Below are 69,615 nucleotides of genomic sequence, written 5' to 3'. Positions count from 1 at the left end.
CGATTCTCACACTAAATGGGTAGCCAGTCTGGCTTCCTGGCACGGAGCTGGGGGGTCTGGCAAGGCCACAGATGGCTGAGCCAAAGGGGGTTGCTCTCAACACTTGAAATCTGAGGCACTTGCTGTGCTGGGTTTCAGACTGGCTTGGGGCTGGTGACCTTTGCTCCTTCAGATTTCTTCCTTCTTGAATGGGTGTGTCTAGCCTATGATGGTGCCCTCAGTGCATTTTTGGAAGCAAATGGCTTGTCTGGTTTCACAGGTTCACAGATGGAGAGGACTTTGGTCCAGGATGAGTCCTGCCCACAGTCTCAGCCATCACAGATCTGTGCGGCTTAGGTGACGGGCTTTGGGGCTTAGAGCTGATGGTTGAATTCAGGGAAGTTGCGATGCAATGAGTTATTCTGTGTGACAGAAGACGGTGGGCTTTCGGGGGCCAGAGGGCAGACGGTGTGGACCAAATTGTGTCTCTTCAAAAAAGATGAGTGGTTGACCCTCGAACAACACGAGTTTGAACTGTGCAGGTTAACATATGTGTGTGTGTTTCAGTATACCGTTGGCCCTCTGGACTCATGGGTCTCATACCCAAGGATCACCAAACCTTGGACTGAAATGTCTGTGTTTGGTTGAGTTCTTGGATCCAGAACTCATGGATATGGATGGCTAACTATGGGACTTGAGCATCCGTGGATTTTGTTAAACACAAGGGCTCCTGGAGCCAACCTCCCACGAGAACGAAGGACGGCTGCATTGGAGCCCTGAAGCATCAGCGTTAACTGATCAGCTGACTCAGAATGAGCCAGCCTGACTTTTAGGAGCTTAACAAAAGCCAAATGTTATTACGGACCGTACAGAACACATTCAGACTCAACACTGCCCATGTTCTCCAGGTGGCGTAGAAAACAGATGAGCATTGTCTCACTTTTGTGTGTTCGTTCAGACGTTAGTTGTAAAGCAGGCTGAGAAGAATCATTGTACTTTTTGCAAAATAAGTAAAACTGAGATATGGATAATTGTTAGTAATGTTAAGCGAACTATTTTATCTAACTTACCTCTGTACAGATGAACTCGGGTTGGCAACTGGTTTCTGTGAGAATAAATAAAAATCAGCAACGCTGCACAAGAAGGCAGTGCCGACACTGAGGCTATCTCCAGCTGTCATCAGTGGCTCCACCGGATGCTGCTGCAGGGGTGTCTGAGGCCCGGGGAGGGCTTTCACCGCAGGGACCGCTTCTGTCCTCCCCAGCCATGCTGTGCGCCCAGGGCGGGCTTCTTTTCTCCTTAGTGAGCATGACTCTATTTAAAGGTTAAGAAAACTGCCAAACGGCTTTCCCAAGTGGTGTCACTGTAAGTCCTCGCTTTGCTGTCAACGTAGGAGACACCCATCCCTCTGCAGCTCCATCGCGTGGCGCGGCCTCCAGCGTCAGCCGTTCTGACTCACGTGTGCGCGAGTGTGTGCACGCGCAGTCGTGTCCAGCTCTCTGCAGCCCTGTGGACTGTGGCCCACCAGGCTCCTCCTCGCGGGATTTTCCAGGCAAGAATACTGGACTGGGTTGCCATGCCCTCCCTCCAGGGGATCTTCTTGACACAGGGATCGAACCTGCATCTCCTGCATCGGCAGGCAGATTCTTTACCACTGCGTCACCTGGGAAGCCCTGGCTCCCGCGCGGTGGTGTCTTACTGTGGTTTTAATGTGCATTCCCCTAATGTCCAGTGGTGCTGGCCGTCTTTCCACCTGCTTATTTTCCACCCATATATATGTATATGCTGCCGAGCCGCTTCAGCCGTGTCCGACTCTGTGCGACCCCATAGACGGCAGCCCACCAGGCTCCCCCGTCCCTGGGATTCTCCAGGCAAGAACACTGGAGTGGGTTGCCATTTCCTTCTCCAATGCATGAAAGTGAAAAGTGAAAGTGAAGTCACTCAGTCGTGTCCGACTGTTAGCAACCCCATGGACTGTGGCCCACCAGGCTCCTCCATCCATGGGATTTTCCAAGCAAGAGTACTGGAGTGGGGTGCCATTACCTTCTTAATTTTGAGTTATTTTTGTATCTGCTGTGAAATAGCACATTAGGTTCATTTTTTTTCCTTGTGTGTATCTACCTGATTGTTCCAGTACCATTTATTGAAAATACATTTCTCCCCATTGAATTGCCTTGGCATTTTGGTTTAAAATCCAATAACCAGAAATGTAAATGTTTTATTTCTGGAGTTTCGACTCTGTTTCACCGAGCTGCATGTCTGCCCTTACGCTGGAACCATACAGTAGCTTCGTAGTAAATTTTGAAATCAGATTATGGAAGTTTTCCAGTTTATTTCTTCTTTTTCTAAATTATTTTGGTCATTCTTAAGGGTTTTGAATTTCCACATACAGCTTGATATTTCCTTAAAGGAAAAAGCTTGCTGGGAATTCAATGGGGATCATGTAAGTTTGTAGATCAGTGTGGGGGAAATTTCCTATCATGACAATACTGAGTGCTCCAATCCTTAGATAGTATAGTCTTTCCATTTATTTGGATTGTGTTTACTTTTCTCAACAATCGCTTGTAGCTTCACGTACACGGATTTTTTATTTGCTGTTCATTATTTTTTGATGCTGCTGTGAAGGGGCACTTGTCTCAATGCTGCTCTAAGGTCTCTCACTGCTAGCATACAGGAATATAAGTCAATTTTTTAATATTGATTTTGTATCCTGCCACCTTGCTAAGTTATCCTGTCATTTCTATTAGCTTTTCTGCAGGTTTGTTAGGATCATGATACCTGCAAATAAATGCAGTTTCACCTTCAGATTTATGTGCGTCTAACCTCTGTTTCTTGCTTTACTGTGCTGGCTGGAAGCTTTTAGTAAAATGTCAGGTGGAGTTTGGAGTGCACATTTCTGTCTTGGTCCAAGTCTTAAGGGAAAAGCTTCAGTGTGAGTTAAGCATGTGTTTGTGGTAAGTCTCACCGGAGTTCTTTATCAGATGCAGGGGGCTCCACCCTTAGGCTGTGAGATTGTTTTATCATATCCAGCTGCGCTGTTAACAAATGCTTTTCTGACTGGGTGTGCTCATGTTTATTGTACTTTGTTTTATTAATATGCTTATTACATTAATACAATTTCAGATGCTAAGCCGACCTTGCATTTCTGGAATAATCCTCCCATAGTTTCAGTGTACGAACCTGTTATGTGTGTGCATATATGCCTGTGCCTGGTCAATGATATTTGCCTCTTTATTCATGGGTGACATCAGCTTATAAGATTCTTTTTTGGCGACAGGATCTGGCCTTAGTATTATGTAAATCATATATGTACAGAGGATGAGAGGGTTGGATGGCATTGCTGACTTGATGGACATAAGTTTGAGTAAGCTCCGGGAGTTGGTGATGGACAGGGAAGCCTGGCGTGCTGCAGTCCATGGGGTTGCAGAGTCAGACACGACTGAGCGACTGAACTGAACTGATTATGTACTCACCTCGTAGGATGAACCGGGTGGTGTTTCTTCGTCTTCCATTTTCTGAAAGTTTAAGCATGATTGATTTGGGTTTTTTCCCTAAAACATCAGGTAGTATTCGCCAATGAAGCCATTAGGGCCTAGGATTTTCTTTGTGGATAATTTAAAATCACTAGTCCACAGTTTTTACTTGTTATGTGTCCATTTGAATTTTCTATTTCTTCTTGAATCGTTTAGTAATTTGTATCAATTAAGTAGAATGGTAAATCCCTTTCTTAAGTAATAAAGCATGTTTCAACCTTGGAACACTTATAATTAAGTATAGAAAAGTCTAAGAGACCCAGACCCATGGCGTTACTGTTTTTGCGTTAGCAACTCATTGGCGCGTTGGCAGTTCGGGTTTCACGTTCCTGAACACCAGAGGTGAAGGCGGCAGCCCCGCTGGCTCCATCCTGGGATGGCCGAGATGATGGAGCATGCTCACACGTCACACCCTCACACCACACACACACACACACACACACACACACACAGACGCACAGGATACACACTCACACAGAATATACACACACAGACACACAGGATACACACACACAGGATACACACACACAGAATACACACTCACACAGAATACACACACATCACGCACGGAATACACACACACAGGATACACACACACAGAATACACACACACACAGAATACACACACATCACACACGGAATACACACACACAGGATACACACACACAGAATACACACACATCATGCATGGAATACACACACACACAGAGACACACAGGATACACACTCACACACAGAATACATACACACACAGAATACACACAGACACACACACAGACACACAGGATACACACTCACACAGAATACACACACACAGAATACACACTCACACAGAATACACACACACAGAATACACACTCACACAGAATACACACACATCACACACGGAATACACACACCCACAGAATACACACACATCACACATGGAATACACACACACAGAGAGACACACAGGATACACACTCACACGCAGAATACATACACACACAGAATACACACACACACAGACACACAGGATACACACTCACACAGAATACACACACATCACGCATGGAATACACACACACACACAGAGACACGCAGGATACACACACACAGGATACACACACACAGAATACACACACACACAGAATACACACACACAGAATACACACAGACACACAGGATACACACTCACACAGAATACACACACATCACGCATGGAATACACACGCACACACAGAGACACACAGGATACACACTCACACATAGAATACACACTCACACCCAGAATACACACTCACACAGAATACATACACATCATGCATGGAATACACACACACACAGAGACACACAGGATACACACTCACACACAGAATACACACTCACACACAGAATACACACACATCACACACGGAATACACACAGACAGAGAATACACATACATCACACACAGACTACATACGCACACACACACAGGATACACACTCACACACAGAACACACACACGTCACACTCAGAGAACATACACAGAATGCACACATCACACACATCCCACAGAAAACACACGCATCACATCACACTCACACACACTCATACACACTCACACTCACAGTGCTCACCCACGGTTCAGCTGAGTCCTGTCCCTCACTTCCTCTCCTGTCCCCACCTTGTCCCCCTGTGAGTGGCACTCCCCAGGCACGGCATAGGGCTGCAGTTCACACAAGCAGTTCCAAACATGGCTCTGGCCTGGTTCTTGGAGGCCTTGGGCCTAGCCCTGGCTCTGGCCCGGTGGGCCGGTTCATGCCGGGGGGCTGGGGGCTCACCTTCAGAGACGTTGGGGTGTCCTCTGGCTGTATGGTGGCGGTGGAACACAGACTCGGGTGCCGGAAGGAGGGCAGGGGCTCCTTGGGCGTCTCTCTGTGAGGACGGGGGTGGGGGGCAGTCAGCGGGGGGGCCTGGCTGTGGGTGGGCCGGGCACACGGCCCTCCTCACCCGCAGGGCTCCGAGCGGCTGCCTGGGCTTGTCCCCCACCCTGAGCACCCCGACCCCTGCACGTGCCAGTCTGGCGGCAGTGGGGCAGGAGCCGGCAGCAGCACACAAGGGCACAGCGCTGGGCCCACGGCCACGGCACGGCCCCTCCCCACGGAGGCCCCGGGAGATGGACCCTCGGGGGGCGGCGTCATCACACGAACAGGAGAGGGGCTCGGCCCTGCACTGCCGACCTGATGGCGGAGAGTGAGGGCAGCTGGGGCCAGCCAGAGCTCCAGGCCCTCCATCCATGGGGACGCGGCCCCGGGAGTCTCGACCGTTCGCGCACAGCGCTGAGCACAGGCCGACGCGCCGGCTGGCGTGCGAGCCGCCGGGACCATGTCCGCTTTGCCACCCGGTCTGTGTAGCAACGGGGATGGGCGCAGGCCATGCCTGCAAGGTTGGACAGTGCACACCTGCCTGTGTGTGGCCATCCCGACTCACATTTTCATCCTGGCTGGTCAGTCCCAATCATCCAATCCAGTTACAGTCCCACAGCAGCAAAGAGTCCAAAAGGAACACTCCCAATAAATCGGTCAGATCACTGCTGCTAGAGACACACTCTGCAACGTGCTACAAAGTGCTTCCGCTAAGCGCCCGTGAGGCACGGCAGTGCCCAGGACTCGAGCGGGCGCCCAGGTCTCCAGAAGCCCAGCTGCCTGGCCTGCTCCACGGCGTCCCCCCAGGCTGTGTCTGCTGCTCGGCGTTCATTTCCAAGGCCAAGTGTTCAACATCACACTAATCCATGTCTGTGCCCCAACACTGAAGCCAGAGATGCTGAAGGTGACTTGTTCTATGATGACCTACAAGACCTTCTAGAACTAACACTTATAAAAAGACATCTTTTTCTTCACAAGGGATTGGAATGCAAAGTAGGAAGAGATACCTGGACTAACAGGCAAGTTTGGCCTTGGAGTACAGAATGAAGCAGGGCAAAGGCTAACAGAGTTCTGTCAAGAGAACGCACTGGTCACAGCAAACACCCTCTTCCAACAACACAAGAGAAGACTCTACATGTGGACATCACCAGATGGTCAACACCGAAATTAAATCGACTATATTCTTTGCAGCTGAAGATGGAGAAGCTCTATATAGTCAGCAAAAACATGAGCTAGAGCTGACTGGCTCATATCATCGGCTCCTTATTGTAAAATTCAGACTTAAATTGAAGAAAGTAGGGAAAATCACTAAGCCATTCAAGTATGACCTAAATCAAATCTCTTGTGATTATACAGTGGAGGTGATTAGTAGATTTAAGGGACTGGATCTGACAGAGCGCCTGGAGAACTGTGGGCAGAGGTTCATAACACTGTACAGATGGCAGAGACCAAAACCGTCCCCAAGAAGAAATGCAAGAAGGCAAAGTGCTTGTCTGAGGAGACTTTGCAAATAGCTGAGCAAAGAAGAGAAGCAAAAAGCAAGGGAGAAAGGGAAGGATATACCCAACTGAATGCAGAGTTCCAGAAAACAGCAAGGAGAGATAAGAAGGCCTTCTTCTATGAACAATGCAAAGAAATAGAGGAAATCAATAGAATGGGAAAGACTAGAGATCTCTTCAAGAAAACTGGAAATATCAAGGGAACGAAAAGGACAGAAATGGTAAGGACCTAACTGAGGCAGAAGAGATTGAGAAGAAGTGGCAAGAACACACAGAGTCCAGCTCAGTTCAGCTGCTCAGTTGTGTCCGACTCTTTGCAACCCCATGAGTACACAGAAGAACTATATAAAGCATGTCTTCATGACCCGGATAACCACGATGGTGTGGTCACTCACCTAGAGCCAGACATCATGGAGTGTGAAATGAAGTGGGCCTTGGGAAGCGTTACTATGAACAAAGCTAGTGGAGGGGATGGAATTCCAGTTGAACTATTTAAAATCCTAAAAGATGGTCCTGTTAAAGTCAGCACGTCAATACGTCAGGAAATTTGGAAAACTCAGCAGGGGCCACAGGACTCAAAAAGCTCAGTTTTCATCCCAGTCCTAAAGAAGGGCAATGTCAAAGAACATTCAAACTATAGGACAATTGTTCTCATTTCACATATTAGTAAAGTTATGCTCAAAATCCTTCAAGCTAGGCTTCAGCAGTACATGAACTGAGAACTTCCAGATGTATAAGCTGGATTTAGAAAAGGCAGAGGAACTAGAGATCAAATTGCCAACATTCATTGGATCATAGAGAAAGCAAGGGAATTCCAGAAAAACATCTACTTCTGCTTCATTGACTATGCTAAAGCCTTTGACTGTGTGGACCACGACAAACTGTGGAAAATTCTTCAGGAGATTGGGAATACCAGACCACCTTGCCTGTCTCCTGAGAAACCTGTATGAGAGTCAAGAAGCAACAGTTAAAACTGGACATGGAACAGCTGAGTGGTTCCAAATCAGGAAAGGACGACATCAAAGGATACATCCTCACTCTGTTTAACTTGGATATGCAGACGATTCCACTCTGACGGCAGAAAGAAGAGGAATTAAGGAACCTCTTGCTGAGGGTGAAAGAGGCCGGGGAAAGCAGGGCTCAGTTCAGACATCTGAGACCGCAGCATCAGGTCCCATCACCTCATGGCAGATAGAAGCGGGGGGAGTAGAAAGGGTGACAGGTCTGATCTCCTTGGGCTCCAAAGTCACTGTGGACAGTGACTGCAGCCGTGAAATTAACGGGCGCCTGCTCCTTGGAAGGAAAGCTACGACAAACCTAGACAGCACATTGAAAAGCAGAGACAGCACTTTGCTGACAAAGGTCTGTGTAGTCAAAGCTCTGGTTTTTCCAGTAGTCATGTATGGTTGTGAGAGTTGGATAGACGGCTGAGCGCCGAAAAAATGATGCTTTTGAATTGTAGTGTTGGAGAAGACTCTTGAGAGTCCCTTGGGCTGCGAGGAGATCAAACCAGTCCATCCTTACGGAAATCACCTCTGAATATCCATTGGAAGGATAAATGCTGAAGAAAAATATTCAATATTTTGGCCATGTGATGCCAAAGAAGAGGGCGGCAGAGGATGAGACGGTTGGGTAGCACCACTGACTCAATGGACGTGAATCTGAGCAGACTCCAGGAGATAGTGAAGGGCCGGGAAGGCTGGCGTGCTGCAGTCCATGGGGTCACAAAGAGTCGGACACAACTGAGTGACTGAACAAGAACTAGTCAGTTGCTAGGCTGACTGCAGACCAGCCCAGGAAGATTTCCGCAGCAAAAGGGACGCACGTTCTCTTGCTCACTGGGTCTGGAGGGCTGGAAACTTGCACACTTCCCACACAATTAACCTTTCAGTAAAGGAACACAAGATTAGATTGAAAATGAAGAATGGGATTCTAAAAATGAGGAATACAATATGTTCCAAAGATGCAATAACTTATATTCATAAAAATCCATATATTCACAATATATGAAGTTTTCAAGTCTTCTAAAGAGTTCTACAATATAATTATAACTTTATAAGACATGATGTATGTTAATACACACAAAAAATTTTTAAAGGAAGACCCGAAAGATACTAATTGAAATGCCAGCAGTGGCGACTGGGGGGTGGGGAAAGAAGGGATGTTCGTTTTCACACTGGGAAGTTTTGCAGTTTCCAAATTTCCTGTAATGAATATACATTGATTAGGCAATTTGAAAAAAAGAGGCTTTTGTCTTGCTTACTTTTAGAGCTAAGTTTCCAGACTGATTCTGGTTAGTTTCTTACCAAGGGATAAAGAAAGGGCTATACAGCCGTGTGATTCTTGAAGGTGGAATTCAAACTGACTAAGGTTTTCACAATGTCAGTGCCAGCAGGTTTCTAACACACTCGAAAGGGACTGACCTTTCACACTAAACTATACTCCTTGATCATTAAACTAAGCCGAAATCTGTAGCGACTGTCAGCTTTGGGGGAACAGACCCATGGTGCAAGCCTCCCTTTTCCGGGCCTCTCTGCCAGCTGGGCTGGAGGGTGGGGAGACGTGGAGCCCCCAGGGGCCCGATCTTCTCCCCCAGGAACGCTAGCACCTGCCCTGCAGGTTTCCAGGAAGAAGGAGCCCGCTAGGGATGGGTGCGCCCGGCACTTCCAGGCCCTCGATGCCCCCACCACCCCCGGGAGACTGGCTTCCTGGTTCTTCTCAACGCAGATGCTGAGCGGGGAGGTGGGAAGGCAGGCTTTGTCCCTCTCACGTAAAGTGCATACCTAACCTAATTCTAGTTCAAATCCCAGGTTTCTTGGAACTGCACAAAATGATCTGTAAGCTTATAGGGAAAAATAAATGTGAAAGAATTGTCAAATGTAAAAAAAAGCAAAAATAAAAATATGAGAGGAGGATTTAACTACTAGGTGTTAAAAGGTAGCTAAATGATGTCCTTTTTTGAGATTGAAATGAAAACTGACTTTTCCAGTCCTGTGGCCACTGGTGAGTTTCCCAAATTTGCTGACATATTGAGTGGAGCACTTTGACAGCCTCACCCTTTAGGATCTTAAATAGCTGAGCTGGAATTCCATCACCGCCGCTGGCTCTGTTCACACTGACGGCTCCTAAGGCCCAGCTGATTTCGCGCTCCGCGACGCCTGGCTCTGGGTGCGTGCCCACACCCTCGTGGTCACCTGGGTCACGAGGGCCTTTCTCTGTGCAGCTGCTGTCTCTGACTCCACACTCCGCGACGCCTGGCCCTGGGTGCGTGCCCACACCCTCGTGGTCACCTGGGTCACGAGGGCCCGTTTGTGTGCAGCTGTTCTGAGTGTTCTTGCCGCCTCTGCTTCATCTCTTCTGCCTCGTCAGGGCTTTACTGTCTCTGCCCTTTATCATGCCCATTCTTGCATGAAATAGTCCCTTGGTATTTCCAATTTTCTTGATGGGATCTCTAGTTTTCTCCACTCCATTGTTTTCCTCTATTTTTTTTCCTTGTTCATTGAAGAAGGCCTTCTAATCTCCTCACTGTTCTCTGGAACTCTGCATTCAGTTGGGCATATCTTGCTCTTCTTTACTCAGCTATTTGCAAAGCCCCCTCAGACAACCACTTCGCCTTCCGGCATTTCTTTTTCTTTGGGTCACTTCCTCCTGCACAGTGTTCTCAACCTCTGCCCACAGTTCTTCAGGCAGGCTGCTGACAAAACTGTTAGCCTTTCCCTGCTTCACTTTGTACCCTAAGGCCAAACTTGCCTGTTATTCCAGGTTCTCTCAACTGTTTGCTTTTGTATTCCAGTCCCTTGTGATGAAAAGGACATTTTTTTTTTTTTTTTGGTGTTAGTTCTAGAAGGTCTTATAGGTCTTCATAAAGTGAAGTCGCTCAGTCATGTGCGACTCTTTGCGACCCCATGGACTGTAGCCCACCAGGCTTCTCAGTCCATGGGATTTTCCAGGCAAGAATACTGGAGTGGGTGCCATTTCCTTCTCCAGGGGATCTTCCCTGACCCAGGGATCGAACCCGGGTCTCCCGCATTCCAGGCAGACGCTCTACCTTCTGAGCCACCAGGGAAGCCCTAGGTCTTCATAGAACTGTTCAACTCCATCTTCTCCAGAATTAGTGGCTGGGGCATAGACTTGGATTACTGTGACGTTGAAAGGTTTACCTTGGAGACAAGCTGAGATCTTTCTATCATTTTTGAGATGGCACCCAAGTACTGCATTTCAGACTCTTTGATTGGCTATAAGGGCTATTCCATTTATTCTAGGGGATTCTTGCCTGTGGTAGTAGATACAATGGTCATCTGCATTAAATTTTCCCATTCCTATCCATTTTAGTTCACCCATTCCTAGAATGTCACTGATCAATCTTGCCGTCTCCTGCTTGACCACGTCCAGTTTACCTTGATTCATGGACATAACATTCCAGGGTCTTATGCAACATTGCTCTTTACAGCCATCGGACTGTGCTTTCACCGCCAGACACACTCACAGCGGAGCGTCGTCTCCGCTTTGGCCCAGCCGCTCTGTTCTTTGTGGAGCTATTAGTAATTGTCCTCCACTCTTCCCCAGGAGCACATTGGACACCTTCCGACCTGGGAGACTCATCTTCTGACGTCCTACACTTTCGCCTCTTCATACTGCTTGTTCATGGGGTTCTCCTGGCAAGAATACTGGGGTGGGTTGCCGTTTCCTTCTCCAGTGGACCATGAAGGTGTCAAAGAGGCAGAGGAGGCAGGGATCAAGTTGCCAACATCTGTTGGATCATAGAAAAAGCAAGAGAGTTCCTGAAAAAAACATCGACCTCTGCTCCACTGACTACTCTAAAGTCTTTGAATGTGCAGATCACAACAAACCATGGAAAATTCTTCAAGTGATGGGAGATGGGAATACCAGACACCTGACCCGCCTCCTGAAAAACCCTTATGCAGGTCAGGAAGCAACAGTTAGAGCTGGACATGGAAGAACAGACTGGTTCCAAATTGGGAAAGGAGTGCGTCAAGGCTGCATATTGTCACCGCTTATCTAACTTATATGCAGAGTACCTGATGCAAAATGCCGGGCTAGATGAATTTCAAGCTAGACTCAAGATTGCCGGGAGAAATATCAACAACCTCAGGTATGCATATGAAACCACTCTAACGGCAGAAAGTGAAGAATTGAAGAGCCTCTTGATGAGGGTAAAAGAAGAGAGTGAAAAGTTGGCTTGAAACTCAACATGAAAAAAACTAAGATCATAGCCTCTGGTCCCATCACTTCATGGTAAATAGAAGGGGACAAAGTAGCAGCAGTGTCAGACTTTATTTTCTTGGGCTCCAAACGCACTGCAGACAGTGACTGTAGCCATGAAATTAAAAGGCACTTGCTCTTTGGAAGGAAATCAATGACAAAACTAGTCAGTGTATTAAAAAGCAGAGACGTCATTTTGTCGACAAAGGTCCATCTAATCAAAGGTCTGGCTTTTCCAATAGTCATGTATGGATGTGAGAGTTGGACTGTGAAGAAGGCTGAGCGCCGAAGAATTGATGCGTTTGAACTGTAGTGTTGGAGAAGACTCTTGAGGGTCCCTTGGACTGCAAGGAGATCCAACCAGTCAGTCCTAAAGGAAATCAACCCTGAATATTCACTGGAAAGACTGATGCTGAAGCTGAAGCTCCAGTCCTTTGGCCATCTGATGAGAAGAAATGACTCGTTAGAAAAGACCCTGATGCTGAGAAATACTGAAGGCAAAAGGAGAAGGGTGCAACAGAGGATGAGACGGTTAGATGGCATCACCGACTCGCTGCACGTGAGTTTGAGCAAACTCTGGGAGACAGTGGAGGACAGAGCAGCCTGGCGCGCTGCAGTCCATGGGGCTGCAGAGGCCGAGTCGGACTCAACTGAGTGAGGGAGCAGCGCCAAGCGAAGGCCAGCCCTCGAAACAGCGCGGAGTCCTGCAGCGCACGCCGCAGACGGGCGGAGCAGCGTCCGCAGGCAGACGGGTCAGCTTCCAGGGAAACCTGGGGTGTCAGGGAGGCGCCTTTGGATTTGACGAGGAAGAGAGGACCATTTAGTTAACGAGACGACCACCACCAGGTAGGCTGTAATAAGACGACCTTGGCTCCTACTTCACTAAATAAAACAATTAATTGAAGATGGTTTGAAAACCAAAATATGAAGCAAATAAAAATTCCGAAAGTGTTGGCAAGGAGTACGGAGGGTATTCTGTGAAAAACGAACGATTGTTTAAAGCAAGGCGGCAGAGGAGAACACAGCTGCTTCAGACGCACAACAGAGCTCCAGGGAAGTGGCGACTTACCGCTGCTTGGAGGGTCCCAGGGGGCTGTCTGGAGGCTGTGGGGGGAGAGCACACGGTGACGACTCTGGGCACTGCGCCTGCCAGCACAGCACCCGCGCACCTGCAGCTGACGTGAAGGGGGGGCGCCTCGGGGTCTCACGGGTCCCCTTCCCCACGCCCTTGCTCGTGTGTGTGTCTCCACTTCTCAACGGTAAGAGACAGGAAGGAGAAGGCTGGGTCACGAGAGATGTGTTTATTTTAGAAGAAAATGCCAACTCTTTGCAAAGGGTTGTAGCTTCACAGCCTGCCGGCCACGTGTGAGCCTGCTGTGTATGGCCGTGCCAGGCCTGGGGGTTGGGCTTTTCAATTACGGCCACTCTGGGGGGCAAGCAGCGGTGTCTCATCATGTTTCCTTAACGTGGGATGATGCTGATGTTGACCATCGGGGTTTGTCTACCACCCGTGGCATCCCCCTTTGGTGAAGTGTGTTCAGATATTTTGCCCATTTAAAAAACCTAGTCAGTGTTCTTGTGATTGAGTTTTGAAAGTTCTATACATATTCTGGGTACATGTATATGATTTGCAAATAATTATTTCTCTCTGTGGCTTATATTTTCATTTTCTGAAGGTGACCTTTAAAGACTAAAACTTAACTCTGCTAAGGAGCTGCAGAAATGGGTGGGTCTGAAAGGAGTCAGCCCTGTTGGCTTGATCTTGTGGAGAGTGAATTCAGAAACGATATAACACACACACACTCAGGACTCGCCAAAGACCCACATACACAGAACCCCACACGCACACTGCGTCACACACACACACACACACCCCCCAAACACACAAGACCCACATACACAGAACCCCATACGCACACTGCGTCACACACACACACACACACCCCAAACACACAAGACCCACATACACAGAACCCCACATGCACACTGCTTCACACACACACACACACACCAAACACACAAGACCCACATACACAGAACCCCACATGCACACTGCTTCACACACACACACACACACCAAACACATAAGACCCACATACACAGAACCCCACACGTGCACTGCGTCACACAGTCACACACACACCAAACACACTCACATATATGTGCACCCACACTCACCAAAGACCCACATACATAGAACCCCACACGCACACTGCGTCTCACACACACACACACACACACACACCAAACACACAAGACCCACATATACAGAACCCCACACGCACACTGTGTCACACACACACACACACCAAACACACAAGACCCACATATACAGAACCCCACACTCACACTGTGTCACACACACACACACACACCAAACACACAAGACCCACATACACAGAACCCCACACACACACTGCGTCACACACACACACACACACCAAACACACAAGACCCACATACACAGAACCCCACATGCACACTGCTTCACACACACACACACACACACACCAAACACACAAGACCCACATACACAGAACCCCACACGCATACTGCATCACACACACACACACACACACACCAAACACACAAGACCCACATACACAGAACCCCACATGCACACTGCTTCACACACACACACACACACACACACCAAACACACAAGACCCACATACACAGAACCCCACACGCATACTGTGTCACACACACACACACACACACCAAACACACAAGACCCACATACACAGAACCCCACACGTGCACTGCGTCACACAGTCACACACACACACCAAACACACTCACATATATGTGCACCCACACTCACCAAAGACCCACATACATAGAACCCCACACGCACACTGCGTCTCACACACACACACACACACACACACACACACACACACCAAACACACAAGACCCACATACACAGAACCCCACACGCACACTGCGTCACACACACCCCCCAAACACACAAGACCCACATATACAGAACCCCACACGCACACTGTGTCACACACACACACACACCAAACACACAAGACCCACATACACAGAACCCCACACACACACTGCGTCACACACACACACACACACCAAACACACAAGACCCACATACACAGAACCCCACACGTGCACTGCGTCACACACATACACACACACACACACACCAAACACACTCACATATATGTGCAGCGCCCCACCCCCACCACACCAACATGGAGGTCCCAGCCTCCTGCTGGCCTGGGGCCGCCCCCAGTGCTGGACGGATAGATGGGGGCAGGGGCGCCCGTACCTCTGACAGATCTTCCATCTGTAAACTCACATTCCTCTTGCCTCTCTGGTGTTCTGAGTTTTGCTGCTGGCGGCCCTGTGTCATGTAATCAAACGTGCTCAACCTTTTGGCCACTAGAAAGGAGAACGCAGGCAAGAGACAGAGTCACCACCCCCCGTCCACCACCCGCAGTGCTGGGAGCTGGCTCCCAACCTGGAGCCTGGGGAGCGGCCGGGAGGCCACCCTGAGCCCGGCTGACCTTCTGGCCGAAGCCGGCAGGTGCCTGCACCCATGGAGCCCACCAGCCCTGGCCCCAGGGGGCTTCACAGGCTTGTAAAGTGAGTGTGGATGCAGCAAGCGCGGAGCCCAGCTCTGTCTTAATTAAGGGGAGACAGCGGCCAGTATGTGGCAGACAGACTCAGGTAATTAGAGTCTCCAACGTGCTCGTCAACAGAAGACCACCACTAATGAAAGCAAGCACGACCCACTCATGCGTCTCCGCCCTGGTGGTGTGGGGTGGGGCTAACTTTTCCATTTCTCTTTCTCCAAAAACTGACAAACATGGGAACAGATGGTTTATAATTATTTCTGGAAAGAGAAAAGGCCACCCACAGAAGCCTATTTGCAGCTTGAGGAGCAGACGGAAGGCCGCCGCCCCCACAGCCCCTGGCGGGGGGTCTGCTCCCCGAGGGGGGCCCAGGCTCAGCCCCACCCCAGCTCACCCCTCCCCGGGGGCCCCTACAATGGCTGCGTCTTCTTGGACCTTGAATTCTTCCTCCATTAACTGCACACACTCCCTCAGAGGCCCTTGCAGTCTGAGGATGCGAACTGGGCCTTGCTGACATTCTAGTGAAGACATCCCGTCTTCTGCCCAGGTCTGCACAAAGACCCCCAGACGAGGGCTGCAGGCAGGCTCTGCGTGTCTCCCAGAACCTGCCTGGTGTGACACGGGCATGGACGGCGGTGAGCACACAGAGGAGATGCAGGACGGGCCTCCGCGCGGCTTCCCGGGGCCTTCTGGCGCCTCCGCCTGAGGCCGTCTCCCGCCTGGCTCGCTGAGGACTCGCCACAGTGGGGCCAGGCTCCTCGCGGCCACGTCTGTGTGCTGGCCTGGTGGCTCTGCCTCGGGCCCCGTGTCTGCAGGAGCCCGTCCTCCACCCCCCTGGCCCCCAACCACATGGGAGCTGGAGACGGCGTCGGTGGGTCCAGTGTTCTTCATCGTCAGGGATTTTGGCGGGAGCTTCTCTAAATGCCCTGTTCCTCCCCTCATCTCTCTCAACACTGGCACCGCCCGCTTTCTAGCCCTCTGTTTCTGCAGGTCTCAGAGTAGAACTCAGCCCTCTGCCCTCTCGGCGTGAGCACACACCCCTCCTTTCTACCCTGAACTCACTGCTGGAGGGGGCGGCCTGCCGGGGACCCGTGTGAGCACAGGGGTGAAGGCCAGCCAACCTGGGCAGCACGTGCTCAGGTGGAGGGCACCCGGGGAGCACGTGCTCAGGTGGAGGGCACCCGGGGAGCACGTGCTCAGGTGGAGGGCACCCGGGGAGCACCTGCTCAGGTGGAGGGCACCCGGGGAGCACCTGCTCAGGTGGAGGGCACCCGGGGAGCACGTACTCAGGTAGAGGTGGAAGAGGAGCAGGTGGCCGAGCAGCAGCAGGCTGATGAGTGCCAGCAGCAGCACCAGCAGCCCGAGCGCCAGGAGGACGCAGGAGTTGGTCCTCACGGGGGAGATCGGGAGGAACAGCAGCCACGTGTCCTTCTTGGAGATGCCTGTGGAGGCAGCGCCTCACCAGGTGCGTGCTGGGCTCAGCACTGGGCAGTGGGGGAGGGGACACAGCCCGAGAGAGCCCCTCCCTGCCCAGGTGAGCCCCTCCCTGCCAAGGTGAGTCCCTGCCTCACAGGTGAGCCCCTCCCTGCCCAGGTGAGCCCCTCCCTGCCCCCCAGGTGAGCCCCTCCCCGCCCAGGTGAGCCCCTCCCTGCCTATGTGAGCCCCTCTCTTTCCAGGTGAGCCCCTCCCTGCCCAGGTAAGTCCCTCTCTTCCCAGGTGAGGCCCTCTCTGTCCAGGTGAGCCCCTCCCTGCCCAGGTGAGACCCTCCATTCCCAGGTGAGCCTCTCCCTTCCCAGGTGAGCCCCTCTCTGCCAAGGTGAGCCCCTCCCTGCCCAGGTGAGCCCCTCCCTGTCCAAGTGAGCCCCTCCCTGCCTAGATGGTCCCCTCCCTGCCCAGGTGGGCCCCTCCTCATTGCTCTGCCTGAGTTAAGTACCCTTGCAGCCCCTCCTCTCTACAGTGGGCATTATGGTTCCCCTTGTGGGTCTGGAAGGTTAGGCTGGGAGAGGGCAACTAAATGCCCACGTCACAGAGCCTGACCCTGGTGCCCACTGTGCTGGGCCCTCTCCACTGTCCCTAGAGCTGAAAGGCCACAGCTACCACCTTGGGGCATTTCCAGGACACAGTCCTGTGTGACAAGGGGGCCTGACACCACAACCACACAGGTTCCAAAACCAAGTGAGGAGAAGCAGGGAGGGGTCATGTGCGGGCCACTGAAGGCCGAGTTTCAGCTGAAATGTCTTCACCCCACAGCTAGGTCTGGACAGATGCTTGGGCAGGCGGCCGGCCTGGGGGCAGGGGGCACGTACTCTGGTAGCGTGAGTCGGTGCGCAGGGTGGCAGGGTTGAAGAGGTACTGGAAGAAGATGTACAGAAGGACAGCGATGACGCAGAGCAGACCGGCCGAAGCGGAGGCCACCGAGCCGAAGAAGCACCTGCGGGCGGAGCTGGTGAGCGCCCAGGAGGGCCGGCCCAGGAGGGGCGCCGCCAGCTCTGGAGTGTCCCCGCCGAGCCCCCAGGACCCCCGCTGAGCCTCCTGGACCCCCGCCGGGCCCCCGGGACCCCCGCCGAGCCCCCTGCAACCCGCTGAGCCCTGGACCCTTGTCAAGAGCCTGTGACCAGAATGAGAACAGTAAGCCCTAGGCAGCAGCCCTCAGAGCGGCTTCACTGAAGTGTTTCCCTCAGTCTTCCTGCTGTTACGCCGTTAGTGTTTCCAACGTTAAACAGGGTCTTAGTTTACCTGAGACTTAGTTGGTTCCCCGCTTTTCCTGAAGGTCCCTTACACCTGCCACCAGGCCTCCAGCCCCCTGTCCCCTGATGTTCCCGTCCTGCCAATGCTGTCTGTGGACATGGGGACTCCCGGGCTCACCTGCCCTGCCCGGAGCCCCTCTGAGCCTGCTCTGTGTCAGGAGCTGCAGCGCCTGTGAGCTCAGCCCCCTCGGCCCTCCTCCAGGCGTGCGGGCAGGGAGCAGGCACCCTGAGGGGCTGTACCCCAGAGGAGGGGCCCTGAGCAGGCTGCGGAGGCGGGCCCTGCCCTGGTCCTGCCCCTCACCAGGGCGCTGGCCGCCGGGGCGGGGGCGGGGCGGGGGCAGGGCGGGACCCTCACCAGTAGTTCCTGCTCCCCACGCAGTTGTTCAGCCACTTGCAGTGATGGTCGAAGCCCGAGACGCACTTGTTGCAGGCGCTGCAGTGCTTGGCTTTGGCGCTCCTGGGAGGAAGGGTGGATGGGCAGCCTGTCAGTGGGCTGTGCAGTGGGGGGCCAGACAGAGCCTGTCTGCTCAGAGGGCCCACCCGACACAGTGGGCGCCTTCCCCGGGCCTGCTTCAGGTCGCTCCTGCCCGCCCACGGACGTCCCCGGGGCCCTGAGCAGCCCAGGCCGTGATCGGGCCGGGGTTAGCGGCTCTTCTGAGACCTCAGGCAGGCACTCGGCCCAGGAGGGGGCGGGGGGCTGTGCCCGGGGCCCCGCCTCTCTGAAGGGGGCTGTGCTAGGCACTTGCAGGGGAACAGGGGCGCCTGAGTCCAGCCCGCTCGCAACCCCCTCCTCAACCCTGGACACACTGCGGCGCCCCTGCCATGACTGCTAACCCCGGACACGCACACGGTGACCTCGCAGAGATGACAGTACTGGTTCTGGATGACATGCAGGTGTTTGGACCGGTCGAAGGTCGGCATAGGCTGGGAGTAGTTCTTCAGGCGGACGCTGGCTTCGGCCGGGTCGATGGAAATGGCAGCCAGGTGGACTAAGAAGTGGAAGAAGAATATCCCGCCGGTCACCTGCAAGGATGTCAAGGAGCAACTCGGCCCAGGCAGCACGCGCGGGGCCCGCCCAGGAGGTGCGCGGTCGGGCCCTCAGCCGCCAGGGGGGCCCGTGCGTGGCTGGCAGCAGGGAGCAGGCCCGCCCCTCTGACAGCTGTGTGCCCAGCAGGACCCTCGAGCCCTCCATCCTCCAGGGCCAGAGCAGGGTGGCCCGTGGCCCTGAGATCCCCCGAGCCTCATGGAGGAGCAGGTCAGGCCTGTGCGTGCCCATGGGGGTCCTTGGGGCAGGGCGGCCGTGCTGAGCTTGAGTCCTCAGAAAACAAAGAGGGTGGGAGGGTTCAAACACCTGCCAGTGAGCCTCTGTGGCCGGTGGGCCCTCGACTGTCTGTGTCTGTCTGCCTGTCTCTGTCTCTCTGTCTCTCTGTGTCTCTGTCTCCCTGTCTGTGTCTGTCTCTCTGTGTCTCTCTGTCCCTCTCTCTCCCTGCCAGCCCTCTTGGCGTCCACCCTCTCTCTGTTTGTCTCTCTCTGTCTGCCTCTCTCTGTGTCTCTGTCTCCCTGTGTCTGTCTCTGTCTGCCCCTGTGTCTGTCTGTCTGTCTCTGTCTCTCTCTCTGTCTCTGTCTGTCCCTGTATCTCTGTCTCTCTGTCCCTGTGTCTCTGTCTCCCTGTCTGTCTGTCTGTGTCTCTCTGTCCCTCTCTCTCCCCCAGCCCTCTTGGCGTCCACTCCCTCTCTGTCTCTGTCTGTCTCTCTCTGTGTCTGTCTGTCCCTGTGTCTCTGTGTCTCTGTCCCTGTGTCTCTGTCTGTGTCTCTCTCTCTCTGTCTCTGTTTGTCTCTCTCTCTCTCTGTGTCTGTCTGTCTGTCTGTGTCTCTGTCCCTCTCTCTCTGTCTGTCTGTCTCCCCCCGAGCCCTCTCAGCGTTCCTCCACCCCCGGGGCTCCCAGGGTGAGCTGACGCACTCAGATCCACCCTCTGCACGTTCTCTTCAGGGACCAACACACTGTCCCCATGGAAACCAAACAGACGGGAGGAAGCCCGCTCTGGCCCCCCTCAGCCCTGCCCTGCTTCCCAGGACGGTCCTGTGGCGGGGGGGGGGTTGGGTGCACAGGCCTGCTCCGCAAGGGCTGCCTGGGTGCGGCGGGCAGAACCTCCAGCCCACTCCCCGCCCACCGGCAGGGTCTGCGGGGCCGCGCCATGTGTGGGCTCTGGGCAGGGCCAGCCTCCCGGGCCCCCAGCACTGCCGTCGGGTCCAGGCTCCTGTGGCCCCTGCGGCGCTCGGCTCGGCGGGGCCCCCTGGGCTCGGGAGCCCATTCACGGCCTGCATGGGCCTCCCTGGACCCACCACCTGCAGGGCGCAGCTGGCCTCAATTGGGGGCTGCTTTGCCCGAAGCCGATTGGCCCCCTGTCCTCCAGCCTCCAGTGCAGACCTCGGGCCCTGGGTGCCAGGCATGGGGCGAGAGGGGCCCGGGCCGGCCAGGGGGCATGGAGACCACCACGCGGGCTGCAGTGAGCGGGGCCAGAGGGTGAGGCCGACCGGAGGGCTGGTGCCTGGGTCAGGGCTGGTGCCCGGGTCGGACCTGTTGCCCGGGTCAGGGCTGGCCACGCGCATGGCCTGAAGGACGTGGGAAGCGCGACTGACCGAGGACCAGCTGGGCCGGGGACCCCCATGGAGGCGGGGCTGCCGGATCCCTCAGAGCCACTGGGGCCCTGCAGGGCTGGGCTGGGGGTGAGGCCCGCCTCTGCCCATGCTGACCAGCAGACAGGGCCCTGCCCTGTGCAGGGTGTGGGGCGGTGGGCGGGGCTCCATGGCCAACCTGTGGTGTCACAGCTGGGGGCACCACATGGTCTGTGCCTGCTGACCCCCCGGCACCCACTTCCCAGAACACAGCGGGCTGCTCTGTTTGTGTGGTTCCCGGGGCAACAGGATGCATCAGGAGCGCAGACGGGAGGGGCCAGCGGGATGGGCGGGGCAGGAAGTGGCTCACTGCCCAGGTGAGGCCCTGCTCTGCGGGCCGCAGTGGGCTTGACCCCACCAGGCACCTTCGGGCAGGGCTGGGACAACGGGCAGGACGGCAGGCGGGTGGCCCACGTGCTCTCTCCCCATGAGACCAGGCAGGGAGTGTGGGCATGGCGCCCACGCTCAGACCCTCGGCCTTAAGTGGAGATGCCTGATCCACAGCCGACAGGCAGCCCTGCAGACTTCCCAAAACTGCAGGTGCCAGGGACCCCAGGACAGTGTGCCGCCTAGACACAGTGGGCCAAGCTGCTGGGGCCCCTCAGACACCAAGAGTCCACGGCAAGCACACACCTGGGCCTGTCTGCAGGTGGGCAGGCATACACCTGTGCCCGTCTGCAGGTGGGGAGGCCAGGTCGGCCATGCTTGCCCGCGATCGCCTGGCCAGGCCCGTTGGTCACACCCAGGGGGAGTGGCACTGAGCCCCAGAACAGATGGGTGCAGGCGGGCGGCGCACCCTCCAGTTGCTGGCTTTCACTTTCAGAAGTAATTTTATCTGAGGAGAGTCTTAGGTTCAAGTTAATAATACAAAGAACCTGGTCCGGCGTCTCACTTCCAGCAAACAGGACCCGAGCCACTCCAGGAGGAGGACTTGGCTGGTCCCCTAGCAACTATCTGTGTTCAGTAAACAAACGGCACTGGGCGCAGCCCAGGACACCCGCCCTGCCCCCTGGCTGCCGTGCCGGCCCTGGGCCGGGGGCGGGGCCCACACTGGGGCTGCCCCCCTACCGCCTGAGTCCCCGAAGACTCCCACCCCTCCTGCCCCTCCTGCACACACAGGGTGGCCAGGGTCCAACTTGCTGACCCCCCTATCTCCAGGGGGCCTGCGGGGTGCCTCCCAACTTCCGGAAGCCCCACAGCCCTGACCCTGGCCCTGGCCCTCCGTTGGCTTTGCTCCTGGTTCCCTGCAGGTGCCAAGGGGCGCTGGCGCCCCACCGTGGCCAGAGAGCAGCACTTCAGTGCACTGCCGCCCTTCAGGGACTTCGCTGACACAGGGCGGGTCCGGGCCGCAGGAGGCTTGGCCAGAAAACACGTCCCGCAGGAAGACTGAGCTCTGGGCAGCCAGGAAGTCCACCCTGCGTCCACGGCTGGGACAGGCAGGAGGGGCTCACGGAGACTGGGTGCTGAGCCACCCAGGGGCGGGGGCCACGGGGGTCGGGGAGAAAGGACTGCCCACCTGGGGCTCCTTGCTGGGCACAAAGCAGGTGCGCACTCACAGGGGCTACTGGACAGGGCATGTGGGTCACTTGAAAAGACTCCCAGGGCGAAAATGCAGCTAAGTTTTGGGTCAAAAGAGAGCAAAGAGACTGGGTTATAGCCCAGCACAAAGCTCACCTGGACAGTGTGTTAAAAGCAGACACAACCCTCTGCTGACAAAGGCCCATCTTGCCAAAGCTGTGGTTTTTCTGGTAGTCGTGTATGGATGTGAGAGTTGGACCATAAAGAAAGGTGAGCACTGAAGAACCGATGCTTTGGAACTGTGGTTGTGGAAAAGACTCTTGAGAGCCCTTTGGACTGCAAGGAGAGCCAACCAGTCCATCCTAAAGGAGACCAGCCCTGAATATTCACTGAAAGGACCGATGATTAAGCTCAAACTCCAATCCTCTGGCCCCTGATGCAAAGAACTAACTCACTGGACAAGACCCTGATGGTGGAAGAGGGTGAAGGTGGGAGGAGAAAGGACGACAGAGGATGAGAAAGTTGGATGGCATCACCGACTCGATGGACATAAGTTTGAAGAAGCTCTGGAGACAATGAAGGACAGGGAAGCCTGTGTGTGCCGTCCATGGGTCACGACGAGTTGGACGCGACTGAGCGACTGAAGGCCAACAACGTAAGCAGAGCCGCATGGGTGAGGCGAAGCTGTGTCCTTGAACGGCACTGAAGTCCCAACCCCAGGAGCTGTCGTGATTTCACTTGAGAATGGGGTCTTTGCAGATGATCGAGTTAGGCTGAGGTCCTTGCGATGTGTCTGGACCTCATGGGACTGGTATCCTTATGAGATGAGAAGCCCAGGACGCAGACATGCATGGGGACGACCCTGTGAGGACACACAGGCGGCCAGATCTGAAGCCAGTGGATGCCTGGGGCCAGCAGAGTTGGGACGGTTCCCAGGAGCTTCTCAGGGGCCACGGCCCCCTCCCCCCGAACGTCCTAGGGCTCTCTCTTCCCTCCTGTGCATCTGCGCCTCAGTGTGCGTGACACTGGGTGTTCACGCGTGCACTGGGTGTTCACGCGTGCACTGGGTGTTCACACGTGCAGCCAGCGGGCCACTTGTGCATTATATGTATACGTGTGTCGGGGGGGGTCTGTGTGCTTCAGATACAATAAAACCAATGACTGAAGCGTCCACATTAAGGAGGCAGAAAAAGAGCAATTAAAGCTGGTACATTGAAAGGAAATAGTAAAAATAAAAGCAGAAATTCAAAAAAAGTAAACAGGGAAAATCAGTAAGTCCAAAAGCAAATAACCTGAATAATCAACAAAAGTGATAAACCCTAGGAAGATGGTCACTGGTGCCATCAGTACAGACACTACAGACACTGGCCGGGCAACAGGGAACCCCACGAAGAGCTTTACTGCAAGAAACGGAACAGTGCAGGCGACATGCTTAAGTTTCCCCAAAACACAACTTGCCAGAACAGACAAGATCAAACAGAGGGGCTGAAACGCCCTTTTCCTACTGAGGAAATTGATCACTACAAGTCTTACCACAAAGAAATCTCTGCTGACTCAGGGGCAGGGACAGATAGTCCTCATCTGAGGGAGAGACACCCGCACAGATGCCCTGGTGTCTCTGGCTGATGGAGGCAGGGCGGGGTGGGGGGGTGCTTTGGGGCTCAGTGTAGCCCCACATCTGCAAAAGGACTTTAGAAATGGAGAAGTGCCAACCTTGGTATTAGGGAGCATGTGGTAACTTCCCAGGGATTTTTTTAGGTGAGAAAACAGAATGGTGCGGAGACAGATGTCTTGTCAGAGGCAGCCTGGGCATTCCGGCGACATCTCATCACGGGGGGGTGGGCTTTAACGAGGCTCAGCATGTGTGAGACAGGATGCTCAGCACGTGTGAGACAGGACGCCCATGTATGAGGCGGGATGCCCAGTGCGTGTGAGGCAGGACGCAAGACTGGCAGTCTTCATTAGCACCCAGTATTTGAGGTCCGTTGCTTTGTTCTCCCCGCTTTTTCAAAGCTGAAAGATGCTGAGCTCAAGGCTTGGGCAGCTTTGTGAGTCTGCGAGGGCCCTTCCTGCCCTGCCACCTCTGCCACCTGGCCACAGACGCCTGGCGGGTGGGCGGAGTAGCCCGTTTCCTCAGTGCAGAGCGATGGCGCAGGCACAAACACCCCACTTTCAGAAGACGGCTCCAGCGCCCACTGTACAGCAGCCCAGCCTGTCCACGGGGCTTCCCAGGGAGCACCAGTGGTAAAGAACCCGCCTGCCAATGCAGGGGATGTAAGGGATGTGGGTTCGATCCCTGGGTTGGGAAGATCCCCTGGAGGAGGGAATGGCAGCCCACTCCAGTATTCTTGCTTGGAGAATCCCATGGACAGAGGAGCCTGCTGGGCTACAGTCCACAGGGTCACAGAGTCAGACACGACTGAAGTGACTAACACACAGCTGGTCCACCGGCTCTAATGTGCATTGGCCCTTGGGGTGGGGGCCAGGGTTCCCGGCGGAGCCCCACACCACCCTGATGCCCACCTGAGGGATCAGATGTCTGCGCCCAGAACAAGGCCACGCTGGGGTTCACAGACCCAGCGCCTCAGTGGGAAGGCGTCAGGGGCGGGGTTCCATGCACCTGACACTGAGGGGGGCATGTGAGCACCTCAAGTCGGTCCAGTGGATAAGACTCTGCACTCCCAACGCAAGAGGCCCAGCTTCACACCCCAGCCAGGGAACGAGACCCCACATGCTGTGACTAAAGATCTTGAGAGCCATAGCTAAGACCCAGTGCAGCCAGACAGATGGAGAAAGCAAATACTAACATACACGCACACACATGCATGCACACACGCACACGCACACACATGCACACAACATGCACACACGCGCACGTGCACACATGCACACACACACAAACACATGCACGCACGTGCATACATATACACATGCACACATGCCCACACACCACGCACGCACGCACGTGTGTGCAAGCACACATGCACACACACGCAAGTGCGCACACGCACACACGCACACAACATGCACACACATGCACACATGCACATGTGCGCACACATGCACACATGCACACAACGTGCACACACGTGCACACATATGCACGTGCACACACGCGCACACACCACACGCACCACACGCACAGAACATGCACATGTGCACGCACACATGTGTGTGCAAACACACATACACACACGCAAGTGTACACATGCACACGCACACACACCACATGCACACACATGCACATACACAACATGCACACATGCACACACATGCACACATGCACACGCAACACATGCACACGCACACACATGTGTGCAAATGCACAGCATGCGCATGCGCGCACAAGTGTGCACATGACATGCACACGTGCACACACAACACGCACACGCACGCATACGCATGCGCGTGCACACACACACGCACGCACGCCATTCCTCTCGGACAGCACAGACTGGCTGTGTAGCCACAGTCAGGGCAGCTTGCAGCCTGTCTGCAGCTCCTCCCCTCCTGGGGTCTCTGCCCACCAAGGACCCTCTTATCCCTGCTGCCAGCTGGGCGCCCTCCCCCTGCCCAGCACAGGTGGGAACTGGCAGCCAGGACCCCGATCCAGCAGCCGCTGGAGGGCGGCTGTGGGGTTTCTGGTGCAGGCAGTGAGGGTGAACCGCGGCTGAACCGTGGGAGCCGGGGCGGAGGCAGGTCTGACCACCCCTGTGGGCGGAGCCAGGCCTGCTGGAGGCCCCTTGGGAAGCCCCTCCCAGCTTAGACCACAGCGCTGTTCCGGGGAAAAGGATACACTGTAGGCGATGTATCTCGAGTCCTGAGGCAGGAGGGGGATGAAGACCAGGAAGGTGGTGAAGGCCAGAATCAGGAACACCGTCCAGGCCACAATCTGGAAGGAATGCAAGGGCCGCGACCAGCCATTCACCCTGGACAGGCGGGGCGGCGACACCTGCGTGTTCCTGCTGGACGCAGCTTCTGAGAGGACCTGCCTCGACCTCCTGGTGCAGAAGGCCATCTGCAAGACAGCAGGGGGCACAGGGGGCCGTGGGCGCCTGTCCACTGCCCATGCAACCCGGGACGTCACAGCTGGGCCAGCAGTTCCAGGGTGTGTGTGGTCCCCGGGACCCCCTACCCCTGCCGGGACCCCAGGGTGGGCAGTTACCAGTCCCTTGCAGCCGGCGGGCCACCTACAGCGACCATCTGCTGGTCACTTTACAAACGCACACACCTCATCAGAAAATCCACGGATGTGGGGGACCCACATGAGGAGGAGGTCCAAATCCCTGGGAAAGCCCAGAGTGGGAGCAAAAGGCAGCTGGAGCCAGGTCAGTCAGATGCTTTCACCCACCAGAAACCCTGTGTGTTTCCCCAATGCAGGAGGGCTGCAGGCCAGGGTCCTGGCCCAGGGGTGTGCCCTGCAGGGGTGGGAGGGAACCGGGCCCTTCCGGCCCGTCAGGTGGGCAGGCCTGCCAGGAACGGGAGGGATGTGTCCTGGAGAGGCCATGGAGTGTTTGTGGGTGTCTCAGGGGTGACAAAATCACTGCAGATGGTGACTGCAGCCATGAAATTAAAAGACGCTTACTCCTTGGAAGAAAAGTTATGACCAACCTAGATAGCATATTCAAAAGCAGGGACATTACTTTGCCGACTAAGGTCTGTCTAGTCAAGGCTATGGTTTTTCCAGTGGTCATGTATGGATGTGAGAGATGGACTGTGAAGAAAGCTGAGCACCGAAGAATTGATGCTTTTGAACTGTGGTGTTGGAGAAGACTCTTGAGAGTCCCTTGGACTGCAAGGAGATTCAACCAGTCCATTCTGAAGGAGATCAGCCCTGGGATTTCTTTGGAAGGAATGATGCTGAAGCTGAAGCCCCAGTACTGTGGCCACCTCATGCGAAGTGTTGACTCATTGGAAAAGACTCTGATGCTGGGAGGGATTGGGGGCAGGAGGAGAAGGGGGCGACCCAGGATGAGATGGCTGGATGGCATCACTGACTCGATGGACGTGAGTCTGAGTGAACTCCGGGAGTTGGTGATGGACAGGGAGGCCTGGCGTGCTGCGGTTCATGGGGTCGCAAAGAGTCAGACACGACTGAGCGACTGAACTGAACTGAACTGAACTGAGGGGTGACACTGTTAACAGCTGCTACAGGTGGAACTTGGGGGAGTTTAGAAGACCCTGTGCACAGCCTACACAGCAAGAGTAGCTGACAGGAGTTCTTTACTTTAGGAAGAGACAGAAACACTGAAAAAGATTCCAGCTCTTGTATGAGCTGTGACTCCCCCTGGGGGCTGTCCTAAGGGCAGATCTCAGCTGCTGCCTCTGCTGGCCGTCCACCCAGGTCCTCGGACGAGATGCCACTCGGACAGAGGCCACAGCAGTCCCGAGTTTGCTGGGGTCTAGCGAGTCAAATGGCACATTTGTGCAACAAGGCCAAGGCACCTGGGAATTGGAACCCTGAGGGGCAGGCCTGGAGCTGAAACATGATTCCCAGACAGAAACATGGGATGGAAGGGCTGACATCACCCCCCACACAGCAGGCATGCAGAAGGTCGCGTCAAGGATTCCTGCAGGTCTTGGACAGAGGTGTGGGGAAGCAATGGTTATGAGACTAAAAGCTGGAGACACAGCATGACGCTGGTCTGTTAGGGTTTCCAGGCGAGGAAAAGGAAGAGGGTGTAAGAGAAGAAACAAGGAAACAAGGGAAGCGTGTGTGTATTGCAGGGGACTGAAGACTTCAGCCCTAAATCACATTCCAAGAACCAAGCAGGGAAAAAAGGAATGACCTCCAGTGGCAGAGATGGGAGTTCCGAGGACAGAGTCCTCCGTGTCCGGGAAGGGAACGGTGGCATAACCTGCAACGCGATGTAACTGGCACTGATCGAGTTCAAGTGCTGAGTCTCCTGTCCTGAGATGAGCAGCCAGGCTGTCACCGCAGGCAGGACAGAAGGAGGCGCCTTGGGGCACGCAGGGGCACCCGCTCACATTTTCAGATCCAAGATTCACCCCGATACCCCAGGCACCTCACATTCAGGCCGCAGGGGGAGCCAGTGTGTCTGCGTGAAAGCCGGGGCCCACAGCACTGGCCGCGCTCGGACGCAGGGAGCCCGGCCACCCGCCCCACCCGGGGCCCCCATAGGCAGACCTGGCCGGTGGTGGCTGCAGACCTTCCTCTCTGCTCCGCGCGGGTCGTTGGGAGTCCGTCAGGTGGTTCTGATGCTGGGGACCTGGGGAGGGCGGACGAGCTGCGAGGGCTGGACCTCTGCCCCTGCCCCTCCTGGGCCGCACCCCCGAGGGCCAGGGTCCCAGGGATCAGGGCACCCGGGGCTGGGAGAGCGCGTCTGCCTCGGTGCACCGCGGCTGTGCCCGCCCTCCTCCGGGGGCGTTCATGGGGGCCCGGTCTTCTGCCCGAGGCCGGACCCTCCCTGCCCGGCTGTCCAACTCTGACTCTGGCCGCAGCCGTGGCTCAGCCGCCCCGCGTCTCGACTCCACGCCCTGCTCACCGGGTGCACTAAGAGGAGGCTCAGCTGAGCACCCGGGGCGGGCGGCGGCCCCCAGCCCCTGCCACCACCGCCACCGCCATTACCGCCAACGCCCGAGGAGCGGGAACCCGGGGGGCCCAGCAGCTGCTGGGGGGACAGGAGATCCCGTCCTAGGACACGGCTCCACAGTGCTGCTGCACGTGGACACAGCACACACCACACACACTTCACACACCACACACACCTCACGCCTCACACACCACACACACCACACACCTCACACGCCTCACACACCACACACACCTCACACCTCGCACGCCTCACACACCACACATACCTCACACACCTCACACACCACACACACCACACACACCACACACCTCATACACCACACACACCTCACACACCACACACGCCTCACACACCACACACACCTCACACCTCATACACCACACACACCACACACACCTCACACACCACACACACCTCACACACCACACACACCTCACACACCACACACAACACACACACCACACACACCACACACCTCACACACCACACACGCCTCACACACCACACACGCCTCACACACCACACACACCTCACACACCTCACACACCACACCTCACACACCACACGCCTCACACACCACACACACCTCACACACCTCACACACCACACACGCCTCACACACCACATGCCTCACACACCACACACACCACACACCTCAGACGCCTCACACACCACACATACCACACACACCACATACCTCAAACGCCTCACACACCACACATACCACACACACCACACACACCACACACCTCAAACGCCTCACACACCACACATACCACACACACCACACACACCTCACACACCACACACACCTCACACACCTCACACACCACACACACCTCACACACCACACGCCTCACACACCACACACCTCACCCACCACACACGCCTCACACACCACACACACCTCACACACCTCACCCACCACACACGCCTCACACACCACATGCCTCACACACCACACACACCACACACCTCAGACGCCTCACACACCACACATACCACACACACCACATACCTCAAACGCCTCACACACCACACATACCACACACACCACACACACCACACACACCTCAGACACACCACACACATCTCACACGCCTCACACACCTCACACACCTCACACACCTCAAACGCCTCACACACCTCACAGCACACACCTCACACAGCACACACCTCACACAGCACACACCGCACACACCTCAAACGCCTCACACAGCTCACGGCGCACACACACACCTCACACACACAGGCACACAGCACGCACACACGCCACGGACCCCGCGCAGGCTGCCCTAGGCGAGCGCCGGGTCCTGGCCCGCGGCCCCTCTGCCCGCCGCCGCCGCCTCCCTTCGGGCCCGTCCTGGGGCCGCCCTGGCCTCACGGGGCGGACGCCGGGTCGCGCTCGGTACGCTGGCCGTCCGGGTTGTGGCGGTGCCCGGGACCCCCTTTCTGCTCTGGTCTGGTTCCTGCGTCTGGTTTTCATCGTCCCTGAGGCTCTGGTCTGTTCGGTGCTCGGACGACCTGTGAGGCGGCGTCCCCTCCGGGCCCCCAACCCGAGCAGCACCGAGATTCGCGGGCCTGGGCGGCCGCTGCCGAGCTGGCCGTGGCGGCAGGGCCGTCCCGGGTCTCCCCCGGCCCGGCGCCAGTGCGGACCGGACCCCTCCGCTCCCCGCCCCACGCTGCTCCTGTCCTCCCCGGAGCAGGCGGCCAGGCACCACGCGGCCTCTGAACGTGGCGCAGACCCCGGCCACTCCTGAGCCCAGGGCCGCGGGGCCCTGACGGCCTGGGCTCTCTGCGGACGGGTGTCCAGGCGCGGAGCCGCCCGAGGCGAGGCACCCACCTCCCGCGCAGCCGGAAGGCGCGGCCACAGCGAGCGCGTGGGGCGCGCTCTCCTCGAGCACACTCTCCTCTGGGTTCGCAGGTCCCGGGAGCTGGGGACGCTCGGCGCCCCTCACTCAGCCCAGGCCCGAATGAGAGCCTTCCAGGGCCCCAGGCGCATCACAAAGGCGGCCCCGCCCCCGGGGACGCATCACCTGCAGCGGGGGAGGGGCAGGCCCAGGGCCCGGGCGGACCCTGAGGCTGCAGAACTTCAGCCGGGAGAAGGCAGTGCGCCCCTGCCCCGGACCTGCTGCCTCAGCATTTCGGGCCGGGGCTGGCCAAGGCGTCCATCCCAACCTCATCCTCATGCTTGACCCTGGGGCCGAGAGGCCGGGCTCTGTCCAGGGTTGTGGGCACCTCTGTCCGGGCCTGACCAGCCCCCGGCTGCCCCCTTGTTGGCTGCAGAAGGGCCACAGCAGATGGCGAGTGGGGAGTGCCGGCATGTGGACACCACGGTGAGCGGGCGGCTCACGTGATGTCAGCTCCGGTCTTGGGGTCTCCCGCCTTCTGCCTCACCCCACAGGGTCTCACGTCTAAGCTCAAGAAACTCCTGGTCCTCAGTGTCGGGTCCGAGGACTCCTATCTGATGTGGCGGATTCCAATCTCAATCCTCCCTTGGGGAAGGCAGGTGGATGGGGTCCCTCTCCGTCCACATAGGCGGCATCCCATGGCCTCCAGCCTCCCTGGGGAGTCACCGCTCCGGGCTCCGTCAGTGGTGGAAGGCAGGCTGGCCTCCTCCAGGCAGCGTGCTGCCTGAGGCCCATGGGGATCAGGGGTCAGCCTCCACCGGGTCCTCTGGGTCTGGTCCGGATGGACAGGCATGAGGGAGGAGCCAGCGGGTTGCAGGCAGTTGGCCGGGTGGGAGGCCGGTGAGGAGGGGGCTCCTCCAGGGCTCGGGGCCTCCCGCGGGGCCGGGCTGGTCAGGCCGACTCTACTCCTGGTGGGCCCTGCTCCCCCAGCTACCTGGCCTCAACCTCCCGCTCACTGGCTTCAGTTTCCTCACATGCCGTTGGCCCAACAGCACTGTCCTGGAGCACAGCAGCCCCTGGGTGATGGGGACGCTCCTCCAGAACCCCAGCTGACCACAGGCAGACAGGCGCGCGAGAGCCAGATGCCACCTGGGATCACCAGCCGGGAACCCCAGGGAATGAGGGGGCTGGTGCCTGCCTCCAGGGCCCCTGCACAGTGCCCGCCCACGGGCAGGCCTGAGAACAGGAACCTGCGCCAGAAGGTGCTTCCAGGGAGGCCAGCGGCTCCAATCGCTGTCCACGGTGCTGCCTGGAGCCCACAGGTATCAGTGAGATCCGGGCGGAAAATCAGGCACCCACCCAGGATCTGACCCCAAGACCCAGGGTCTGACCTCAAGACCCAGCCCACAGGCAGCAGAGGCCTTGGAGACATTGCAGCCGGGATCTCTGGAGACTGAAGGCAGAGCTTAGCTCCTGCAGGAAGAGCCTAAGGGCTGCATCCCACATTTTCCCCACCGAGGGCCGAGCTCTGAGACAGAGCTCCTGGGAGACCGAGAAGGAGCTCAGCCAGCAGAGTCGCCCACACCCACGCTCTCCCCTCTGCGGGGCCGGGCTCAGGGGTCCCAGGAGAGCACCCACGCTCTCCCCTCTGCAGGGCCAGGCTCGGGGGTCCCGGGAGAGCACCCACGCTCTCCCCTCTGCGGGGCCGGGCTCGGGGGTCCCGGGAGAGCACCCACGCTCTCCCCTCTGCGGGGCCGGGCTCGGGGGTCCCGGGAGAGCACCCACGCTCTCCCCTCTGCGAGGCCGCGCTCGGGGGTCCCGGGAGACAGCGGTAGAGTCGCCCACACCCACGCTCTCCCCTCTGCGGGGCCGGGCTCGGGGGTCCCGGGAGACAGCGGTAGAGTCGCCCACACCCACGCTCTCCCCTCTGCAGGGCCAGGCTCGGGGGTCCCGGGAGAGCACCCACGCTCTCCCCTCTGCGGGGCCGGGCTCGGGGGTCCCGGGAGAGCACCCACGCTCTCCCCTCTGCGGGGCCGGGCTCGGGGGTCCCGGGAGAGCACCCACGCTCTCCCCTCTGCGAGGCCGCGCTCGGGGGTCCCGGGAGACAGCGGTAGAGTCGCCCACACCCACGCTCTCCCCTCTGCGGGGCCGCGCTCGGGGGTCCCGGGAGAGCACCCACGCTCTCCCCTCTGCGGGGCCGCGCTCGGGGGTCCCGGGAGACAGTGGTAGAGTCGCCCACATCCACGCTCTCCCCTCTGCGGGGCCGGGCTCGGGGGTCCCGGGAGAGCACCCACGCTCTCCCCTCTGCGGGGCCGGGCTCGGGGGTCCCGGGAGACAGCGGTAGAGTCGCCCACACCCACGCTCTCCCCTCTGCGGGGCCGGGCTCGGGGGTCCCAGGAGACAGCGGTAGAGTCGCCCACACCCACGCTCTCCCCTCTGCGGGGCCGCGCTCGGGGGTCCCGGGAGAGCACCCACGTTCTCCCCTCTGCGGGGCCGGGCTCGGGGGTCGCGGGAGAGCACCCACGCTCTCCCCTCTGTGGGGCCGCGCTCGGGGGTCCCGGGAGAGCACCCACGCTCTCCCCTCTGTGGGGCCGCGCTCGGGGGTCCCGGGAGACAGCGGTAGAGTCGCCCACACCCACACTCTCCCCTCTGCGGGGCCGGGCTCGGGGGTCCCGGGAGAGCACCCACGCTCTCCCCTCTGCGGGGCCGGGCTCGGGGGTCCCGGGAGAGCACCCACGCTCTCCCCTCTGCGGGGCCGGGCTCGGGGGTCCCGGGCGCCACGGCTCCCGCTCACAGCAGCACCGCCAGGCTGCTGATCCGTGTGTCTTCACACGTCCTGGGAAGCACTCTCTGGTTAAGATGATTGTCATCACGGCCTCCTGCACAGAACACGCTTCTCCAGAAACACTTATGTGCAGCCACAGCCAGAGTATCACAGACCCCAGCCCCTCACCCGTGGGGCTTTGAGGGATGATGAGCTCAATCACCCACAAGCGGTACCGCCAGGGCCACCCAGCGGCCAGGGAGCTTCTGGAGGCTCCAACCTTGTTTCACAGCAGGAAAACAGAGTGGGACGTTGCGTGGGAGCAGACGTTGACTCTGGACACCACTGAGGTGCCCAGAGCCGGGCCGGAGGCGGGGGAGACAGCAGGAGACAGCACCAGGAAGAAGGCAGGCCATCAAGCTGAGTGAGAAATGAAGGGTCTTCATGAAGTCAACAGGGGACACCTGGCAGGGCTGTAAATGACGCACACGACACTGTCTCTTTTTATCAAGATCTGTATTTACAATCTGCAGACACAAACAGGCATCCAGTAAACACATCCAGAACAAAGCATTTCCAAAGCGTGACCCGCGGCTGCAGCCACAGGACGGGCCACTGCCCAACAGAGCTCCCCAAGCGGCCCCCGCCGTGACCTGCCCCAGCACTGTGGGGGCGCGGGCTCGGTGGGGCAGGGTACACACAGGGCTCACCCACGTCCGCTCCCCGAGGACGCGGACTGAGCAGTGGGTCCACAAGGGCACCGAGAGGGACGTCCCCGCCACGGAGCAGCCCAGAGACAGATCACGCTGGCTTCACAATCTGCTCGCACACCCTTTATAAGTGGCGCCCACCCCAGGGTGCACAGGGCTGGCCACAGGCACCCCACACCCGAGTGCAGCCGACGTGATCGCAGACAGCTCCCCAGCTCCCCGGGGCTGCTCCCGCAGGCCGAAGGGGACAAGATGAAGTCTTTGTCTCCTGACAAAAACTCTGTACATGCAAATAAAAACTGCAAAGTAGAGAAGCCCCAAAGACCACGTACAGGCTAGGTCTTTGTGGGGACCGCAGGCTCTGGAGACTGCAGGAACTCGTACGGGTCGTGGGCCGCCTCCGACTGCTCCCCAACACTGAGGCGAGAAGGGCTCCCTGCAGTGACGGGAGGGGGGACACATCAGCCCAGCGCTGCCATGCACGCCGCCCAGGAGGCCCGGCTGGACGCGTGTCCTGTGGCTGCGGCTAACTGGGCCCATGGCTCAGCCAGAGCCCCGGACCCAGGGCAGAGACCACCTGAGGGCCCCAGGGAGGGGTGACCGAGCCTCCACACAGCAGGGCTGTCAATCCTGCAGGAAGGCAGCTCCTGGGCCAGGGATCCTCGGACACCCCCAGACCCCGAGGAGTCCCAGGGTCACCCTGAGTCCACCAGGACCTTGGGGATCCTCGGACTCCCCCAGACCCCGAGGAGTCCCAGAGTCACCCTGAGTCCACCAGGACCTTGGGGATCCTCGGACACCCCCAGACCCCGAGGAGTCCCAGGGTCACCCTGAGTCCACCAGGACCTTAGGGATCCTCGGACAGCCCCAGACTACGAGGAGTCCCAGGGTCACCCTGAGTCCAACAGGACTTTAGGGATCCTCGGACACTCCCAGACCCCGAGGAGTCCCAGGATCACCCTGAGTCCACCAGGATGTCGGGGTCTTCAGACCCCCAGACCCCAAGGAGCCCCAGGGTCACCCTGAGTCCACCAGAACCTCGGGGTCTTCAGACCCCCAGACCCCAAGGAGCCCCAGGGTCACCCTGAGTCTACCAGGACCTCGGGGTCTTCAGACCCCCAGACCCCAAGGAGTCCCAGGGTCCCCGAGTCCACCAGGGCCTTGGGATCCTCGTGGCTGGGACCCACCCCAGAGTTACCTGGAGCCTCTTCACATGCTTCTATCACCAGGGTAATGGGACCAAAATGCCAACCCTCTACTTGGACAGCTTCAGCCAACGGTCTGTGGCTGATCGCTCCCCTCCCCTCCCCCAAACGTCAGGGCCGCAGAAAAGGAAGTTCAGTGCTATGTCTGGAGCTGATGCGGGACCTTGAGGACGTGAACAGTGTGCTCAAGGGCCAGCAGACGATATCTGCTCCCGTCCTGGCAGGGTCGCCACCCACCACCCACCCACCCTCATGTGCCAACGGGGGCTCCCGACCAAGGACAGCAGTGTGCCCCTCCCAAATGAGAGCCCTGAGGTCCCATGACCCCCCACCAAGGACCGTGAGGTCCGTCCTGTACGCCCCACTGAGGGCCCCGAGGTCCTGTGGCCTCCACCACCACCAAGGGCCCCGAGGTCCGTCCTGTACGCCCCTCCACCAAGGGTCCTGAGGTCTGTCCTGTGCACCCCCCCGAGGCTCCATGACCCCCCACAAGGGCCAGACAGGAGCACAGTGCCGCCCACGCTGCTTCAGGAGCAGAAGCAGGAAGAAGCCTGCGTTCCCTCCGCGATGACACTATGGGGTCCACAGCTCGGACGCGACCGGCTGGGGCTCTTCCCAACATGGACCCGGCATCTTCAGGCCAAGCCCCCCGGTTCACAAGACTGACTTCCACGCCAACCCCTCCCCAGTGCAGCCGCCTGACCAAAGTCCCTGTAGGGGCCTGCAGCGCCCCCGGCCCCCCAACCCCCCTGAGGCACCCACGCAGCCGTGCGGCGGGCCTTACCCAGGTGGTGCTGGTCCCGGTCAGAGGCGTTGGACAGCGAGCTGAGGTTGGACGAGGGCCGCGAGCCTCCGCGCTCCGCCTGCGCCTCCTGCAGGTCCTGAAGGAGCTTCGTCGTCTCGTCCAGGGTCAGGTGCCCATCCTCGGGGTCCAGCTCCTTCTTTACCTTCCCTGTGGACACGGAGACGGGGCTGAGCCTGGCTCGGCCACCACTGCCCAGCTGGGCTCGCGCCGCATGAGGTGCCGTGCAGCGGGGAGCGATGCACGCCGGATGACCGGCCGCACCCCCCGATGGCCCGGCAGGACCCTCCCCACACTGGCGGGGCCACGCTCTCCTGCGCCAAGCGGCTCCCCACCCTGAGGAGGCCAGGAGAATGCCATACGGGGCTCCGCACGGGCGTCAGGCAGCACCTGCATGGCGGGCAAGAAGCAGGGAGGCTCAGCCCCGGGGACATCGCAACCAAGAAGCAGGGGCAGCGAGCGGGACCCACCGCACCCTCAGAAGGGAAAGGACACGTGACGCGAGGAGGAGGGAAGACGCAGGAAAGCTGGGGGTCAACAATCGGTGCCTGCAGGGCCATGTCTGCCCCGGCTGGAGACCAGCGGAGAATATATGCCCCGAGGAAGATGGGCTGAATCAGGCCAGGTGAGCGTGGGACAAACTACAGTCAGACTCCCCACGTTCAAGACACACCCCCGGCCCTGGGCCCAGCAAAGAGACGCAGCCCAAGAACAGACCTGGCAGAGAGCAAACAGGGCTGGTGACAGCCCGCCCACCGAGACAGAGGAGAAGACGGCGGACTTGGCGGGAGGGGAGCCGGCAGGCGGCAGGCTGCCCTTGGCGCACCGAGGGACAGAGGACCCGCCGGGCCCCCACCTGCTTTCCTCCCAGGGCCTGGGGATGCGCCCGGCTGCGGGTGACAGGGGCCACGCTTGCTGCCGGGGGCTCTGCGGGAACAGGGCTCTGCAAACTCACCCTGGCTCCCGCAGCATCCCCTCCCCCCAGCACGGCCCCCGGAGGGCCCTGGTCTGTCCACTGGGACAAGCCACGAGCATGACCGCCTGCAGATTCCACGTGTCAGCAGGTCTGAAGGGGCTGGCAGGGAGAGCCCACACACAGGGCCAACAAGGGCAGAGGACCCTCCTGGGGGCACACGCCGTGAGGGCGGCGACCAGGCCTATGCAGCAGCACGGCGGCCACGGCAGGAGCTCCCGCTGCCCAGGGGGCCAGGGGACCCAGGGATGGGCGGAGGTCAGAGCGCGCCCGGCGAGCCCTGCCGGGAGCCACTCGGGGTCCTGGGGACAAGGTGGGGAGGATCCTGAGAACAGGGGGTGGGGTGGGGGGTCCTGAGGACAGGGGCTGGGTGGTGGGCAGGTCCTGGGGACAAGGGGCTGGGTGGGGGTGGGGGGTCCTGAGAACTGGGGCTGGGTGGAGGGGATCCTGAGGACAAGGGGTGGGGGGTCCTGAGAACAGGGGCTGGGTGGCTGGGGGGTCCTGAGGACTGGGGGCTGGGTGGCTGGGGGGTCCTGAGGACAGGGGCTGGGGTGGGGTCGTCATTCGAGGGCCCATGGGCTGGGCTGGGCTGAGCCACCCTCCCGGGAACAGGCACAGCACGGTGCCCGGCACAACCTACCTAGACAGCCGAGCACAGAGATGTCCAGTGAGACGTCCGAGTAGGGCTTCATGGCCATGAAGTCCAGCGTGGAGCTGCCGTCCCCGAGAGGGTCCCCAGCCTGCGGGAGACAAGCCATGTGAGATGGAGGAAAGGCAGCGAGCTGGTGCCCACCCACCACCCGGGGACAGAGGCCGGGTGGCTGTGCCCTGTGCGTGCGAGGAGCCCACAGACGGGGGACCATGCCGCAGCCTGGGGAGCACAGGGCCTGAGCTCCCCAGGGCACGCCTCCACCTGGAGCAGCTGGGAAGGGCACTGGTCCCCGGGGACCCATGGGCGCGAGGGGGACTGGAGAGAGACCCGCAGATGCTGGGGGGTCTCCGGGGAGATGCCCGGGACTCGAGGCCAGGCTCCTTCAGGAACTCGACAGACAGCGTGGCAGGTCCTTGCCTCCTCTGGGCTGACCTGCAGGGGCCCTGCTGTGGGCCGGTCGGGGTCGGGAGCAGGGTCGGGGGGGCAGGTCCCGGCTCAGGCGGCTGCAGCCAGCCCCAGATCCTCGCAGGCCGTGTGGGGCCAGCGCCTAACACCACACGTGTTGCAAAGCCCAGACAGAGACCAAGCAGATGCCTGGCTGCCTTGCACACGCGGGGAGACACGCGCCCTCGGCTGGCACCCTCTCCCATCTCCGTCAGTCAAGGGCCTGGCTGACGGGCACCTGACCTGCCCTGACCTCTGCCCCGCGAGGCCCCATCAGGGAGGCTGGTGACCCCCACAGCTCGGCCCAGTCCCAGGGCTGCTGCCCATACAGGCAGTTTCAGAGCTGGGGCCAAACGTGCCCCAGGTCACTGCAGAGCGGGGCAGAGACCGCAGTGGACCGCGTCCTCGGGGGCTGGCAAGGCCCTGGGCCGTCCCTGCTGACCGCCCTCGCCCACCAGCGAGCCCACTCCCGGGAGGAGCCCCTGCCGGCTGCACACCCTCAGGCCAGGTCACGTCGGACCATCTCACTTTCCTCCTCAGCAAAGGGATTGAAGCTCCTCTCACTGGCGCCGTCTCAAAGGCCACACGCAACATCCTCACGGGGACCTGAACCACTAGGCTTTTACTGTCTATAACTTGTCCATGGAACCCACCTTCACTTCATCCGGAGGCTTCATCGGAACGCTTCTCCTCTACAAAGAATCAGACAGGAGCCAACCTCACAGGAGCTGCACCCAGAAGCACGCGTGCTCACCCTCCCACTCACCCACGAGGTGGGACAGGCCCGCCTGCGACCCGAGCAGGCCTCACAGGCCACAGCCAGAGCGAGGCTGCCGCAGCGCCTGCCACACAAGACCAGCTGAGACCCCTGGCGGGCTGGGCACCCACGAGACCACCTGGGACAAGACTGCCGTGAAGGCGCGAGAGCCCCCAGGCTGCACCCGCAGCCCCAGGGGTGGGAAACAGAGGGCAGTCAGACGCTGGGCTGGGGCTTCACCTGGAGGACAGCTGACCTGGCGGGCGGCGGGGCGGGGGTGGGGTGGTGGGGGTGGTGCTGAGACCAGCGGAGGAGATGGTTGGATGGCATCACCGACTCAATGGAAGTGAGTCTGAGCAAACTCCAGGGGACACTGGAGGACAGAGGAGCCTAGCGGGCTGCGCCCACGCGGTCGCGGAGTGAGACGCAGCACCGACAAGCACCAACGGCCTGAAGCTGCGCCGCCCTGAGCAGCTCACGCTCACTAACGCGACCAGAGCGCTCTGGCCTGAGCTGGCCGCACGTGCCTGGCTCTCCTTCTGGGCTCTCCATCCTCCACTTGTCTATGCAGCCAGTTCAGTGCCGGCACTGCGCTGCTCGGATTCCCGCAGCTCAGCGGCACAGCTGAAATCTGCATGAGTGATGCCCCCGGGCTCTCTCTCGTCTCCTGTGCCTCTGTGTAAACTTTAAAATCATTTGTTCCAGCTTTCTGAAAAATGCCACTGATGTTTTGATAGGGACTGCACTATATCTATGGATTGCCTTGGAGTATGTGATCATTTTAACAACATTAACTCTTCCAATGCAAGAAGAGAGTCTATTCAATAAGCAGTGCTGGAAAAACCACAATGTTACAGGCGAAGAAGTGAGATTGAACTGTTCCTCTAGTACTGTGTACAAAAAGAAACCCAAAATGGCTGGAGAGGGAACATTCGAGGCTTTGTGGTCACGCACAGGGTGTGGCACGCTCTCCATTTCTACTTTCTAAAACACTCAAAATCTGTAAAAAAAAACATTGTTAGCTCACAGGCCAAAGTTTGCCAATCCTGATCCTGACCAAAAAAAGACATACTACAAATGGAAAATAAAAATACAAGTGACTGCAGACACTTCCTCAGCCACAGGTGAGTCAGACATCACTCCATAAAGAGGCTAAGACATCGACCTAGGTGTCCACACCAGGAAGACACGCTTCAAACATGAAAGTAAAAGACAGTTCTCAGATAAATGAAAAGGCCCTTGAAGATAAAAGGGCGTTTTTCAGGACGATGGAAGGTGACAGCTGATGAACAAAGGCAGGTCTAAAAAGGGACAACACGTGCCAGACGAGGGCGTCCTTCTTAGGTTTCCCTGGAAGGCAGCCGACCCGCGGGGAGGAATAGCTCCAGGCCACCTCACGCACACCCCCTGCTCGCCACACCCCCTGCTCGCCACACCCCCTGCTCGCCACACCCCCTGCTCGCCACACCCCCTGCTCACACACACCCCCTGCTCACACACACCCCCTGCTCACACACACCCCCTGCTCGCCACACCCCCTGCTCGCCACACCCCCTGCTCGCCACACCCCCTGCTCGCCACACCCCCTGCTCGCCACACCCCCTGCTCGCCACACCCCCTGCTCGCCACACCCCCTGCTCGCCACACCCCCTGCTCGCCACACCCCCTGCTCGCCACACCCCCTGCTCGCCACACCTGGCGCCTACCTGCCTCAGCCGGAAGAGCATCCGTGAGTGGTCCCCACCCGTGATCTGGTCCAGCAGGTCGTCCACGAGCTTCTTGCTGTAGCTCCCGGCATCCTTCACGAACTCCTGCAAGCTGGAGGGGGCCGTGAGAGCAGCTGGGACCTGCGTTCCTCACCCTCCCACCCCCGAAGCTGCCCACCCCCGAGGTCCAGATGGGGCGGGTGGAAGGTGGACAACAGTGACCCCAAAACAAGAAACAAAGGGAAGGCAAAGCGGAGAGCAAGGCGTCTGCACACCTAAGCCCTCACGCCCACTTTATGAGAGCACCCACGTCTGTTTTGGGTTCAGGGACACAAGGAAATGAAGGAGAAATCACACGGAGGGCTCCACACTGGGTGGGCTGGGAGCACCTCTGGGGTCATTTTGGACCGTAAGAAAGTGAGAAAATCCCAAACCATGCTAGCGAGTTTAAAACAGAGGCCACACGTTGAGAACAGAAGCTGGGAGCAGAGCCCACAGTCCAAGCAGCACAGCCAGGCCTGAAGGAGCGCTGAGGGCAAGGCCTTCACACGGCCGTGGGCCTGACTCCGCACCCAGCGTCACTGCCTGGACCAAGGGCGGCTGCCTGGACTCCACGCCCAGCATCCGGCTGCCTGGACCAAGGGCGGCTGCCTGGACCAAGGGCGGCTGCCTGGACTCCGTACCTAGCGTCTGGCTGCCTGGACTCTGCACCCAGCGTCCAGCTGCCTGGACCAAGGGTGGCTGCCTGGACTCCACGCCCAGCATCCGGCTGCCTGGACCAAGGGCGGCTGCCTGGACTCTGCACCCAGCGTCTGGCTGCCTGGACCAAGGGTGGCTGCCTGGACTCCACGCCCAGCGTCCGGCTGCCTGGACTCCGTACCTAGCATCTGGCTGCCTGGACTCTGCGCCCAGTGCCCAGCTGCCTGGACCAAGGGTGGCTGCCTGGACTCCACGCCCAGCATCCGGCTGCCTGGACCAAGGGCGGCTGCCTGGACTCTGTGCCCAGCGTCCAGCTGCCTGGACCAAGGGCGGCTGCCTGGACTCCGTACCTAGCGTCTGGCTGCCTGGACTCTGCGCCCAGCGTCCAGCTGCCTGGACCAAGGGCGGCTGCCTGGACTCCGTACCTAGTGTCTGGCTGCCTGGACTCTGCGCCCAGCGTCCGGCTGCCTGGACCAAGGGCGGCGGGCCCCAGAGCCGAGTGCCGGGGCGGGACGATACAGGGCCACCTCCTGGGAGGCCACCCTCCGCCATCACGCCCCCCTCTCGGCCCCTCCTCTATCCCTTTTCCTGCACAGACGTCGGGTCAGCTACTCGTTCACTGCACTGGAGGCTAACGGATCCCTGCATGCTCTTCACACGCACTCCACGCTGTTTCTGGAGTGAGACCGAGATCTAACGTGAGGAGACTCCGTTTCTCACCGACCAGCACAGCTGTCACAGCTGTGACACTAAACGCTAAATGAATGGTCCTCTCTCAGGAATGAAAAAACACAAACCCCAGTCCACAGGTGCAATACCAGATCACTAACTGTAGTACCACACCTGTCACAACTGGGGCTGAACTATGCCCCCAACATCACACGCTGAGGCCTTGACCCCCTGCCCCTCAAACACAGCTGTACACGGAGACGGGGGCCTTAGAGGGAATTCAGTTAAGATGAAGCCTTCATGGTGGCCCTCAGCGTCCCCAGAGCAAAGGAGCTCGAGATGCACAGTGAAGCTGGGGGAGGACACCGCAGGGGAGGGAGGCGCTGGGGGAGGACTCGGGGGAGGAGCTGAGGAGGGCAGCCTCTGCACCCAGCAGCCAGGCCTCAGGAGGAGCTTGGATCCCGCCTCCAAGGCGCGGGTGCCGTTGCAGACACCTGGTCTTGGCAGCCTGAGCCGACACACGGGCGCAAGAGCCCCTGGATGGCTGTGACCTTGGTTTTCCCGGAGCACGGTGGGTCACACCAGGCTCTTGCAGGCTCTGGCCTGGATCGTCATCCCCTTGAAAACCTGGTCCAGTTACCTGAGCTTCGAGGCCACCAGCAGAGGCCAGTCATCTTACTGAGCACCACCACGGCCTGCAGCCTGCCACAGATGCTGGCCAGCCCACCCACCTCAGTGCACACTGCACGCCCGTCTCGTCTCCGTAGGCCGAGTACAGCAGCTCCACCTCGTCAGCCTTCAAGTCGCCAAACACGGAGTTGTTGTGTGTGGAGAGCGCGGTGCTGGCGCTGGAGAGGAAGGTGACTGGGGGGGGTGCGGGCGCCGACGTGAGGGACTCACACACACGGGCCACGTGCACGCCACGTCTCCAGGGACCACGGAGGCCCCACAGAGCCCACGTGCTCCCCGCACCGAGTTCTCAGGAGCCTCCAGGCAGGGGGTCTGTCCGCTGCCTACAGTGTCATGGCCCCCAAGTGGAGGAATAGTGACTTTGTTGGAGGCACTTTAAGTGGCGTCACTGGACCACCAGCACGCGCAGGGCAGCTGAGCGTGGGGAGGAGCCCCCCACAACGGCCGACGCAGAGGCGGGTCCTGCCCTCTGGGCTCCAGCTCCTGCCCCTCCCGGGACGCCCCCGAGCGTGATCAGACCCAGAGCTGGGCCTGACGCAGCAGCCGCTGGGTCGGGGGTGGTGCCTCACCTCGGCTCCTCCGCTCCTCCCGGAAGCCCAGCGTGGTGAAGCCAGGCAGCAGCTTGCTGGACAGTGAGCTCAGGTCCACCGGGTGGGTCTCCTCCTCTGCAAGGGGACCGGGCTCGTGAACAGGCGGGCCCCAGCCGCACGCAGCAGCAGGGGCGTGTGGGAGCACAGCCTGGGGGCCCCTGGAACCATCTGAATTCAGGTCTACACAGCCGGCAACACCCTGAAACCCTGGCTGCCCGCGGTTTCAGAGTGGAAAGCCAACGATCGGCCCACTGCGCGGCAACACAACCCCAAGTCACGCCACGGATCCCACCTCAGGCCTCAGGCCACGTGCTACAGGGGCAGCACGGCTGCCTCCGCCTCCTGACAGGCCTGTGGATGGTTCCCATGGGGACTGGGGCCTGATAGGTCTCCACGTCCCCATCAGAACCTCAATCTCGCGCTCAGAGAAGAACCAGCTTGCCTGTTCTCTTTTATCGAGAACGCTACGATTTACTCCAGCTGACGGTTAAAGTGGCCAGCTCCTGCCCTCCACACCCACAGAGGACCCCTGACTACACTGCATCCTGCCACGTGGGCGATGGGCCATGCCTCATCTACACGTCACCAAGGCGTGGAGGTCAGGGACGGGGCCGGTCAGCAGACAGGGTCGGGTGGGGGGCGGGCACGCACCGTCGGCATCCAGCCCGGCCGTGTTGACCACGCTGTAGAGCAGACTTCCATCCCCATTCTTCTTCAAGTAGCCCATCTGCAAGAGAACAGCCTGAGTGCCCGCGGCCCCAACCCCCTGCGGCCTCCAGGGCCCCCACGCCCCCAACCCCCTGCGGCCTCCAGGCCCCGCCCAGGGCTCCCCCGAAGCAGGACGCCCTTAAGGGGCCAGGAGAACCGTGGCCTCTGAGGACGGCCTGTCCTGAGTAAACCCTGAACAACCACAGAGCTCCCCACCCCCAGAGACCACAGACACGCCTCGTGCCGTGAGCATACGACCCTGGGCACACGTGTGCCACAGAGGAGCTCCTGAGCCGAGCTCCCAGGACCCTCACGACCAGGAGCTTCAAGGACACACAACACTCCCCAGAAACAGCCTTTTCCAGGAGCTGGAAGCCTGACCAACGCGAGCTGGGGCAGAGCCTGGCCAAGGAGACCAGAGGCCCCGCCCCACACACACGGAGCCCGCCTCCATCTAAACTGAGCTCCAGCCGGGAGCAGGGCCGCTTTACAGGCTGGGAGCAGCCGCGTGCACCAGTGCAGGGGAGCCCAGGGATGGGGCGCGGGGGACGGCAGGGCTCCTCACTGCAGCCTCGAGCCCGCAAGGAGCAGAGGACCCTCGGGTGTGGGCAGACCTGAGGTCTCAGTGTGGACGCATGGCCTTTGGTGAACTGAGTCAGGGCAGGCTGCACAGACGGACGCACGGACAGCTGTGGCCGTCCCAGCTCTCTGTGCACCCGGGCCCAGACAGGACGGGGCGCCCTTGTCTGTGAGGAGTCAGTGCTCACTGCGGAAGCGCTGACTCCGGGGCTGAGGAGCCACCACGGCGTACACCAGGCTTGACACACAGAGCTGCCACGTGACCACACGGGGACCTCACACCTTACAGCAGGCACGTGCAACCAGCAGGAAACAGGTGACGTAAAACGTGGTGTGTCTCATATAACCCGACACATCCCAACTGCTACCACTTCACGGTTCTTACGTTAAAACCTCTGCAGCCTTAGGATAAATAGAAAGTTCAACTAGGTTTCCACATACGTTTTGCAAAAATAGAACGTTAGACACCCCGGGTCAAACAAAACACCAGGGTTAACTTTGCCTGTGTCCTCGCTAACAATCACCAGGAAATCTGAAGCCACTGGCCCATGTGATTCCTGCCAAGCCTACCGGATGCCTCCTGTGTCAGAGAGTAGGTATGCAGAGCAGGGCGGGCCCTGAGGACCGGTTCACGCCTGGTCAGACCCGTGGAGACTGCACGGGCGCAGACCCCAAGAACACGGAGAGGACGTGCCACCGCGGAGAGGCAGGGCAGGCTTGGCCTCGGCCCAGAGACAGAGCGCAACCCTCTGCTGGCTGGCGACCTGCACACCACACGCCACCCCCGCTCCCAGGAGGCGGCCAGGGGCAGCCGCGGGGACGAGGCGCTAACCCCCCAGTGACAACGGCACCAGGATATGGCGGCGCTCCAGCCAGACACTCACGACGACCACTGAGGCTCGGTCGTACCGACAGGCCAGCGCCTGGCAGGTGACACGGCCGCCCTGCGGGGGCGCTACCTTGCCGCCGGGCACCAGCCGGCTTATCCTGTCCCGGGCCTCGTCGGCCGCGTGCTCCACCAGTGCCAGGACGTGCTCCTCCGCGGTGCTGTCTGTCAGGCTGCAGGCATTCCCCTCCGGCTCGAACACGCAGCTGTGAGGCGGGGACACACACGAGTCAGGCCTGCCCTCCCGGAGGCCCACCCACGGTGGCAGAGGGTGTGGCGGGGGGCACACGCGCCTGACCCTCCGCGGGCTACGGTGCGTGGGCGCCAGCCGAGCCGAGGGCCCTGGGTCTCAGCCCCGGCTTCCGGTCACCCTAGGGCAACAGGGCCTCGCTGCCAACAGCGTCGCTCAGGCACTGGACCAACAGCAGCAGCAGCTCCGTGCAGGGTCGGGGCGCTGGCCGTGAGCCCGGGCTGTGAGCAGCCCCCAGGCCCCAGAGTGCCCCGAGATGGCAGAGGAAAGAGGGGCAGCTGCCAGCACCCAAGGGAGGGGGTCTCCTCGTGGAAGGCTCTAGAAGCAGAGTGGTGGAACCCCTCCAATGAGTGCGGGGCGAGCCCTCTGGGGTCCCAAGTCTACAGGAAGCCCCTCACAGCCAGGGCCCCAGCTGCAGGAGCCCAGACACAGGCCCTTGCCCGCCCTGACCCGAGCTGTCACCTACGATGGCACCACGGAGCCCCCGAGCCGGGGACGCGGAGCCCTGACCACCGGCACACGTCCTGCACGAGGGGCCCCTCGGGAGTGGAGGGGCAGCGAGAATTCACAGGACACGGTAGCAGCAGCGGCCGGGCAGCAGGCCTGGCGAGCCACACCCGGGACCGAGTGTGAGCGTGGCCGGTGAAGGTGGCTCAGCCCGTGCCCCCGAGACCCGCAGGGGTGGCCGTGACTCCCTACAGGGCCTGTCGCTGCACCAGCACGTGGGGAGGGGGGGCCAGAGTGGAGAACTGCACCCCTTGCGACCGACCCCAGGGCCCAGGCCTCCTGACAGTCTTGGCAGGATGGGGACCGCCACCACGAGCCACTGCACTCTCGAGTGGGCAGTGAGGGGGGTTGCTTCTGTGTGAACATAGGGTGCAGCCTCCGTCCCAGCTGCCTTGAGCAAGACGAGCTGGGATGCGGCGCCCACCAGCAGCGAGGGCATCAGCGCCCGCAGGGCCAGGCGGGTGGGCGGCTCTACCTGATGACTTCTCTACTCGGCCGCTTGGACTTCTTGGCCGTCTCTATGTGCACGGGCACGACCTCGGGGACAGGCTCCTCGGCAGCCGTGTCTTCGTTGCCCAGAAGAGCCGCCTGCTGAGAGAAATCCATGTCCTGCATAAACGACATGCTGCGCTTCAGAGCTAAGAGCCGCTCCTGGAACCAGAAAGCACAGAGCCGCGGGCTTGACCTCTCCCTCCGGCCACAGCACCGACGAAGCAGGGGGGTGGGGGGGGTGGCCGCAGCCTCGCCCGGCCTGGCGGCTAACCCTCCGGGGGCGGGGCGCGTCCCCGAGGCTGGTGAGGCCGGCCCTGGTCCTAACACGTGGCACATGCAGCCTGGCTCACGGGACAGAGGGGGGCCCCGGGGCTGGAGGCGGGGTGCTGGGCTCTGGGAGGCAGCCACACACGCCGAACCCACGAGGCAGGCCGCAAGCCAGCGAGACCCACGCGTCTGGAGCTCCGCCCCGAGCCTGCTGGGGACATGGCCATGGGCAGGAGCAGAGAGGGGGGTGTGTCTGGAGGAGGGGCGTGCTCGCAAGGGCGGCTGGCTGGGGGCTCCCTAGAGCAGAGGGCCCGTGCTGAGGCCGGGGGGCATGGACGGAGCACGGCATTCGCTGTGAGCCTCCGTTCGGGTGTGAGAGCCACGGCGCGGCGGCGGCGGCGTGGCGCCCAGCCGCAGCCCCACGCCCGCCACCAGAGGCCCTCACTTTGCTCATCATCTTGAAGCCGGCGTGCAGGATCTTCTTGGCTAGCTTGTAGTACACGGTGTCCGGCCTGTTGTACGTCATCGCATTGTCGCACATCAGCTTGAAGTCTGCCTGGAAAGGAGACAGTTCCCTGGATGTGGAGCCACACAGACACCAGCAGACTCGAGCTTCCTGCCGAAGCCGCCAAAGGAAGCGCTGAACACCCTGGAGAGCAGACGCGGCTCTCTGCTCTAAAGGCGGCCTTTTCCCTGCCAAAGCCGCCAAAGGAGGCGCTGGACACCCTGGAGAGCAGATGCGGTTCTCCTCTCTAAAGGCCTTTCTCCTACCAAAGGACACCAAAGGAGATGCTGGACACCCTGGAGAGCAGACGCGGCTCTCCGCTCTAAAGAAGACCTTTCCTTTAATCTATGGACAACTTTTCAGCTCATTTTCAGTCACAGCTTATTATAAGATACTAAGTATACTTCCCTGTTGCACAGAGTAACTGCCTGCACGTAGCAGTTTGTGTCTGTTCTTGCTGAAGCCCTGATCTGCTGCCCCCAGCCCTGCCCTTCCAGCAGCCAGCCCTCTGTTCTGTCTCTGTTGTGTAGACAAGTTCATTTGCATCGCCATTTAGATTCCCCATGTAAGTGATGCCATGTAACACTTGCCTGACTCACTTCACTCAGGATAACCTCTAATTTCATCCAAGTTGCTGCAAATGTTGCTGCAAAAGCGAAATAACATTTCACTCTTTTTTATGGCTGAGTAATTCAAGAGTCATTTTTTAAACTTTGAGAAATTCTCCTAACTGTTCGTTGGTCTTCACTCCACAGAAACACTTGCATGGGAAGCTTGCCACACTGTGCCATCCGTTCTGGACGCAGCACACACACTTCACGGGGGTAAAATGCTGGTTCCTCCGCTTCTTTCCTGACCCGCCCCCTTCCCTCTCCTCGGAAGGAACTCAGACATTAACAGGAACAAGAACCAACCACCAGTTCTTTTAAGCAAAGCAGAGGGATAAACTGAGAGGTGGGCACGCCCCCTCTCTGAAGTTTTTCATAGAATTTGGAATTCTGCCTACAGATGGTTACTCTGGTACCATTAGAAACACACTTTCCCCTAAAATAAGTGAGCAACTTACATCAAAGGTAAACGGCCTGAAATGTCGGTACTGTCACCCCAGCCAAACTACTCAGGGCACCCGGACAGGGGAGTTAGCCTCAGGATGGCAACGACTGTTAAGGCGGTGCGTGCCACCGGGAGCCCTTCCCTCGCCAGGCCAGCACTCCCAGGGCTGGGCTGAGGCCACAAAGCCCGTGTCGCAGGTCTCGACTGTGACAGGCTCAGGTCACGACGGGGGACAGGGTGGCACTCTTCACATCTCAGCTTTGTCACTGGGCGACTGACCAGACTGGGCCCACAGGTGGCCGGGTGTACTTCAGGACACAGACGCAGGTAACCACCTGCCCGAACTTGCCAGGAAAACTTTCCTTTTCTCCCACCCACCCTTCAGTCACAGGTCAGCCAACACTTTCAGTGAGTTCTCCAGTAAGCAAAAATAGGAAAGCCAAGCTTGGACAAAGTGAACAGAACCTAAGACAGAAACGCAACACCTTTTTCTAAACGGCATTACTGTCAACACTGACAAACATCTGCTTTGATCTTCCCCTGAATCTGAATGCCAAAAAGCAGCTCTCACCTTTCACAGCCAGCGCTGAAAAGACAGAGAGTCAGCAATAGAGTGCTCAGGAGACAAAAAAACCACGATCCTAAAAAATCTAAACTCCCAGTTAATTACATTAGAAAAATTACATTGCAGTTCAAATCAAACACACCTTCGCTGGACCCAACATGGCCGTTTACGCCACAGCAGCAGCTCAAGAACAAATGTCCACTAGCACGCAAGACGCAGGCTGACTTTCAGACCGAAACACGGAGAAAGTCACAACTGCCCCCCGCGTTTTCAAAACGCCAGCCCAACACAGAAACACCCACAAAGCTGGCGACTGCCAGCAACCGAAGCCGCGTGAAGGCTGCTGTGCGTGAACGTGCACGGAGCTCCCTGGCGACAGCTCCAGGAGGGGCGCCGGTCGAGCCTGAGCTCCGCGGCTGACGGGTGCTTGCTGGCTACGGTCATGAGATGCTCTACCTTGAACTCCGTGACTGACTGGTACCCGTTGGCTGCGATCTTGTCTCTCATGGTGCCGAAGTCCATCGGGTGCTTTATTATCATCGAGTACCCGGGAGCAATTGCATCCGTGACAGGAAAAGCGAAAAATCCATGAGGATCTTTTCTGAAAACACAAATATCACTATTTAAACTGGGAAAACCCTAAGACCTGAGTGTTTGAACAAAACACCTCACAGTAAAAAATCTGATGCAATTAACCAAAATCTAAGGTTGCTTCTTAAAATTAACAAAATTTATGCTCCAGTACTCTTGCCTGGAAAATCCTATGGACAGAGGAGCCTGGTGGGCTGCGGTCCATGGGGTGGCTAAGAGTCGGATATGACTCAGCAACTTCACTTTCACTTTTCACTTTCATGCACTGGAGAAGGAAATGGCAGTCCACTCCAGTGTTCTTGCCTGGAGAATCCCAGGGACGGGGGAGCCTGGGGGGCTGCCGTCTATGAGGTCGCACAGTCGGACACGACAGAAGCGACTTAGCAGCGGCATGCTCTTCCAGACTGCGGTATTTTAGACACACTAAAAACTCCAAAACTACCGTCCTGGGTCCTGCCATGACCCCACCCTCTGGCATTTGATCCCTGGTGCTGACTTGAGGTTCTTGGAACGCTGAGCCCTGCTCCCACAGGCATGCCCACCCCCCGTGAAGCAAGAGCACACAGAGAGAAGAGCTCAGACGCCCCCAGCAGGAGCCCCTCGGAAGCACCTTTTACCTCTGCAGCTGGCGGAGGAAGTGCTCCAGCAGCTGCTGAATCGGCGTGCTCTCGTTTTCAGCTGCCGATTTAAAAACGGAAAAAGGAAAATTAAACAAAAGCGTTTTGCTAACACTTCACCATAAAGAAAACGCCAATTTCGTGGCTTTTATCAATCTATTTCCTGTTCCAGGCTCACACGAGCAGATGAGAAGGTGAGCAAACCCACACGTGGTCCCCACTCAGTGCAGCCAGAGAAAGGGGCAGGACCCAGCAGCAGCCCCCCAACCCCGCCGGAGAAAGGGGCAGGACCTAGCAGCAGCCCCCAACCCCAGCAGAGAAAGGGGCAGGACCCAGCAGCAGCCCCCCAATCCCGCCAGAGAAAGGGGCAGGACCCAGCAGCAGCCCCCCAATCCCGCCGGAGAAAGGGGCAGGACCCAGCAGCAGCCCCCCAACACCGCCGGAGAAAGGGGCAGGACCCAGCAGCAGCCCCCAACACGGCCGCTCCGAGACAACCAAGATGGGCTATCACGTGCCACCCTGTCCCCAGCCTGCACCGCTCCTGGGCCTAGGATGTTCCAGACAAGCTAAGAAGATGCAATCAAGACTTTGAGCAGAAGTCGCCAACGAATGCCCTGATAGCATTCTATCTGTATTCTCTGCTCATGCCTCTGCTCACTAGTAAAACGGGGATAAAACGGGTGTTCTTGTGAGGACTCCGACTATTAACTGCATCTCTGGACGCACAGCAGGAAAGCACTGTTTCCAGGGAACGTGAACACAGAAGTCAGTTAGGTTTCCCTCCACAAGAGTACGTATGTTTATGGTCTTCCTCACTGTGTCCCCGAGGCTGTACCCAGAGCCCCAGATCTGGGGTTATAAATGCTCTTCTCAACCAAGGAACCAGGGTCCTTGGGGCCACTCTGGTCACCAGGGCAACACTGTTGAGCAAGACCAGGAGAGGCCCAAGGAAACCTCATCTGACCACAGGCTTTCCAGGCACACAGGGGAGGGCACAGGGGAGGGCACTCAACAGGGCGGTGTGAATGAGCTGAGTTATTACTAGCAACCGCAGGCATTCCACTGCCTGGAAAATCCCATGGATGGAGGAGCCTGGTGGGCTGCAGTCCATGGGGTTACTAAGAGTCGGACGTGACTGAGCAACTTCACTTTCGCTTTTCACTTCCATGCATTGGAGAAGGAAATGGCAACCCACTCCAGTATTCTTGCCTGGAGAATCCCAGGGACGGGGGAGCCTGGTGAGCTGCCGTCTATGGGGTCGCACAGAGTCGGACACGGCTGAAGCGACTCAGCAGCAGCCGCAGGCATTCCACAGCCACACCCAGCTGAGCAGCTGCTGCCCTGTGCCGACCTGCCTCCCCCACAGGAGGCCCAGTGGCCCCATGTCTCACTGCTCCCCGGGAGTGGGGCTACCAGCAAACACCACCTCCATGACCGCAAGACAATGTCTCCCTGCTCCCCCAGCAAATCAGAGGTGGTCAGACCTCCAGTCAGAGCCAGCATGCCTCCCCCGAGAGGCGCCTGACAGTCTGAAACCAGAGGGAACTCCCCACACAGATCAGAGGGAGCCGGAGCTTTCCAGGTTTCCGCGCCTGAAGCCAGCACAGCTCCTGGGGATCTAAGGGCCCAAACGACTGACGCCAGCGCTCGCCTCCTCCCATCTCCGAGGACCTTCTTGGGACTCTCGCGCTAAGAGGCCAGGAGCTGCAGCAGGCCAAGTCCTGCTCTAGAAGCTCAAAGCGAGCAGCAAGAAACTCAGGCTGGCCCAGCTTCTCTGTGAGGCCTGGGAATGGAGAGCGTGGCTCCTTCCATCCTAGGCGTCTCCCCAAGCCCAAGGGCAGAAAGCCAACCGCTGCTCCCCACGACAAGCCCCCCAGCTCCAGGACACCCCGAATGCCGCCACTCGCCTGGCTGCGTCCGGCAGGCCCGCACCGGCCGGTCGGGGGGCGGCTCCACCTCCACCTTCTTCCCCGGGTCAAAGTCGTCGGCCTCCCCCTCCGTGTCGCAGTGCTCCTTCTCCCGCTTCCGCTTCTTCTCCTCCTGCGAGGCAGGGTCAAGGCAGCGAGAGCAGTGAGGCAGTCTTCAACAGACCTCCCGTCTCTAAGGGGGCGCTGAGAGCGAAAAGCCTCTTCCGGGACCCTTCTCACTGCAGACCCCACCCCTTCAGAGACCCTCCACAGGGGCCGGGCGAGAGACGAGAAACGGGAGGCCCTGACTCTGCGGGGCGCACTCCGCCAGAGAGGACACCCCAGCCCAAGCCCAGAAGCCCTGGCTCCGTCCACCTCTGCCCCAGGGGTTTCGGGCCGCCCTCGTTCACCTTTCGCTTCCGCCTTTCTTCATCGTCAAGGTGCTTCTCCTTCTCCGACTTTTTCTTTTTCTTCTTCTTCTTCTCCTTGTGTCTCTCCCGCTCATGGTCTGACCTGTCATCATAGTAACTGGAGTCGTGGCCGGACCCCGAGAGCTCCGTCACTTCGCTTCCTCCAACTTTGAGGACCAGCTTCAGGGGCTTCTCCAAGGGCTTGTCTGCATAGTCTGTGGACACAGAGGCGGCCTTCACTGTGCGAGCTTGGGGAGGCCGCTCAGCAGCGCACACTGCTACGCAGCCGGCGGCACCTCGGCCCAAGGTGAGGGGACACCGGGAGGTCACTGAGGTCCGGGAAGGTGGGAGGACAGGCCGAGCTGAGGCGAGCAGGGCACTGCCAGAACCATCAGAGAAAGACGGCGGTGAGTGCAAAGGACGGTAGCGGGGGGCGGGGGGAGGGGGGGGGGTCCTTCCCCTCCCCGCCCAGTTATCCTCCACCGGACGAAAGGCGGGTCTCCAGGCCACTGTCGGAGGAACCAGACCACGCCTGGGGCCCCGGAGCCCAATCCCGGCCCGCTAGCTCCGGGTCCCGGGTCGCCCCCTTCCCGCCCTGCCGCAGCCCGCCGGTGCGGGGTCCCTGACACCGGGAGGACAGCGCGCAGGCGGGGAGAGACTCAGGAAACACGGCCAAAGAAAAGGGATGCTCCACGCTTTTCTCCAGGGCGCGCCGACAGCGGGGCGGACGCCTGAGAGCCGCGCCCCCGGGGCCCGGGGAGCGCGCCCGCGTCCCCGCCCTCGAGCCCGGGCCCCCGCCGCCGCGAACACCCGCCCGGCGTCACAAAGCGCGCCGCCGCCTCACCCTCGTACGACGAGCGCCATTCGGCCTTGTGCTTCTTGTGCTTCTTGCCCATGGCGGCAGCGCCCAGGGCAGCAGCGACCCCGCCTGGAGCGCGGCCGCCGCGCGCCGGCCCCGGCCCGCCGCCCGCCTCGCCCGCGGAGCTCGCCGGGCCGCGCCGGAAGCGGCTGCGGCGGCCGGAAGCGGCTGCGGCGGCCGGAAGTGACGCGCCCTTTGGCGCCGGCGCTTCCGGGTAAGGGGGCGGCGCGCCGCGCGCGGCAGGTTTGAAGCGCGCGGGGCGCCGCCTGAGGGCCCGGGCGGGCTGAGGTGGCGCGGCGCTGCGCGAGGCGGCGGCGGCGAAGGGGCGGCCGGCTCCGCGCGGCTTCCAGCGGCGGCGCCGACATGGACGAAGCTGTGGGAGACCTGAAGCAGGCGTTGCCCTGCGTGGCCGAGGCGCCCACGGTCCACGTGGAGGTGCACCAGCGGAGCGGCAGGTGAGCCCGGCCCTGGCGGGGTCCGAGCTGACGGGACCCCGCCCCGGGCAGACCCGCCCTGACAGGGTCGGCCCAGACCCCGGCCTCAGGCCCCGCCGAGCCCGGCGAAGCCGGCCCCGCAGACTCAGTTTTGGGAAACGCCCCTGCGCCCTCACCCTCGCCCACCATCCCCTCTCCCCGGCCAGGCCCTTGGGACGATGGGCCCCGGAGGTGCTGGTGGCGGCGGGTCTCCACGGGGGCCGGGCGCTCTGGGGAGCGGACACCGCCGCAGGGGCCGCTGGAGGGCCTGGGCCCTCGGGGAGGCAGCGAGCGCGGGGGGCAGGGGCTGAGGGCGGACCCCAGCCCGGGAAACACCTCTGGGGCCCCCAGCTGTGGGCGTTCATTCCCGCCCCCCCACCCCCGACTTGCTGCTGTTTCCCAGCTGTGGGCCTGGCACCTAGGCAGCAGTTCCAGCTTGCTGACCAGCAGCCCAGGTGGCACCGACTCCGCCTTCACCCCCTGCCTCTGAGGGGCCTGGGCAGAGTCCTTGGGCAGCTTCCCTGGGTCATACAGCCTGCAGTTACGCCAGCACCTAGTCGGCACAGGATCACTCCCAGGCAGGCCCTCCCACCAGCCCCCTCCCCATGGGTGCGTTTTCCCCATAGTCAGCACAGGATCACTCCGGGCAGGCCCTCCCGCCAGCCCTCCCCATGGGTGCATTTCCCCCACTATGGTCTGTTCTGTTTTTAATCACTCTTTCTTAAGATGTTAGGTTTTTTTTTTAAACTCAGATTTGATTTTATGTGTTTTGTGTTCCTAGCACTGCCAAGAAAGAGGATATAAAGCTGAGTGTTAGAAAGCTACTCAACAGGCATAACATTGTGTTTGGTGATTACACCTGGTCTGAGTTTGACGAGCCTTTTCTCACCAGAAATGTGCAGTCTGTGTCTATTGTTGACACGGAATTAAAGGCTAAAGATCCACAGGTAACTTAATTCTCAGAGCTAAGAAACGGTTAACCCGTGGCCCAAGAACATGCATTTGCTGTTTTGATAGTGTGTTGTATAGATTTATTTGATTTCCTTTCTCGTCACAGCCCATTGATTTGAGCGCATGCAATATTGCACTTCACATCTTCCAGCTGAATGAGGATGGCCCCAGCAGCGAAAATCTGGAGGAAGAGACAGAAAACATAATTGCAGCAAATCACTGGGTCCTGCCTGCAGGTATCTGCGACCATAGCAGTAGGCGGCCCACGCCAGCTGCAGGAGGGTAGGGGGCAGCGCACACCTCAGGCTCCGGATATCGTGTCTGTTGTGTGGAGTTTTAGGGCATTTCAACTGTTAGGAAGTATATCACACGAGAGAAAAGTAGAAATTCCCAGTGTGAGGCTGCTTGGATGGGTCTCAAAGCTAGTGCTAGTTGAGGAGGACGCTGGCGCTCTTCTTTCCTGCCCAGTCGGCCGGTCTTGCGGGACCACTCCTTCCTCCCACCCTCTCTGTACTTCTCTGTGCCAATGGGATCTAGCAGGCTGAATCCCACGTCTAAGCCACGTTAGGCCTGACGTCTTCAAAGCTAGACTCCACCTGCCCTGCGGCCCCGCCAGAGCGCTGGCCTGTGGGGAGAGTGGTGAGTTCAGGGCAGTGCTGGGTCCACGCGCAGGTCCACAGGAGGTTCGTTCTCTGCCCAAAGCCACGTGTGACTGCCGCCTATTCAACATCTTTAACTTAGAAATGACTTTGAAAGTTTAGCTTCTCTGTAACCAGGATTGTAGCTTGCCACCTCTGGAGCAGTTGAGGATGTCAGTGGCTCAGGGTGAACGTAACCAGTAGGTACAAGGCTTGCTTTCCTAACATCTGGTTTTGTCTTTTTCTCTCAGCTGAATTCCATGGGCTTTGGGACAGCCTGGTGTATGACACGGAAGTCAAATCTCACGTGAGTTATGCTTTTTCCTGAAAGGCTTCCATGTTTTAGGTGACTCATTCTTGTGTTCTCTCCAGCACCTCTCATCTCACATGGGCTTCTGGGAGTGCTGCCTGCCAGCAGCCCATGCCCTGGGAGTCTGTCTTCGGTCCTGGGCATCTGCTCTGGGCTTGCTCTGAGTGGAGCTGTACTCTGGGGAGTTCCCCTCGGGAGAAGGGGGAGGGTTCAAAAGTGAACCCACTGGCACTGGGGTCACACTCTTAGGAACCTGTGGGCTGAGAAGGCAGTGCCAAGGGGCAGAGCAGGTGGGCGATCTGAGCGAGTACCACCGTATCTGAGCCCCCTTCAAGGGGAAGAGTCCTGCACACAGATGAGGGAGGGGAGGATGCCAGAAAGTCCGTCCCCACCACCCCTGTCACCCACCCCGGCTCCCCTGGGAGCCCCGGCTGTTCTTTTAGCAAACACAGCTTGTCCAGTGCTGTGTCCTGGAGGAAGGAGCTCACTGACTCGGTGTAGCCCTCAGTTAAGTGATCTTCAGTTTTCCTTTTATCCTTGTAATGGTCACACCCAGCACTGGTCCTCTTAGATTTTGAGGTATCTTCTGAGATACCTCAGTGTGAGAGCCTGAGTGTGCTTGGCGGCTCTGAAGACTCTCCTTCCTTCTGCTCACTCAGGGCACTTTCAGCCTAGCCTTTGCTCTGCCGAGGACTTAGCTTTGCCCTTCCCTTTCCTCATGCAGCTCCTCGACTACGTAACGACGGCCCTGCTGTTTTCAGACAAGAATGTCGACAGCAACCTCGTCACCTGGAACCGGGTGGTGCTGCTTCACGGTGAGCGCTTTGGTTTCGTTTGACAAGAGAAAATTGCGTGGAGTCAGGCTTTTCTTCCTGCCTTTGCCCTGCGAAGAGTTACAGCTCCTTCTTCCTAGTGGGGCCAGGAACGTCGTCCTCTGTGAAGCCAGGCGTGAGCATGCTCTGTGCACGTTGGTTACTTGACCCTTCATAGGGCAGCCACCTGATCATCCCTTGTGACTTTTTATGCTGTTATTCAGCTTTCCCAATATCTGCCTTGTTTCCCCACTGGTTATGGGTTTCTCAGGATAGCAGTTGCCTTGTATTTCTTCACAGTATCCTTGGAGCTTCTCTTGATGGGTAATAAACCGCAAAAGCCCACACTTCACAGAACTCTGTCTAGTTCTTGGAAGAGAATACTGGGGGTGTTGTTGTCGTTATTGTTACTATCCCAGGAGAGGAAAAGAATTGAGAGAAAGCCCAAATTTTAGTGAGGTAAGAGCTATAATTAAAAGAGTGATTAGCTTCCTTATACAATGAAGACTGTAGGCACACAGAGCCCAGGCCTTGCCCGACCGCTCTCCCTGGGTAGCTTGGGGCTCAGGCCCACGTGTGCGGAGCTGGAGTGAAAGACGTGGGCGCCGTGGGCTTCAGGAACAGCAAGCACCAGATCCTTGAGCTCCTGGTGGTTATCAGGAAAGGCTTGTTTGACCTTTGAAAGATGGATTTTCATAATCAATGGATTTCATAGAAGACATGTAGGGACAGGGAGGGTTTCAGTGAAAAGTGAAAGTGAAATCGCTCAGTCGGGTCCGACTCTTTGCGACCCCGTGGACTGTAGCCCGCCAGGCTCCTCTGTCCATGGGATTCTCCAGGGAAGAATACTGGAGTGGGTTGCCATTTCCTTCTCCAGCGAATCTTCCCAACCCAGGGATCGAATCAAGAAATCAGAGTGGATTACGGGCCAAGAAGCTCCTGGTGATGTTTTCCAGCATTTACATTGTCAACAGATTTTCGGTAACTTAAGCGATTCATGTGATGGTAACATTTATAGCATTACAGTCTGTTCCTTATGTTATATCCTGTGAATAATGCAACTACTGTTTCAAAAAATCTGTTACAGCACAAACTTACACTTATTTGTTTGCATTTTGTTACAGGTCCTCCAGGAACTGGAAAAACATCGCTGTGTAAAGCTTTAGCCCAGAAATTGACCATCAGACTCTCGAGCAGGTAACTTTGGTGATTGGAGAGAAGGGCCGTGAGGCGGGCTTGCCCTGCTTCAGCTGTGGTGATGAGGAGCTGCTTCTATTTTTCAATCATCTTGCGTGAATAGTAGGTGACTCAGCGTAATGTAACGGGTCCTTCTGTGCTCACATAGTCTTGAGCTCTGATCCCAGTCTCCTTACATGTGCTGAGACTCACCCTGTGACCAGCACAGGGTCTCTCGTGGTGCCCGCCTGTGCACACTTGGGGCAGCGTCTGCTCGCGTTGGGCCGACCTCCCGTGCTGGCTTGATGTCTGTGTGGACCACCTGTCTGCCGTCCAGGCCTAGCGCTGGGTTCGTCTGCCGCTTTTGAGTGTAGTCCATTCGTGGATCTGTGGTTCCACATTTGTTTACTCCAGGCATTTCATGTAATTGAAGTTATGCAGTATGTAGTAGTCTTTCCTGATTGGCTCTGCTCACTCACCGTGATGTTTCCAAAGCTCTTCCGTGTTACAGCGTATGTGTTGGTAGCTCATTCTGTTGAGTGTGGGCCATTTGGGGATTTAGGGCTCCCCTGTGTTTGGAGACTCCTTGGGCACCGGCTCTTCGGCTAGTTCCCCTGCCCCGCCCCCGTCTGTGGGGCCCCGCCCCCGTCTGTGGGGCCCCGCCCCCGTCTGTGGGGCCCCGCCCCCGTCTGTGGGGCCCCGCCCCCGTCTGTGGGGCCCCGCCCCCGTCTGTGGGGCCCCGCCCCCGTCTGTGGGGCCCCGCCCCCGTCTGTGGGGCCCCGCCCCCGTCTGTGGGGCCCCGCCCCCGTCTGTGGGGCCCCGCCCCCGTCTGTGGGGCCCCGCCCCCGTCTGTGGGGCCCCGCCCCCGTCTGTGGGGCCCCGCCCCCGTCTGTGGGGCCCCGCCCCCGTCTGTGGGGCCCCGCCCCCGCCTGTGGGGCCCCGCCCCCGCCTGTGGGGCCCCGCCCCCGCCTGTGGGGCCCCGCCCCCGCCTGTGGGGCCCCGCCCCCGCCTGTGGGGCCCCGCCCCCGCCTGTGGGGCCCCGCCCCCGCCCGTGGCCTGTGGGGCTGTCTCATGTTGCCCCGCAGGCCACTCGTGCGCTCTGTCATCTTTTCTCAAGTTTTAAAACTTTCCTGAGTTTCACTGTGGATGGTTTCCTGCAGTATCTGGTCTAGTTTTACTTCTGTTCAGCGAAATTCCCATCTCTGAGAATGGTTTTCTTGTCTGGAGATTGTTCAGTTCTGTTTATGCTTGTAAGCTCTGTCTACCAATTCCATCCTCGTTGCCATTTGGGTCTGGTTATGGGTTACATGTTGCTGCTTCTTGGCGTGCCAGGTGATTGTTGAACGTGAACACAGTGAAGTGAAGTGACTGGGTTCTCTTGCTTGTCTTTAACGACCGCTGGGTTTTGTTCTGACAGGGGTTTGGGTACTTGCATTTGGTGTGATCCTTTTGAGGTCTGTTTATAAGCTTTTTCAAGAGTGGTCTCAGTGTGGTCTAGACTTCACCCTCAGGAGGACCCTTCTGGGGTCTCGGTTGAGCCCCTGAATCAGCAGCAAGCACTCTCGCCCCTCGGCCCTGGGTCTCGAGCCCTCCAGCGCTGGGCTCCCTCCTCACACACTGCTGCCCCGTGACGCTTGCTGGGCTTCCTGCCTGCATCTCCTTCTTCCCTGGAACCCTGCCCTGCTCTGTGGCCTCCAGACACCTCAGCTGCTTGAACTCTGGCCTCCGTCTCCTCAGCTCAATACCCTGGCCTTTTCTCCTGGGTCCCCTCCAGTGTCACTCCAGGCAGGAGATCAGGCCGTCGCGCTTGCCCCTTGCCCGCCTCCAGGTTGCAGTCCCCGGTGGTGTTGTCTGGTGCCCTTCTCAGACATTGTTTCTCTGTTTTGTCTAGCTTTCTAGTTGGTTAAGGCAGAAGGTAAATCACCCTTTCAGCCTAGTATGACTTCAGAAGAGGAAATCCTGTGAGATTTACTTTTAAATCTGTTTTGTTTTCAAAACTGTCTTAAAAGTAGGGAAGTTGCTCTGTTTCGGCCCTTTGTTTTATGCTCAGTATCTTGGCCTTTATCTTGACATAGTGAAACACATGTGTGTTTGGTAATCTCTTGAGGGCAGTTTTCTGAAACACTGGAAAGTAAAGGTGTTGTTACAAGAAATGTGATATTTTCCAGTACAAAGATGTGGAAATTGGTATTTATTTTGTGGCAAGAAGAAGCCTCATCGAGCCTTTTTGCTTCATTAACTGAAGTCCACTCTCCTTAACAGTCAAAATGCTTTATGATTAATTTTGTGATATTCCACCCAATCTATATTCACTAGGTTGTCTATCGCCCCCTTTTCCTCTTTTGTAAACAAAATTACTAAATGATGTTTTTCAACTGGAAAGTCAGTGGTACTTTTTAAAGTAATTATTTTTTTCTGTGGACTCAACATGAAAGAAACTGTGAAAAGGATCTGGGAGGTGGCTTCTCTGCTGGCCGTTTCCTGTTTGATTCTAATCAGAACTAAATGCATACAGAGCCCTCGCTGACTCCATGATAGATGGGGTATCAGTGTTGGATTTCAGACAGTGAGTGTCCCGGTTCCCTTGGAGCTTTCCAGGGCTCCAGGTTTGAGGGAAGTGATTTTGTTCTGGAAAACAAATTCTCACATTCCTTTGGGTTTTGTGGAAGGAGAAAAAAATGTTCAACTGTGGGCAAAAGACTTTTGATGCTTATGTTTTGATTTGTTTGCCATGTTAGTACGGGTAATGGTCTAAATTATAAGTAGACTAAAAACAGTATTAAGAATTAATTGTATTTAAGTAGTTATTTTAACTATTGGTGAAGGAAATGCTAACCCAGTCCAGTATTCCTGCCTGGGAAATCCGATGAACAGAGGAGCCTGGTGGGCTACAGTCCAAGGGGTCACAGAGTCAGACACTGAGTGGCTAAGCAACCAGAAAAGCATCAAGTCTTCAGATCAGCCGCTCAGTCGTGTCCGACTCTGCGACCCCCTGGACTGCAGCACGCCAGGCTTCCCTCCATCACCAACTTTCAAGAGCCTGCTCAAACTCTTGTCCATTGAGTCGGTGATGCCATCCAACCATCTCACCCTCTGTCGTCCCCTTCTCCTTCTGCCTTGAGTCTCTCCCAGCATCAGGGTCTTTTCTAGTGAATCAGTTCTTCACATCAGGTGGCCAAAGTATTGGAGCTTCAGCTTCAGCATCAGTCCTTCCAGTGAATGTTCAGGACTGATCTCCTTTAGGATTGACTGGTTTGATCTTGCAGTCCAAGGGACTCTTAAGAGTCTTCTCTAAGACCACAATTCAAAAGCATCAATTTCTTTGGTGCTCAATTTTATTTATGATCCAACTCTCACATCCATACGTGACTACTGGAAAAGCCGTAGTTTGACTAGATGGACCTTTGTCGGCAAAATGATGTCTCTGCTTTTCTTCTGAGGAGCAAGTGTCTTTTAATTTCATGGCTGCAGTCACTGTCCTCAGTGATTCTGGAGCCCAAGGAAGTAAAGTCTGTCACGGTTTCCATCATTTCCCCTTCTATCTGCCATTAAGTGATGGGACCAGATGCCATGATCTTCATTTTTTGAATGTTGAGTTTTAAGCCAGCTTTTTCACTCTCCTTTTTTGCTTTCATCAAGAAGCTCTTTGGTTCCTCTTCGCTTTCTGCCGTAAGGGTGGTGTCATCTGCATATCTGAGGTTATCGATATTTCTCCCTGCAATCTTGATTCCAGCTTGTGCTTCATCCAGTCTGGCATTTCGCATGATATATTCGGCGTAGAAGTTAAATAAGCAGGGTGACAGTATACAGCCTTGACGCACTCCTTGCCCAGTGTGGAACCGGCCCGTTGTTTCACGTCCGTTTCTAACTTGCTTCTTGAGCTGCGTATAGACTTCTCGGGAGGTGGGTCAGCTGGTCTGGTGTTCCCATCTCTTGCCCTCACAGGCAAGTCTGGCTCAGTCTCATGTGGGGTCACTGCTCCTTTCTCCTGGGTCCTGGTGCACACAAGGTTTTGTTTGTGCCCTCCAAGAGTCTGTCTCCCCAGTCCTGTGGAAATTCTGGAATCAAATCCCACTGGCCTCTAAAGTCAAATTCCCTAGGGGTTCTCAGTCCCCTTGCCGGATCCCCAGGTTGGCAAATCTGTTGTGTGCCCTGGAACGTTTGTAACAGTGTGAGAACTTCTTTGGTATAATTGTTCTGCAGTTTGTGGGTTGTCTGCTCAGTGGCTCAGTGATGGAGATAATGGCAATCTCCTCCACGAGGGCCTAGGCCACACGCCGCGCCTCCCAGGTCTGCTGAAGCCAGAGCCCCCATGCCCGCAGTGGCCACTGCCGTCCCCCGGTCTCTGCAGGAGACGCTCAGACACTCACAGGAGGTCTAGCTCAGCCTCTGGGGTCCCGGGATCCTGTGTGCACAAGGTTTTATTTGCGCCCTCTGAGCATCTCTGGCAGGTATGGGGTTTGATTCCAAGTGTGATTTTTGCCCCTCCTACCATCTTGTTGGGGCTTCTCCTCTGCCTTAGATGTGGGGCATCTGTTTTTGGCGGGATCCAACATTCTCCTGTTGTTGGTTGCTCAGCAGCGAGTCGCAGTTTTGGAGTTCTCACAGGAGAAGATGAGCGTGTATCCTTCTGCTCCGCCATCTTAGCAAAACTCTCCTGCTCTAGTTGAAGTGAAGACGCCGTCAGCTTGAGACACTGAGTCTGCTCCAGCTGGAACTGTCGCTGCCGGCGCGTCATGTTAGACTGCTCACAGCTGTCAGTGTGCACCTTGCGGGCGCCTCGTCCTGGGTCGGCAGGAGCAGAGCAGTCACTCTCAGCCTGCTGGGCCCTTGAGCAGCATTGCATTATAGAGACAGAGGTGGTTGCCCCCAGGGATGTTGTGGGACGACTTGTAACAATTGCTCTCCCTCTTTTTTGTAAACCATCTTAGGTACCGATATGGCCAGTTAATTGAAATAAACAGCCACAGCCTCTTTTCTAAGTGGTTTTCAGAGGTAAGTATTTATGCTAATCCAATTCTCTGGATTGTCCACCATGCAGTTGAAAACTTGTCTGGTAGGTTAGGCAAACTCTTTCCTCCAAAAGCTTTAGGAGAGAAATAGATTAAATAGGAACGTGAACAGGGACTCTGTGTGGTCAGAGGAAAGTTCCAGAGCTTAGTGATAACCTGGAAACCACCTGAGGCCTGAGAGGACCCTCTGCTTGTCACCTCCAGACCCGGGCTAGGGCACGGGGCATTCAGTGTTACCTGAGGAGGGAGGGGTCACCTTCTGATGGGACTGCACCCTCAGCTTGAGCCTTGTTTGCCAGCTGTGAACTGAGGCACTCAGGCTGGGTGATGTCACAGCTGCCCCTTGGTTCTGAAAGGCCCTGCTGCAGGCCCCATGTCGGACGGTGCCCCTGGCGGACGGTGGGCGGGGACAGGAGTGCCTGTCGAGGTGCGCCTGGCCGATTTGCACCCGAGACCCAGTCCGCCCAGGACCGCCAGGGCAGGAAAGGGGGGAAAGGGGCTGAGGTGCGAGCATGGCCCTGCCCATGACGCCAGGAGGGCAGGCCTCCAGGTTCCCTGCAGACCTGGCTTCTCTGATTCAGGGAGTTTTCCAAGGGGCTGTCAGGAGATGGCAGGCTTGTGGGGCCCCCTGGGGTCAGCGCAGCCAGGTGGAGCCTGGACGCATGCGTGCACCAGGCAGCTTGCAGCGTGCGAGCTGACAGTAAGGAGTGTTTCGCTTCCAGAGTGGCAAGCTGGTGACTAGGATGTTCCAGAAGATTCAGGACTTGATTGATGACAAGGATGCTCTGGTGTTCGTGCTGATCGATGAGGTGGGTGTGTTCAGACGTCACACTGAGCAGAGGAAGCGCAGGACGGGGTGGCCTTTGGCGTTGCCGGCGCCGCCAGCCCATGCTTGTCCAGCCCCCAAAGGCTGCGTCCTGCAGGCCTGGCCCCGGGGCCTCTCAGGCCCTCCGTGCAGTGTCCACACGCCCCGCGTCCACCCAGCTGACCACCCCGTCGCTCTGCGCCCACAGGTGGAAAGCCTAACCGCCGCCCGGAACGCATGCAGGGCAGGCACCGAGCCTTCGGACGCTATCCGTGTCGTCAATGCCGTCTTGACCCAAATCGATCAGATTAAAAGGTACCCCTGCACACGCACACCCCCGGCCTCACCCTCAGCTTTTCTAGCTCAGAATGTGTCTGGCATTGGGTGTGGACTCTGTTTTCTCTATGTTTGAAGCAGTGTGTGTTACATAAGCTTTTTACAAATTGTGCACTTTTTATGTTATCGAAGTGTCAACAATGCACAGCAAAGCTTTGGTGTGGGGAGAAGGACCCTCTGCTCAGAAAAGGGGGTCTCCCTGACCCCCGGCCTGCCGCTCTGGGAGGAGTGGAGACTTGTCTCTGCGGTCTCTCTCACCTCCCTTGGCTCGCGCGATTCAGGCCCACTCCAGTGACCATTTGTGAAGAGCCCGATCCTGGCACGTGCTCCCAGCTGTGTGTGGGGCCCCGTGTGCACTCCACGCTCACCAGCCTCTGCCCAGACTCTGGGCCCCGTGTGCCTTCCTCACCTGGCTCAGCCCTGCTCACCCTGTAAAGGACTGGCTACCTGTGGTCAGAGGACAGGGGTCGGTCAGGGGGCAGCCGTCCAGGTGCTCCCCGGCCACAAAGCTGCCAGTGGTCTGTGTGCTGCCTGCGGGCCTGGGGCAGCCCTGCCTCGTCCCCGGGACTCGAGCCCAGCAGGCCAGGCGGTGTGCTCCCCGAGGTGCCCCTCCCACTCCGTGCCGGCCCGGGGGTGAGCAGACTGGATGACAGGGCCTCTGGGGAGTTTGGGAGCCGGAGGGGAGGGCTGCTAGTCCTCAGGGTGAATCGCGCAGCTCGGCGCCACAGCTGTCGGGGCAATCAGTGATGCACGGGTGTGGCGGTGCCCCCGCAGGCCAGTGTCAGCGCGGGGGCTCAGGGACGCTGTGCGGAGTGAGGGCTGCACCGCAGTGAAGGGGGCGGGGGCGGTCCATCTGGGGCTGCGAGAGCTGTCCATAGGTGGGGAGCTTGCTGAGCGAGAGCCGGGGGCTCCGCGCTGTCGCAGCCGGAGCCTGGCAGGAGGGGCGTCAGGTGGAGCGCGAGAAGCGGGGCCTCAGAAGGCCTCGCGGGCGGGGGGCAGGCACAGGGTGCGAAGCTGGCTGAACGCCTGGGCCCTGGCGCCGGTCTGTCCTCTCACTGCGTGTGTCAGGGCGGGGGGGTCGAGTCCCTGTGGCCCGGGGTGACCGGGCCCGCCCTCTGCCCGCAGGCACTCCAACGCAGTGATCCTGACCACGTCCAACATCACAGAAAAGATCGACGTGGCCTTCGTGGACAGGGCTGACATCAGGCAGTACGTCGGGCCGCCCTCGGCAGCGGCCATCTTCAGGATTTACCTCTCCTGCCTGGAAGAGCTGATGAGGGTGCCTTGAGTTTTTTTTTGCTTTCCTGAGAACACATAAACTTTCTTGTGGGTTCTTGACTTGTTGGCATAGCTTACAATGGTGGGTTCCGGTGTAGAAGGAGGTGTCACTCAGCCTGCACCCGCCGCCCTACATTGAACACTGCAGTTGCTGGGTCTGCAGCTTGAGCGCAGGGGGAATCACTGACCCGATGCTCCTGCTGCCCCGCCCTCTGTCCCACAGTGCCAGATCGTATACCCTCGCCAGCAGCTGCTGACCCTCCGCGAGCTGGAGGTGATCGGCTTCGTTGAAAACAACGTCTCCAAGCTGAGCCTCCTCCTGAGCGAAATTTCAAGGTGTGTGCTGACCTCACTGTTTCTTTTTAAAAAATTTTTTGAAATGTAGTTGATTTGCAATAAATACTGTAGAGCAAAGCGACTCAGTTATATATACACGGATCTACTCCTTAGACTCTCTTTACAGGTCATGACAGAGTACCGGGTAGGGTTCCCTATGCCCCACGGTGACCGATTCTCGTCAGCCACCTGTTTTACGTGTAGCAGCTTGTATGTTATCCAGAGTTGAAGGGCTGACTCACTGGAAAAGACCCTGCTGCTGGGAGACGCTGAAAGCAGAGAGAAGGGGGCGGCAGAGGGTGGCAGAGCTGGGTGGCGCCACTGACTCAGTGAACGTGAGTTTGCGCAGACTCCAGGGGGTGGTGGAGGACGGAGGAGCCTGGCGCGCTGCAGCCCGTGGGGTCGCAGAGTCAGACACGCCTGAGCAACTCGACAGCAGCGTGTCAATCCCAGCCTCTCAATTGGTGCCTCTTCCCCATACCCCTCTGGTAACCAGAAGCTTGTTTCCTGAGTCTGAGTCAGTTTCTGTTTAGTAGGGAAGTTTATCGGTATGATTTTTAGATCCCACATGTTAGTGGCATCGTGCGGTATTTGTCTTTGTCTGTCTGTCTTGGCTCACTTAGTATGCTCCCTTCCCGGCCCATCCATGTTGCTGAAGACGGCACTCTCGCTCTTCACTGTGGAGTGACGTTGCGTGCGCTCTGGGCCGCGCTGCCCTCCCCCATCCACGTGCTGGTGGGCATCTGGGCGTCTCTGTGCCTCAGCTCTTGTGCGTAGTGCTGCTGTGCACACAGCGCTGCGTGGATTTCCTGAATTTTGGTTTTCTCAAGATGCTTGCCCAGGAGTGGGGTTGCTGGGTCATACGGTAGCTCTGTCTTTAGGTTGTTAAGGAACCTCCATGCTGCTCTCCGTAGGGGCCGTATCAGTTGGCATTCCCACCAATAGCGTAGGAGGGGTCCCCTCTCTCCACACCCTCTCCAGGATTTATTGCTTGTAGACGTTTTGATGATCACTGTTCTGACCCGTGTGAGGTGATGCCTTACTGTAGTTTTGATTTGCATTTCTTTGATGATTAGTGATGTTGAGCCTCTTTCCGTGTGTCTGTTTGCCGTCTGTATGTCTTCTTTGGAGAAAGGTCTGTTTAGATCTTCCACTCGTTTGGGGATTGCGCTGTTTGTTTTTTTGATATTGAGCTGCATGAGCTGCTTGTATGTTTTGGAAATTTAATCCCTTGTCACTTGCTTCACTTGCAAGCATTCTCTCCCATTCTGAGGTGACCTCACTTCTGCAGCCTAGAGAAGCCCATTCCCTTTGGCCACAGGGGTGGTCGTTGCCTGTAGCACCTGAGGTGGTGACGTGGGTTGGGTGGCAGGGGCTGAATCCCAGGGCGTCTCCCCCACAGCAGATGCCCTCTGGCCTCCCCGACCGTGGGCTCCTGGATGGGAGGGTGAGGCCAGCTGCCTTCCCCGTGTGCCCACGGACAGCCGGCAAAGCACTGTGCCAGTACAGGACAGGCTTTCAGATTAAGGCTCTCTGTAGCATCAGTGATTCTTAAACAACGTTTGTTGAGTTTTTACAAATGGCCAAGAAAGGAAAGTGGAGGCTTTTTCTTTGATGAGCAGAGTAAACAGGTAAACAGTCAGGGCCCAGGCCTTGGTGCTGTGGGGAGGACAGTGTGTGACCCCGCTGCCTGGCTGCTGAGAGCCACGGCACACGGGAGGGTCACCGGCACACCTGCCCGAGCCCGTGCTGGTAGCACCGGCAGGTGCTCAGGTGGCCCCCGGGGATCGAGCTGGGAAGCAGAGCAGAGCCTCTGAGGACAGCTGGACTCTGGATAAACTGGGGAGGTCAGGGAGGCCGCGTCCACTGTGTGAGGGCCTCAGGTGGGCTGTGGGGCAGACGCCAGGGGCCAGACACGCTGGCAGGGCATTGGGGAGACTCAGTTACAGTGGCCAAGGCGGGACAGAGGGCAGCAGTGCAGACTTGTGCAAGAATTCAGAGGTGTGAGCCGGCCTGTACCCACCTCACGGTGCCCCAGCCGAGACCATGGGTGGTGTCGGGACCCTGCCCCTCCCGGAGCAGTAGCTGAGGCGTGTGGGAGACTGCCCGCCCCCCGAGGGGCTCTGCGGGGAGATTGGGGGCTCGTCCTGAAGTGCCCCGCGGCCCGTGTGGAGCTGACAGCAGTGTGGTCATGTTCACAGGAAGAGCGAGGGCCTGAGCGGCCGCGTCCTGAGGAAGCTCCCTTTTCTGGCCCATGCGCTGTACATCCAGGTGAGTGCCTGGGCCCCAGCCCCGCCGCCCGCGCTGTCCGCAGGGCTGGCCTGCCACCCTGGCCGACGCGCTGTACGTCCAGGTGAGTGCCTGGGCCCCGAGCCCCTGCTGCCTGCGTTGTCTCCAGGGCTGGCCTCGAGGAGTGTCCCGCCTGCCACCCTGGGGTTTCCACCACCTCCCGTATTTCTGAAGTGACGGGCCCGGGGGCAGTGGAGGGCTGGCGTGTGTCTGCTCACCTCACTGGTGTGTGGAAAGCTCATGCCCAGGGCCTCCCTGCCACCTCAGAGTGCTTGTGCCCTGGAGGCGGGTGCTGCCAGGCCACCCCCACCCCGAGGGCAGACCGCCGAGATGCTGTGTATCCCCAGGCCCCCACCGTCACCGTCGAGGGCTTCCTCCACGCCCTGTCTCTGGCTGTGGAGAAGCAGTTTGAGGAGAGAAAGAAGCTCTCGTCGTGCACATGACCTGGCACCCCCGTCCTCGCTGAGCACACCGCGGGAAGGCACCATCGCTTCCTCAAAGCAGCGGCTGCCCCAGGACAGCTGAGGCCACGGCTGAGACCTGCAGGCTGGTGTGGTTCAAGAAGCGTGTTGTGCTTACACGGTGTTGCTCAAGAAGTGTGTTGCGTTTATGTGCTTTGAGTGCGTGTTTGAAGACAGAACAGCCTGTTTTCTGTTTTGAAAGACGATCATCTGAGCTCAGTGTCTCTTTATAAAGAGCTGTCGAGATGTCCTGATTCTATCCTGCTTCTGGTTGATTGGACCCAAAATGCTGACGTTTTATTTAAAAAGATAATTAATGTAAGTTTTATAGAAACAAGAGAAACTGCATTGCCTTAAAGAAGAATATAATCATAGCATTAAAAAAAAGTACTCGTTGCTCAAGACGAGGCAGCATTTGCTTCCTGCTGCAAGCTCGTCCTGGTTAGTGCGCACACCCTGCAGACTATGCGGTGAGTAGGGGCCTGTCCCTGTGTTACAGGAATCAAGAGAAAAGTTTAAGGCCAGTGCTCTGCTTGGTAGCAGGTACAGCAGCTCTGCTTGTCGGGGAGGGGCAGCTGACGGGGCTGCCTCCCTGGGGACCAGCGTGGCCGGCCTCATGGCGACGTTTCCCGGTGAGGCGTTTGTTGAGGGACGTTAGTCACGGCTTAAACGAAGATTCCCAATAACAGATTTAAAGTGAATTGGCCAATAATTGGTGTATTCCACAGAACCTTGCTTTGCTTTTATCTCATGCTAAAATAAATTTCATATCACTGTTTTATAAAACATTTTTAAAAGAATATGTTACCTTT

General features: G+C 58.2%; 2 protein-coding genes and 1 non-coding gene across 8 annotated transcripts; 1 reads left to right on the top strand and 2 right to left on the bottom strand.

The window, feature by feature from the left end:
* Positions 1 to 10,893: 10,893 nt before the first annotated feature.
* Positions 10,894 to 10,966, bottom strand: TRNAS-GGA (transfer RNA serine (anticodon GGA)). The gene has a single exon. It is a non-coding gene; the product is annotated as a tRNA-Ser (tRNA).
* Positions 10,967 to 34,150: 23,184 nt separating this feature from the next.
* BRD9 (bromodomain containing 9) lies at positions 34,151 to 54,023 on the bottom strand. 6 transcript variants are annotated; one of them, XM_052658977.1, is made up of 17 exons: positions 53,912 to 54,023; positions 53,068 to 53,282; positions 52,658 to 52,790; positions 50,751 to 50,811; positions 49,999 to 50,143; positions 47,865 to 47,975; positions 47,136 to 47,311; positions 45,977 to 46,109; positions 44,382 to 44,457; positions 43,710 to 43,805; positions 43,182 to 43,314; positions 41,083 to 41,194; positions 39,273 to 39,311; positions 38,164 to 38,263; positions 36,533 to 36,700; positions 34,876 to 34,979; positions 34,151 to 34,253 (listed from the first exon to the last, which is right to left on the bottom strand). In XM_052658977.1, exons 1-16 carry the CDS (start codon positions 53,961 to 53,963, stop codon positions 34,879 to 34,881), a joined length of 1,851 nt encoding a protein of 616 aa, XP_052514937.1. In that variant the 5' UTR covers positions 53,964 to 54,023; the 3' UTR covers positions 34,151 to 34,253; positions 34,876 to 34,878. The 6 variants fall into 6 exon arrangements, with proteins under 6 accessions (XP_052514937.1, XP_052514936.1, XP_052514939.1 ...); XM_052658976.1 differs by lacking the exon at positions 34,151 to 34,253 and having other exon boundaries at positions 34,346 to 34,979; XM_052658979.1 differs by lacking the exon at positions 34,151 to 34,253 and having other exon boundaries at positions 34,346 to 34,979; positions 47,136 to 47,269.
* Positions 54,024 to 54,257: 234 nt separating this feature from the next.
* Positions 54,258 to 68,814, top strand: TRIP13 (thyroid hormone receptor interactor 13). Its single transcript, XM_052659241.1, has 13 exons — positions 54,258 to 54,381; positions 55,181 to 55,346; positions 55,457 to 55,586; positions 56,240 to 56,295; positions 57,023 to 57,113; positions 58,235 to 58,307; positions 63,218 to 63,281; positions 64,021 to 64,107; positions 64,312 to 64,418; positions 65,565 to 65,718; positions 65,941 to 66,053; positions 68,255 to 68,324; positions 68,690 to 68,814. Exons 1-13 carry the CDS (start codon positions 54,290 to 54,292, stop codon positions 68,783 to 68,785), a joined length of 1,299 nt encoding a protein of 432 aa, XP_052515201.1. The 5' UTR covers positions 54,258 to 54,289; the 3' UTR covers positions 68,786 to 68,814.
* The last annotated feature ends 801 nt before the right edge of the window (positions 68,815 to 69,615 follow it).

Source organism: Budorcas taxicolor, chromosome 20, assembly GCF_023091745.1.
Source record: "Budorcas taxicolor isolate Tak-1 chromosome 20, Takin1.1, whole genome shotgun sequence".
Taxonomy (NCBI): Eukaryota; Metazoa; Chordata; class Mammalia; order Artiodactyla; family Bovidae; genus Budorcas; species Budorcas taxicolor.
This window is presented reverse-complemented; position numbering and strand designations above follow the sequence as displayed.

Excerpts from the sequence above, each read along its gene's own strand:
- BRD9 (XM_052658977.1), bottom strand. The coding sequence starts at position 53,963 with ATGGGCAAGAAGCACAAGAAGCACAAGGCCGAATGGCGCTCGTCGTAC. Across the intron at positions 52,791-53,067 it reads AAGAAAGGCGGAAGCGAAAG|GAGGAGAAGAAGCGGAAGCG; the intron begins GTGAACGAGGGC and ends CCTGCCTCGCAG. Across the intron at positions 47,976-49,998 it reads AGTCAGTCACGGAGTTCAAG|GCAGACTTCAAGCTGATGTG; the intron begins GTAGAGCATCTC and ends TCTCCTTTCCAG.
- TRIP13 (XM_052659241.1), top strand. The coding sequence starts at position 54,290 with ATGGACGAAGCTGTGGGAGACCTGAAGCAGGCGTTGCCCTGCGTGGCC. Across the intron at positions 54,382-55,180 it reads GTGCACCAGCGGAGCGGCAG|CACTGCCAAGAAAGAGGATA; the intron begins GTGAGCCCGGCC and ends TTGTGTTCCTAG. Across the intron at positions 68,325-68,689 it reads CCCATGCGCTGTACATCCAG|GCCCCCACCGTCACCGTCGA; the intron begins GTGAGTGCCTGG and ends GTGTATCCCCAG.